Source organism: Medicago sativa, chromosome 3, assembly GCF_051527215.1.
Source record: "Medicago sativa cultivar Bolivia chromosome 3, Bolivia_mono, whole genome shotgun sequence".
NCBI lineage: Eukaryota > Viridiplantae > Streptophyta > Magnoliopsida > Fabales > Fabaceae > Medicago > Medicago sativa.
In genome coordinates, this window is record NC_140751.1 from 40119173 (window position 1) to 40191261 (window position 72089).

The 72089-nt window shown below is 33.8% G+C and overlaps 4 protein-coding genes across 8 annotated transcripts; all 4 read left to right on the plus strand.

Annotated features, from left to right (window-relative positions):
- Positions 1–17095: 17095 nt before the first annotated feature.
- Positions 17096–20651, plus strand: LOC146937535 (uncharacterized). The gene is made up of 2 exons (XM_085751792.1): positions 17096–17230; positions 17994–20651. Exon 2 carries the CDS (start codon positions 18003–18005, stop codon positions 20508–20510), a length of 2508 nt encoding a protein of 835 aa, XP_085607918.1. The 5' UTR covers positions 17096–17230; positions 17994–18002; the 3' UTR covers positions 20511–20651.
- Positions 17100–26870, plus strand: LOC146937536 (uncharacterized). 5 transcript variants are annotated; one of them, XM_085751793.1, is made up of 11 exons: positions 17104–17230; positions 21777–22056; positions 23095–23319; positions 23405–23665; positions 23918–24528; positions 24619–24795; positions 24874–24978; positions 25073–25136; positions 26150–26245; positions 26344–26446; positions 26595–26870. In XM_085751793.1, exons 2-10 carry the CDS (start codon positions 21781–21783, stop codon positions 26434–26436), a joined length of 1908 nt encoding a protein of 635 aa, XP_085607919.1. In that variant the 5' UTR covers positions 17104–17230; positions 21777–21780; the 3' UTR covers positions 26437–26446; positions 26595–26870. The 5 variants fall into 5 exon arrangements, with proteins under 5 accessions (XP_085607921.1, XP_085607923.1, XP_085607919.1 ...); XM_085751794.1 differs by having other exon boundaries at positions 24877–24978; XM_085751795.1 differs by lacking the exon at positions 21777–22056 and having other exon boundaries at positions 17100–17230.
- On the plus strand, positions 20685–21468 carry LOC146937537 (uncharacterized). The gene has a single exon (XM_085751791.1). The coding sequence runs from the start codon at positions 20685–20687 to the stop codon at positions 21156–21158; it is 474 nt and encodes a 157-aa protein (XP_085607917.1). The 3' UTR covers positions 21159–21468.
- Positions 26871–32456: 5586 nt separating the features above from the next.
- On the plus strand, positions 32457–37764 carry LOC146937538 (uncharacterized). Its single transcript, XM_085751799.1, has one exon. It carries the CDS (start codon positions 36329–36331, stop codon positions 37499–37501), a length of 1173 nt encoding a protein of 390 aa, XP_085607925.1. The 5' UTR covers positions 32457–36328; the 3' UTR covers positions 37502–37764.
- Positions 37765–72089: the final 34325 nt, after the last annotated feature.

Genomic DNA, 72089 nt, shown 5'->3' on the forward strand with positions numbered 1-72089 from the left:
CCTGGAAGACGAAAGGTCACAAGGTGTGACCTTTCGTCTTCCAGGATGAAAACTCGATTTGAACATTATTTTAGTCAGGTTACTTGAATATATAACCAATGAACAAGTAACTTGACTAAAATATTGTTTAAATAGAGTTTTTATCCTGGAAGACGAAAGGTCACAAGGTGTGACCTTTCGTCTTCCAGGATGATAACTCGATTTGAACATTATTTTAGTCAGGTTACTTGAATATATAACCAATGAACAAGTAACGTGAGTAAAATATGGTTTAAATAGAGTTTTGATCCTGGAAGACGAAAGGTCACAAGGTGTGACCTTTCGTCTTCCAGGATGATAACTTGATTTGAACATTATTTTAGTCAGGTTACTTGAATATATAACCAATGAACAAGTAACTTGACTAAAATATTGTTCAAATAGAGTTTTGATCCTGGAAGACGAAAGGTCACAAGGTGTGACCTTTCGTCTTCCAGGATGAAAACTCGATTTGAACATTATTTTAGTCTGGTTACTTGAATATATAACCAATGAACAAGTAACTTGACTAAAATATTGTTTAAATAGAGTTTTGATCCTGGAAGACGAAAGGTCACAAGGTGTGACCATTCGTCTTCCAGGATGAAAACTCGATTTGAACATTATTTTAGTCAGGTTACTTGAATATATAACCAATGAACAAGTAACTTGACTAAAATATTGTTTAAATAGAGTTTTTATCCTGGAAGACGAAAGGTCACAAGGTGTGACCTTTCGTCTTCCAGGATGATAACTCGATTTGAACATTATTTTAGTCAGGTTACTTGAATATATAACCAATGAACAAGTAACGTGACTAAAATATGGTTTAAATAGAGTTTTTATCCTGGAAGACGAAAGCTCACAAGGTGTGACCTTTCGTCTTCCAGGATGATAACTCAATTAAACATTATTTTAGTCAGGTTACTTGAATATATAACCAATGAACAAGTAAGTTGACTAAAATATTGTTTAAATAGAGTTTTTATCCTAGAAGACGAAAGGTCACAAGGTGTGACCTTTCGTCTTCCACGATGATAACTCGATTTGAACATTATTTTAGTCAGGTTACTTGAATATATAACCAATGAACAAGTAAGTTGACTAAAATATTGTTTAAATAGAGTTTTTATCCTAGAAGACGAAAGGTCACAAGGTGTGACCTTTCGTCTTCCAGGGTGATAACTCGATTTGAACATTTGTTCAGTCAGGTTACTTGAATATATAACCAATGAACAACTAACGTGACTAAAATATAGTTTAAATAGAGTTTTTTTATCCTAGAAGACGAAAGGTCACAAGGTGTGACCTTTCGTCTTCCAGGATGATAACTCAATATGAACATTATTTTAATCAGGTTACTTGAATATATAACCAATGAACAAGTAACTTGATTAGAATAATGTTTAAATAGAGTTTTGATCCTGGAAGACGAAAGGTCACAAGGTGTGACCTTTCGTCTTCCAGGATGATAACTTGATTTGAACATTATTTTAGTCAGGTTACTTGAATATATAACCAATGAACAAGTAACTTGACTAAAATATTGTTCAAATAGAGTTTTGATCCTGGAAGACGAAAGGTCACAAGGTGTGACCTTTCGTCTTCCAGGATGAAAACTCGATTTGAACATTATTTTAGTCTGGTTACTTGAATATATAACCAATGAACAAGTAACTTGACTAAAATATTGTTTCAATAGAGTTTTGATCCTGGAAGACGAAAGGTCACAAGGTGTGACCTTTCGTCTTCCAGGATGAAAACTCGATTTGAACATTATTTTAGTCAGGTTACTTGAATATATAACCAATGAACAAGTAACTTGACTAAAATATTGTTTAAATAGAGTTTTTATCCTGGAAGACGAAAGGTCACAAGGTGTGACCTTTCGTCTTCCAGGATGATAACTCGATTTGAACATTATTTTAGTCAGGTTACTTGAATATATAACCAATGAACAAGTAACGTGACTAAAATATGGTTTAAATAGAGTTTTTATCCTGGAAGACGAAAGGTCACAAGGTGTGACCTTTCGTCTTCCAGGATGATAACTCGATTTGAACAATATTTTAGTCAGGTTACTTGAATATATAACCAATGAACAAGTAACTTGACTAAAATATTGTTTAAATAGAGTTTTTATCCTGGAAGACGAAAGGTCACAAGGTGTGACCTTTCGTCTTCCAAGATGATAACTCAATTAAACATTATTTTAGTCAGGTTACTTGAATATATAACCAATGAACAAGTAAGTTGACTAAAATATTGTTTAAATAGAGTTTTTATCCTAGAAGACGAAAGGTCACAAGGTGTGACCTTTTGTCTTCCAGGATGATAACTCGATTTGAACATTATTTTAGTCAGGTTACTTGAATATATAACCAATGAACAAGTAAGTTGACTAAAATATTGTTTAAATAGAGTTTTTATCCTAGAAGACGAAAGGTCACAAGGTGTGACCTTTCGTCTTCCAGGGTGATAACTCGATTTGAACATTTGTTCAGTCAGGTTACTTGAATATATAACCAATGAACAAGTAACGTGACTAAAATATAGTTTAAATAGAGTTTTTTTATCCTAGAAGACGAAAGGTCACAAGGTGTGACCTTTCGTCTTCCAGGATGATAACTCAATATGAACATTATTTTAATCAGGTTACTTGAATATATAACCAATGAACAAGTAACTTGATTAGAATAATGTTTAAATAGAGTTTTGATCCTGGAAGACGAAAGGTCACAAGGTGTGACCTTTCGTCTTCCAGGATGATAACTTGATTTGAACATTATTTTAGTCAGGTTACTTGAATATATAACCAATGAACAAGTAACTTGACTAAAATATTGTTTAAATAGAGTTTTGATCCTGGAAGACGAAAGGTCACAAGGTGTGACCTTTCGTCTTCCAGGATGAAAACTCGATTTGAACATTATTTTAGTCTGGTTACTTGAATATATAACCAATGAACAAGTAACGTGACTAAAATATTGTTTAAATAGAGTTTTTTTATCCTGGAAGACGAAAGGTCACAAGGTGTGACCTTTCGTCTTCCAGGATGATAACTCGATTTGAACATTATTTTAGTCAGGTTACTTGAATATATAACCAATGAACAAGTAACGTGACTAAAATATGGTTTAAATAGAGTTTTGATCCTGGAAGACGAAAGGTCACAAGGTGTGACCTTTCGTCTTCCAGGATGATAACTCGATTTGAACAATATTTTAGTCAGGTTACTTGAATATATAACCAATGAACAAGTAACTTGACTAAAATATTGTTTAAATAGAGTTTTGATCCTGGAAGACGAAAGGTCACAAGGTGTGACCTTTCGTCTTCCAGGATGATAACTCGATTTGAACATTAGTTTAGTCAGGTTACTTGAATATATAACCAATGAACAAGTAACTTGACTAAAATATTATTTAAATAGAGTTTTGATCCTGGAAGACGAAAGGTCACAAGGTGTGACCTTTCGCCTTGTGACCTTTCGTCTTCCAGGATGATAACTCGATTTGAACATTATTTTAGTCAGGTTACTTGAATATATAACCAATGAACAAGTAACGTGACTAAAATATTGTTTAAATAGAGTTTTTTATCCTGGAAGACGAAAGGTCACAAGGTGTGACCTTTCGTCTTCCAGGATGATAACTCGATTTGAACATTATTTTAGTCAGGTTACTTGAATATATAACCAATGAACAAGTAACGTGACTAAAATATGGTTTAAATAGAGTTTTTATCCTGGAAGACGAAAGGTCACAAGGTGTGACCTTTCGTCTTCCAGGATGATAACTCGATTTGAACTATATTTTAGTCAGGTTACTTGAATATATAACCAATGAACAAGTAACTTGACTAAAATATTGTTTAAATAGAGTTTTTATCCTGGAAGACGAAAGGTCACAAGGTGTGACCTTTCGTCTTCCAGGATGATAACTCAATTTAAACATTATTTTAGTCAGGTTACTTGAATATATAACCAATGAACAAGTAACTTGACTAAAATGTTGTTTAAATAGAGTTTTGATCCTGGAAGACGAAAGGTCACAAGGTGTGACCTTTCGTCTTCCAGGATGATAACTCGATTTGAACATTATTTCAGTCAGGTTACTTGAATATATAACCAATGAACAAGTAAGTTGACTAAAATATTGTTTAAATAGAGTTTTTATCCTAGAAGACGAAAGGTCACAAGGTGTGACCTTTCGTCTTCCAGGATGATAACTCGATTTGAACATTATTTTAGTCAGGTTACTTGAATATATAACCAATGAACAAGTAAGTTGACTAAAATATTGTTTAAATAGAGTTTTTATCCTAGAAGACGAAAGGTCACAAGGTGTGACCTTTCGTCTTCCAGGGTGATAACTCGATATGAACATTTGTTCAGTCAGGTTACTTGAATATATAACCAATGAACAAGTAACGTGACTAAAATATAGTTTAAATAGAGTTTTTTTATCCTAGAAGACGAAAGGTCACAAGGTGTGACCTTTCGTCTTCCAGGATGAAAACTCGATTTGAACATTATTTTAGTCAGGTTACTTGAATATATAACCAATGAACAAGTAACTTGACTAAAATATTGTTTAAATAGAGTTTTTATCCTGGAAGACGAAAGGTCACAAGGTGTGACCTTTCGTCTTCCAGGATGATAACTCGATTTGAACATTATTTTAGTCAGGTTACTTGAATATATAACCAATGAACAAGTAACGTGACTAAAATATGGTTTAAATAGAGTTTTTATCCTGGAAGACGAAAGGTCACAAGGTGTGACCTTTCGTCTTCCAGGATGATAACTCGATTTGAACAATATTTTAGTCAGGTTACTTGAATATATAACCAATGAACAAGTAACTTGACTAAAATATTGTTTAAATAGAGTTTTTATCCTGGAAGACGAAAGGTCACAAGGTGTGACCTTTCGTCTTCCAAGATGATAACTCAATTAAACATTATTTTAGTCAGGTTACTTGAATATATAACCAATGAACAAGTAAGTTGACTAAAATATTGTTTAAATAGAGTTTTTATCCTAGAAGACGAAAGGTCACAAGGTGTGACCTTTCGTCTTCCAGGATGATAACTCGATTTGAACATTATTTTAGTCAGGTTACTTGAATATATAACCAATGAACAAGTAAGTTGACTAAAATATTGTTTAAATAGAGTTTTTATCCTAGAAGACGAAAGGTCACAAGGTGTGACCTTTCGTCTTCCAGGGTGATAACTCGATTTGAACATTTGTTCAGTCAGGTTACTTGAATATATAACCAATGAACAAGTAACGTGACTAAAATATAGTTTAAATAGAGTTTTTTTATCCTAGAAGACGAAAGGTCACAAGGTGTGACCTTTCGTCTTCCAGGATGATAACTCAATATGAACATTATTTTAATCAGGTTACTTGAATATATAACCAATGAACAAGTAACTTGATTAGAATAATGTTTAAATAGAGTTTTGATCCTGGAAGACGAAAGGTCACAAGGTGTGACCTTTCGTCTTCCAGGATGATAACTTGATTTGAACATTATTTTAGTCAGGTTACTTGAATATATAACCAATGAACAAGTAACTTGACTAAAATATTGTTTAAATAGAGTTTTGATCCTGGAAGACGAAAGGTCACAAGGTGTGACCTTTCGTCTTCCAGGATGAAAACTCGATTTGAACATTATTTTAGTCTGGTTACTTGAATATATAACCAATGAACAAGTAACGTGACTAAAATATTGTTTAAATAGAGTTTTTTTATCCTGGAAGACGAAAGGTCACAAGGTGTGACCTTTCGTCTTCCAGGATGATAACTCGATTTGAACATTATTTTAGTCAGGTTACTTGAATATATAACCAATGAACAAGTAACGTGACTAAAATATGGTTTAAATAGAGTTTTGATCCTGGAAGACGAAAGGTCACAAGGTGTGACCTTTCGTCTTCCAGGATGATAACTCGATTTGAACAATATTTTAGTCAGGTTACTTGAATATATAACCAATGAACAAGTAACTTGACTAAAATATTGTTTAAATAGAGTTTTGATCCTGGAAGACGAAAGGTCACAAGGTGTGACCTTTCGTCTTCCAGGATGATAACTCGATTTGAACATTAGTTTAGTCAGGTTACTTGAATATATAACCAATGAACAAGTAACTTGACTAAAATATTATTTAAATAGAGTTTTGATCCTGGAAGACGAAAGGTCACAAGGTGTGACCTTTCGCCTTGTGACCTTTCGTCTTCCAGGATGATAACTCGATTTGAACATTATTTTAGTCAGGTTACTTGAATATATAACCAATGAACAAGTAACGTGACTAAAATATTGTTTAAATAGAGTTTTTTATCCTGGAAGACGAAAGGTCACAAGGTGTGACCTTTCGTCTTCCAGGATGATAACTCGATTTGAACATTATTTTAGTCAGGTTACTTGAATATATAACCAATGAACAAGTAACGTGACTAAAATATGGTTTAAATAGAGTTTTTATCCTGGAAGACGAAAGGTCACAAGGTGTGACCTTTCGTCTTCCAGGATGATAACTCGATTTGAACTATATTTTAGTCAGGTTACTTGAATATATAACCAATGAACAAGTAACTTGACTAAAATATTGTTTAAATAGAGTTTTTATCCTGGAAGACGAAAGGTCACAAGGTGTGACCTTTCGTCTTCCAGGATGATAACTCAATTTAAACATTATTTTAGTCAGGTTACTTGAATATATAACCAATGAACAAGTAACTTGACTAAAATGTTGTTTAAATAGAGTTTTGATCCTGGAAGACGAAAGGTCACAAGGTGTGACCTTTCGTCTTCCAGGATGATAACTCGATTTGAACATTATTTCAGTCAGGTTACTTGAATATATAACCAATGAACAAGTAAGTTGACTAAAATATTGTTTAAATAGAGTTTTTATCCTAGAAGACGAAAGGTCACAAGGTGTGACCTTTCGTCTTCCAGGATGATAACTCGATTTGAACATTATTTTAGTCAGGTTACTTGAATATATAACCAATGAACAAGTAAGTTGACTAAAATATTGTTTAAATAGAGTTTTTATCCTAGAAGACGAAAGGTCACAAGGTGTGACCTTTCGTCTTCCAGGGTGATAACTCGATATGAACATTTGTTCAGTCAGGTTACTTGAATATATAACCAATGAACAAGTAACGTGACTAAAATATAGTTTAAATAGAGTTTTTTTATCCTAGAAGACGAAAGGTCACAAGGTGTGACCTTTCGTCTTCCAGGATGATAACTCAATATGAACATTATTTTAATCAGGTTACTTGAATATATAACCAATGAACAAGTAACTTGATTAGAATAATGTTTAAATAGAGTTTTGATCCTGGAAGACGAAAGGTCACAAGGTGTGACCTTTCGTCTTCCAGGATGATAACTTGATTTGAACATTATTTTAGTCAGGTCACTTGAATATATAACCAATGAACAAGTAACTTGACTAAAATATTGTTTAAATAGAGTTTTGATCCTGGAAGACGAAAGGTCACAAGGTGTGACCTTTCGTCTTCCAGGATGAAAACTCGATTTGAACATTATTTTAGTCTGGTTACTTGAATATATAACCAATGAACAAGTAACGTGACTAAAATATTGTTTAAATAGAGTTTTTTTATCCTGGAAGACGAAAGGTCACAAGGTGTGACCTTTCGTCTTCCAGGATGATAACTCGATTTGAACATTATTTTAGTCAGGTTACTTGAATATATAACCAATGAACAAGTAACGTGACTAAAATATTGTTTAAATAGAGTTTTTTATCCTGGAAGACGAAAGGTCACAAGGTGTGACCTTTCGTCTTCCAGGATGATAACTCGATTTGAACATTATTTTAGTCAGGTTACTTGAATATATAACCAATGAACAAGTAACGTGACTAAAATATGGTTTAAATAGAGTTTTTATCCTGGAAGACGAAAGGTCACAAGGTGTGACCTTTCGTCTTCCAGGATGATAACTCGATTTGAACTATATTTTAGTCAGGTTACTTGAATATATAACCAATGAACATGTAACTTGACTAAAATATTGTTTAAATAGAGTTTTTATCCTGGAAGACGAAAGGTCACAAGGTGTGACCTTTCGTCTTCCAGGATGATAACTCAATTTAAACATTATTTTAGTCAGGTTACTTGAATATATAACCAATGAACAAGTAACCTGACTAAAATGTTGTTTAAATAGAGTTTTGATCCTGGAAGACGAAAGGTCACAAGCTGTGACCTTTCGTCTTCCAGGATGATAACTCGATTTGAACATTATTTCAGTCAGGTTACTTGAATATATAACCAATGAACAAGTAAGTTGACTAAAATATTGTTTAAATAGAGTTTTTATCCTAGAAGACGAAAGGTCACAAGGTGTGACCTTTCGTCTTCCAGGGTGATAACTCGATTTGAACATTAGTTCAGTCAGGTTACTTGAATATATAACCAATGAACAAGTAACGTGACTAAAATATAGTTTAAATAGAGTTTTTTTATCCTAGAAGACGAAAGGTCACAAGGTGTGACCTTTCGTCTTCCAGGATGATAACTCAATTTAAACATTATTTTAGTCAGGTTACTTGAATATATAACCAATGAACAAGTAACTTGACTAAAATGTTGTTTAAATAGAGTTTTGATCCTGGAAGACGAAAGGTCACAAGGTGTGACCTTTCGTCTTCCAGGATGATAACTCGATTTGAACATTATTTCAGTCAGGTTACTTGAATATATAACCAATGAACAAGTAAGTTGACTAAAATATTGTTTAAATAGAGTTTTTATCCTAGAAGACGAAAGGTCACAAGGTGTGACCTTTCGTCTTCCAGGATGATAACTCGATTTGAACATTATTTTAGTCAGGTTACTTGAATATATAACCAATGAACAAGTAAGTTGACTAAAATATTGTTTAAATAGAGTTTTTATCCTAGAAGACGAAAGGTCACAAGGTGTGACCTTTCGTCTTCCAGGGTGATAACTCGATATGAACATTTGTTCAGTCAGGTTACTTGAATATATAACCAATGAACAAGTAACGTGACTAAAATATAGTTTAAATAGAGTTTTTTTATCCTAGAAGACGAAAGGTCACAAGGTGTGACCTTTCGTCTTCCAGGATGATAACTCAATATGAACATTATTTTAATCAGGTTACTTGAATATATAACCAATGAACAAGTAACGTGACTAAAATATTGTTTAAATAGAGTTTTTTTATCCTGGAAGACGAAAGGTCACAAGGTGTGACCTTTCGTCTTCCAGGATGATAACTCGATTTGAACATTATTTTAGTCAGGTTACCTGAATATATAACCAATGAACAAGTAACGTGACTAAAATATGGTTTAAATAGAGTTTTTATCCTGGAAGACGAAAGGTCACAAGGTGTGACCTTTCGTCTTCCAGGATGAAAACTCGATTTGAACAATATTTTAGTCAGGTTACTTGAATATATAACCAATGAACAAGTAACTTGACTAAAATATTGTTTAAATAGAGTTTTTATCCTGGAAGACGAAAGGTCACAAGGTGTGACCTTTCGTCTTCCAGGATGATAACTCAATTTAAACATTATTTTAGTCAGGTTACTTGAATATATAAACAATGAACAAGTAACGTGACTAAAATATGGTTTAAACAGAGTTTTTATCCTGGAAGACGAAAGGTCACAAGGTGTGACCTTTCGTCTTCCAGGATGATAACTCGACTTGAACAATATTTTAGTCAGGTTACTTGAATATATAACCAATGAACAAGTAACTTGAACTAAATATTGTTTAAATAGAGTTTTTATCCTGGAAGACGAAAGGTCACAAGGTGTGACCTTTCGTCTTCCAGGATGATAACTCAATTTCAACATTATTTTAGTCAGGTTACTTGAATATATAACCAATGAACAAGTAACTTGACTAAAATGTTGTTTAAATAGAGTTTTGATCCTGGAAGACGAAAGGTCACAAGGTGTGACCTTTCGTCTTCCAGGATGATAACTCGATTTGAACATTATTTTAGTCAGGTTACTTGAATATATAACCAATGAACAAGTAACTTGACTAAAATATTGTTTAAATAGAGTTTTGATCCTGGAAGACGAAAGGTCACAAGGTGTGACCTTTCGTCTTCCAGGATGATAACTCGATTTGAACATTATTTTAGTCAGGTTACTTGAATATATAACCAATGAACAAGTAACGTGACTAAAATATTGTTTAAATAGAGTTTTTTATCCTGGAAGACGAAAGGTCACAAGGTGTGACCTTTCGTCTTCCAGGATGATAACTCGATTTGAACATTATTTTAGTCAGGTTACTTGAATATATAACCAATGAACAAGTAACGTGACTAAAATATGGTTTAAATAGAGTTTTTATCCTGGAAGACGAAAGGTCACAAGGTGTGACCTTTCGTCTTCCAGGATGATAACTTGATTTGAACTATATTTTAGTCAGGTTACTTGAATATATAACCAATGAACAAGTAACTTGACTAAAATATTGTTTAAATAGAGTTTTGATCCTGGAAGACGAAAGGTCACAAGGTGTGACCTTTCGTCTTCCAGGATGATAACTCAATTTAAACATTATTTTAGTCAGGTTACTTGAATATATAACCAATGAACAAGTAACTTGACTAAAATGTTGTTTAAATAGAGTTTTGATCCTGGAAGACGAAAGGTCACAAGGTGTGACCTTTCGTCTTCCAGGATGATAACTCGATTTGAACATTATTTTAGTCAGGTTACTTGAATATATAACCAATGAACAAGTAAGTTGACTAAAATATTGTTTAAATATAGTTTTTATCCTAGAAGACGAAAGGTCACAAGGTGTGACCTTTCGTCTTCCAGGGTGATAACTCGATTTGAACATTAGTTCAGTCAGGTTACTTGAATATATAACCAATGAACAAGTAACGTGACTAAAATATAGTTTAAATAGAGTTTTTTTATCCTAGAAGACGAAAGGTCACAAGGTGTGACCTTTCGTCTTCCAGGATGATAACTCAATATGAACATTATTTTAATCAGGTTACTTGAATATATAACCAATGAACAAGTAACTTGATTAGAATAATGTTTAAATAGAGTTTTGATCCTGGAAGACGAAAGGTCACAAGGTGTGACCTTTCGTCTTCCAGGATGAAAACTCGATTTGAACAATATTTTAGTCAGGTTACTTGAATATATAACCAATGAACAAGTAACTTGACTAAAATATTGTTTAAATAGAGTTTTTATCCTGGAAGACGAAAGGTCACAAGGTGTGACCTTTCGTCTTCCAGGATGATAACTCAATTTAAACATTATTTTAGTCAGGTTACTTGAATATATAAACAATGAACAAGTAACGTGACTAAAATATGGTTTAAACAGAGTTTTTATCCTGGAAGACGAAAGGTCACAAGGTGTGACCTTTCGTCTTCCAGGATGATAACTCGACTTGAACAATATTTTAGTCAGGTTACTTGAATATATAACCAATGAACAAGTAACTTGAACTAAATATTGTTTAAATAGAGTTTTTATCCTGGAAGACGAAAGGTCACAAGGTGTGACCTTTCGTCTTCCAGGATGATAACTCAATTTCAACATTATTTTAGTCAGGTTACTTGAATATATAACCAATGAACAAGTAACTTGACTAAAATGTTGTTTAAATAGAGTTTTGATCCTGGAAGACGAAAGGTCACAAGGTGTGACCTTTCGTCTTCCAGGATGATAACTCGATTTGAACATTATTTTAGTCAGGTTACTTGAATATATAACCAATGAACAAGTAACTTGACTAAAATATTGTTTAAATAGAGTTTTGATCCTGGAAGACGAAAGGTCACAAGGTGTGACCTTTCGTCTTCCAGGATGATAACTCGATTTGAACATTATTTTAGTCAGGTTACTTGAATATATAACCAATGAACAAGTAACGTGACTAAAATATTGTTTAAATAGAGTTTTTTATCCTGGAAGACGAAAGGTCACAAGGTGTGACCTTTCGTCTTCCAGGATGATAACTCGATTTGAACATTATTTTAGTCAGGTTACTTGAATATATAACCAATGAACAAGTAACGTGACTAAAATATGGTTTAAATAGAGTTTTTATCCTGGAAGACGAAAGGTCACAAGGTGTGACCTTTCGTCTTCCAGGATGATAACTTGATTTGAACTATATTTTAGTCAGGTTACTTGAATATATAACCAATGAACAAGTAACTTGACTAAAATATTGTTTAAATAGAGTTTTGATCCTGGAAGACGAAAGGTCACAAGGTGTGACCTTTCGTCTTCCAGGATGATAACTCAATTTAAACATTATTTTAGTCAGGTTACTTGAATATATAACCAATGAACAAGTAACTTGACTAAAATGTTGTTTAAATAGAGTTTTGATCCTGGAAGACGAAAGGTCACAAGGTGTGACCTTTCGTCTTCCAGGATGATAACTCGATTTGAACATTATTTTAGTCAGGTTACTTGAATATATAACCAATGAACAAGTAAGTTGACTAAAATATTGTTTAAATATAGTTTTTATCCTAGAAGACGAAAGGTCACAAGGTGTGACCTTTCGTCTTCCAGGGTGATAACTCGATTTGAACATTAGTTCAGTCAGGTTACTTGAATATATAACCAATGAACAAGTAACGTGACTAAAATATAGTTTAAATAGAGTTTTTTTATCCTAGAAGACGAAAGGTCACAAGGTGTGACCTTTCGTCTTCCAGGATGATAACTCAATATGAACATTATTTTAATCAGGTTACTTGAATATATAACCAATGAACAAGTAACTTGATTAGAATAATGTTTAAATAGAGTTTTGATCCTGGAAGACGAAAGGTCACAAGGTGTGACCTTTCGTCTTCCAGGACGATAACTCGATTTGAACATTATTTTAGTCAGGTTACTTGAATATATAACCAATGAACAAGTAACTTGACTAAAATATTGTTTAAATAGAGTTTTTATCCTGGAAGACGAAAGGACACAAGGTGTGACCTTTCGTCTTCCAGGATGATAACTCAATTAAACATTATTTTAGTCAGGTTACTTGAATATATAACCAATGAACAAGTAACGTGACTAAAATCTGGTTTAAATAGAGTTTTGATCCTGGAAGACGAAAGGTCACAAGGTGTGACCTTTCGTCTTCCAGGATGATAACTCGATTTGAACATTATTTTAGTCAGGTTACTTGAATATATAACCAATGAACAAGTAACTTGAATAAAATATTGTTTAAATAGAGTTTTTACCCTGGAAGACGAAAGGTCACAAGGTGTGACCTTTCGTCTTCCAGGATGATAACTCGATTTGAACATTATTTTAGTCAGGTTACTTGAATATATAACCAATGAACAAGTAACTTGACTAAAATATTGTTTAAATAGAGTTTTGATCCTGGAAGACGAAAGGTCACAAGGTGTGACCTTTCGTCTTCCAGGGTGATAACTCGATTTGAACATTATTTCAGTCAGGTTACTTGAATATATAACCAATGAAGAAGTAACGTGACTAAAATATAGTTTAAATAGAGTTTTTTTATCCTAGAAGACGAAAGGTCACAAGGTGTGACCTTTCGTCTTCCAGGATGATAACTCCATATGAACATTATTTTAATCAGGTTACTTGAATATATAACCAATGAACAAGTAACTTGATTAGAATAATGTTTAAATAGAGTTTTGATCCTGGAAGACGAAAGGTCACAAGGTGTGACCTTTCGTCTTCCAGGATGATAACTTGATTTGAACATTATTTTAGTCAGGTTACTTGAATATATAACCAATGAACAAGTAACTTGACTAAAATATTGTTTAAATAGAGTTTTTATCCTGGAAGACGAAAGGACACAAGGTGTGACCTTTCGTCTTCCAGGATGATAACTCAATTAAACATTATTTTAGTCAGGTTACTTGAATATATAACCTATGAACAAGTAACTTGACTAAAATGTTGTTTAAATAGAGTTTTGATCCTGGAAGACGAAAGGTCACAAGGTGTGACCTTTCGTCTTCCAGGATGATAACTCGATTTGAACATTATTTTAGTCAGGTTACTTGAATATATAACCAATGAACAAGTAACTTGACTAAAATATTGTTTAAATAGAGTTTTGATCCAGGAAGCCGAAAGGTCACAAGGTGTGACCTTTCGTCTTCCAGGATGATAACTCGATTTGAACATTACTTTAGTCTGGTTACTTGAATATATAACCAATGAACAAGTAACGTGACTAAAATATTGTTTAAATAGAGTTTTTTATCCTGGAAGACGAAAGGTCACAAGGTGTGACCTTTCGTCTTCCAGGATGATAACTCGATTTGAACATTATTTTAGTCAGGTTACTTGAATATATAACCAATGAACAAGTAACGTGACTAAAATATGGTTTAAATCACTACTACAAAATATATATTTTACATCATGGGGGTTTTATTTTTCACATCAGTCGCAAAATAACTGAAGGAAAACATGCACACTGTGAGTTTTTACATCAGTTGATATATGCACATGAGGGGAATTCTTAATAGCATGTACCATTTACATCAGTGGATATTTGGAATGAAGGGAAAAAAACGCGGTGGCATTTTCGCAATTTGAGCGAAAGCTTTGTCTATTTTTTTTCACATCAGTTGTGTGAATTGACTGAAGGAAAAACAAACTTTTACTTTGACCAATTAATCCATTCATCTATCGTAACTCACTTTCCCTTCCTCATTTTTCACTATCGTAATCACCGTCCTGAACTCGTAAGATCTCACCAATCTCGTAAGATCTCACCGTCCTGAACTTCACTTCGTAAGATCCCTTCTTCTTCTTCGTAAGATCTCGTAAGATCCCTTCTTCTTCTTCTTAACACAATCGTTTTTTTATCTTTATGTTTTCTTAATTTCTTAGATTGTTATTTAATTTAACTTGAAAGAATATGTGTTTATGAATTAATTTGTTTTTGCAGCATATTTTGGACAATTTGTTTATGAATTAATTTCTTAGATTGTTATTTAATTTAACTTGAAAGAATATGTGTTTATGAATTGATTTGAGAATTTCCAGAAATAAAAAGGTTAATCTCTTATACTTCTTTTCGTCTTGCTTTTGTTTGCTTAGACTTGTATCAACATGATGATGATGATTTGTGGCTTTGCTTTGCTTACTGTATCGAATTACTTTGTGTCATCCATTAGAACTATAATTTCGATGATAATTTTTCTAGAATGTTTCAGTCTAATGTATATTGGTTATCTTTTAATTTTAATAAATATTTTTGATGCACATTGCAAATTCTTCCAATTTGTTGTTAAGTAGTTCTCATGATACTTAGTTCTTCTGCCTTTAGCACCCATTTCCTCAAAGGTTAAGCCTTTGTGTACCAGGAATTCTATCGTTTTTATTTGGTTGATTCTTGACTATTTTCTTTGATTTTTGGTTATATATGATTTAATCAAACTTTTGGCTTTAATTAACATGTTCACAACTGGATCTATTTGTTGAATCCGTTTCTTTTGGATTTAATCCGTTTTTTAATCCCTTCGTATTGTTTTTGACTGAATTGTTTTTGATGACTTTTATTGTTAGGATCTTTATCTTCTTCTCGTGCACAACTGGATCTTTTGGAGCAATTTACATCTACAAGCTCATCAGTCACTGGTATGCAAGTTCACTTCTTCTCTTTAAATCAAAATCAATGAATATTTTTAGTAGACAAAAACTTGATTTATTCCTTGTGACTGCCTTGGAAAGTGTGTTTTTCGCTGAAATGGGTTAAAAAAACAAAGTGATACTTACCTCTTGATATACTGAGAATTCATTGTGCTGACTGTCGCATAATGTCGCTGAAATGTAGAGCTCTTTTACTTTAGATTTGATATGCTTATTTCTTGACATGTACTACAATAACAAATGAAGTTTTTTTTTTTTACTTTATACATTCATTATTAATATTTTTTATGGTAGTACTTTATAAGAAAACTTGAGGATGGGGATTGAAATATTGCTTATGAACAAGAATTTATTTTACTACTCATCATCGGTCCTTTGTTTCATTGAGTTGATCTCCTACTTATTGATAACTACTTTGAATTATCTGTCAAGGTCAATGCTAGCAGTAATAACTAAACCAATTTGGACACTCCTTCTCTATTGACAATTTTTCTGTGTTGATGAAATTGTAACTGTAATTATCTGTCAAGGATGATGGTTGGTTTCGATTATGCCTGACTGCATCTAAAGTTAAATTGTTGGGGACACTCTTCTCATACATTATTAATGTCCCATGTTTTGGTTCAATTCTAGAATTCTGTTTTGCTGTAGTAATAAGTAACTATGGATTTGGTTTTGAAACTGAGTTTAAAAGGAGTAACAACACGAGTCTAGACCACATGTTTCAAAATTCCATTGATATATTAAACATGAAAAACACATTTATCACTTCTTTGTATATGTCCACCTTATCAAATTTTTTACTTACTGCATTACCATGGACAGTCAGTTTTTGTTACAGTTTCTGCAGTGTTTCTGGATGCTGCATTTTTTAATTTTTTTTTTTTGCAATGGTTTGTTGTTTAGCTCTTGGAACACTATTAATGGTGTATTTGGAACATGAGTATTGGGATATCAGTGCTTTTCCCACATGTCTCATTCATTTAATGTTTTCTTCTGTTGTTTGCTTTTTTGTTTAACTAGACAACTTATTATGTACTTTCAAACGTCATTTTATATCCAAACAGGGCCATTTCAAGTTGAAAAATAATAATTGAATTATTGATTATTCGTTCTTATATTTTGCTCAATTTTGTCTTCTTTCAAGTTGAATATAATAATCTTCAGTTTTACTCTACTAGTATGTTTATTGCTTAATGTGTGAAATTCATGTAGATCTGAGTTTATTATTATTTTTTTTCATGTTTTTTTGAATAATTATGAATTATTGAGTGAGAAGGTTAATCGTATGATGTTTAAGTTTCATTGTTTGACCACTGCCAATTATCATTATTATGGCTTAAAACACTTTCCCTTCCTCACTTTTGATTTCATTTTTGTAGATTTCGTTTAATTTGACCGTCCTTCTCAATTTACAAAAAATTCTTCTCGATCGAGCACTACCTGTACGAGAAAGGAGTATCAGTGATCTTCATCGTCCTTATATTCTCACATCAAGCAAGTATCAACTCAGATAAGGTTTGTGTTTTTTCTTCTTCTTACTTCACCATGTATGTTGGAGCAGTTACCCATGTTCAAGGAAATCGAATACCTTGTGTGTTTCAAGTATTGTTTACAAACTGTTCGACGTAATGTCTCTGTTACTAATTTAATTACTAAGAACAATCAATGCTCCATGTCAAAGTTTATTTTGCATATTTTCCGTTTGGACAACATTCACTCATTCAAGATACGTATCCACCAGTCAAGGTTCACGACTTCGATGAAAGAGAATTTTTTTTTTATTGGATTAGTTTGAAATTTGAAAAGAAAACTAGTAAAGATGTATCAATTTAGATTAGGAGCTCCATTGTGGTAGAAATTTGTTTCTTTACTTATTGGATTTTTGTACTGTGATCCTTACTCTTTGTTTTTGATTGTCACATTGTGAATCTCGGATGCTCCTTGATTGCTGATATTGTTTATTATTACGTGACGATATCCAGCTCAATTCTCTCTTTTGGTTGATGCTGATGTTAGGGGATTTACTGCCCCACGTTTAGTTTGTCTTCTTTTTCAGGCTTCGACCCTATGTAATTAAAAAAAACTTAGCCACCATACTCAATGACAGTTTTTGCGTGTCATCTAAGAGATTTCTAGCTAGTAGTAATCTCGTACCTCCGCGTAAGTAGTTACGTAGCTTAAGCACCAAGTTTTTTACTTGGTCAAACTCCAAGTCTTCTAAGTTCTAATAGTTATGTAGGCATCGCAATTCCTTGATTCGGTGTGTGTTCATTTTCAGTGCGTCATTATGGATCGTAGTTGGATGAGAGCTAATCGATTAAGTGAAGAGTTTGATAATGGAGTTGAAGAATTTCTAGAGTTTGCTGAACAAAATCTTCCAAACAATGATGGACTTTTCCCGTGTCCTTGTGTTTCTTGTGCGAATCGGGAGCCAAACATTACGAAGGAAGAAATAAGGGGCCATCTAGCTTGGAACGGGATTTGTCAAACTTATACACAATGGATATGGCACGGTGAAGCAATACTGCCAAGTGTATCCCAAAGAGAGAACGTTAGTGTAGATATGGATGATCGACTGGAAGACATGATACACGATATTGGAGAAGAATCTTTTAAGAGAGCGCATATGTACGGTACTTTATGTAAAAACAAGGAAGAACCTTTGTATCTGGGATGCACAAAGTTTACACGTTTGTCAGCCATTTTAAAATTGTTTAATTTGAAGGCAAAAAATGGATGGAGTGATAAAAGTTTCACTGAATTGCTTCGGTTGTTGACAGAAATACTTCCGGAAGGTAACACAATGCCGAATCGTTATTACGAGGCCAAAAAAATATTGTGTCTGATGGGTATGGAGTATGTAAAAATACACGCATGCCCAAATGACTGCATCTTATATAGAAAAGAGTTTGAAAAACATGATCATTGTCCGAAGTGCAAGGTGTCACGCTACAAAAAGAAAGACGATGATTCCAGTGATGATGCGAGCACAAAGGGTCCTCCTGCCAAAGTGTTTTGGTACCTACCAATAATTTCAAGGTTCAAGAGATTGTTCTCTAATCCAAAGGACGCAAAGAACCTTAGATGGCATGCAGATGAGAGAAAATGTGACGGAAAAATTCGCCATGTAGCTGATTCTTTGCAATGGAAGAAAATCGATTCTTTGTTTTCAACTTTTGGCGAAGAGAAAAGAAACCTTAGACTTGGACTTGCTACTGATGGAATGAATCCATATGGTAATCTAAGTAGTAAACATACATCATGGCCCGTTCTCTTGATAATTTACAACCTACCTCCGTGGTTGTGCATGAAGCGTAAATATATTATGTTATCGATGATGATTTCGGGCCCATATCAACCAGGTAATGACATAGATGTTTATCTAAGTCCATTGATTGATGATTTAAGACTGTTGTGGGAAGAAGGAGTTAATGCTCTTGACGCGTACTCCGGTGAACATTTCAATATGCGTGCCATGTTGTTTTGCACCATCAACGACTTTCCAGCATATGGTAATTTGAGTGGGTACACAGTTAAAGGGCATAAAGCGTGCCCTATATGCGAGGATGAAACATGTTTTCATCAACTGCATCATGGAAGCAAGACTGTTTATCTTGGGCATCGAAAATTTCTAAACCGTTATCATCCATATCGTAAGATGAGGAAAGCTTTCAATGGTAAACCTGAGTTTGGTTTTGCTCCAAAGCCCTTGACCGGAGAGGAAGTTTATCAACGACAGCAAAATGTGGAGGTTACCTTTGGAAAGCAAAAAAAGAAGCCTGTTGTGAAAAATATATGGAAAAAGAGGTCGGTGTTCTTTGAGCTTCCATATTGGTCTAGTCTTGATGTAAGACATTGTATTGATGTGATGCATGTAGAGAAAAATGTTTGTGATAGTATAGTTGGAACACTTCTCGACATTAAAGGCAAGACAAAAGATAGTTTAAATGCTCGTCTAGATTTGATGGAGATGGGTATAAGGCAGCAGTTAAATCCACAACAAAGAGGTAACAGAACATTTTTACCTCCAGCATGTCACACTTTGTCTAAGAAAGAGAAAAGAAGTTTTTGTGAGTGTTTACAAGGTATCAAAGTGCCGCAAGGTTACTCATCAAATATCAAGAGGCTTGTAGCAATGGATGATCTCAAGTTAATTGGCTTAAAATCTCATGACTCTCATGTTTTGATGCAACAATTACTACCGGTGGCTATTCGTGGAATATTGCCTAACAAAGTTAGGATAACTATAACTAAGCTGTGTTTATTCTTCAATGCAATATGTAGTAAAGTCATTGATCCATTGAAGTTAGACGAGTTGGAACATGAGGCTGCAATTATCTTATGTCAATTGGAGATGTATTTTCCTCCTTCATTTTTTGACATTATGGAACACTTGATTGTTCATTTGGTGAGGGAGATTAGACACTGTGGTCCAGTTTATTTAAGATGGATGTATCCGGTTGAGCGGTGCATGAAGATCTTGAAAGGGTATACGATGAATCTACACCGTCCAGAAGCATCAATTGTTGAAAGGTACATTGCAGAAGAAGGTATTGAGCATTGTTCAGACTATTTATCAAATGTGGATTCTATAGGAGTTCCCAAGTCTCGTCATGATGAAAGTTGTGAAGGTACGGGACAAGGTTTAAATGTTAAGACCATGTTTTGGGATGTGATCCATCCAGCACATTTGTTTATATTGAATAACACTGATGAAGTTCAACCTCACTTATCTACTCACAAAAATATTGTAAAGAGTAATTACCCCAAGATGAATGAGAAAGGGTTGTTATGAGAGCATAATAAGAGTTTTTCCGATTGGTTTACATAAAGATTTGCTAATGATGAAAGTGCCTCTGATACAATTAAATGGTTGGCACGTGCACCTAAGTTTAACATTATAACTTGGAGTGCATATGATATTAATAAAACTACATTTTATACAAAAGCAAAGGATGATAAAAGTACAATGCAAAATAGTGGGGTTATGGTTGTGGCTGAATCGATGCACTTCTCAAGTTCCAAAGATAAAAACCCTATAATGGCATCTACACCATACTATGGGGTAATTGAAGAGATTTGGGAGCTTGATTATACTTTATTTACAGTGCCTATCTTTAAATGCAAATGGATTGATATTAACAATGGTGTAAGAATTGATGAATTAGGATATACACTAGTTGATCTTTCCAAGGCAGCTTATAGGGACGAACCCTTCATTATGGCATCCCAAGCAAAACAAGTGTTTTATGTCACGGATCCTTCTAACAAAAGGTGGTCAGTGGTTCTACAAACAAAAAATACTCATGGTAGTGATGAAACTCTTGATATCCCTGAGATTCCTTCTTCCTCAACAAATGTTACTACATCTATTGATGAGAACGAAGTAGACGATGTGCACGCTACTCGTTCGGATCATGAAGAAGGGATATGGGAGGACTAATAAGGTTTTAATTTTTATTAATAGCTCTGCCTCCTGTGCTAACTGGCTGCTGCCTTGCTGTTGTGCTGCTGTTTTCCCGTCCCAGCAGTGTTGGTCTCGCCTGGGCAGCTTTGTTGTCCTGCTGTCTGCACAGGTCCAGCAGCTAGTGCTGCTATCTGCGCCAGTCCTAGCAGCAATTTTGGGAGGTTTTTTGGGTTACAGGTTGCCTGTTTTGAGGCTCGGATATGGCACTGAATTTTGATGGTCCTTATTAGATTTCAGATTCATATCTTTTGCCATCTTTTGGGGTTGTGTGGTGTTTAGTCTTTGTTGTTTTTCTTCCGTTTCTTTTATGGTTGGTTGTTGGTGGTTTGTTTTTGCTGGTTGATGTAACGCTTATAGGCGGCATCTTGTAGTCCGTTTCTTTTGGTAAATGAATGCAATGAATTGAGTTAAATAGATACATGGCTGATTCAACCAACATTGAGTTAAAAATCTGTGTATGTGTACATGTTTTAAAATCTGTGTATGTTTTCCTTTTTTTGTCAACAGATACATGGCTGATTCAGCATTGAGTTAAAAATCTGTGTATGTGTACATGTTTTAAAATCTGTGTATGTTTTCCTTTTTTGTCAACAGATACATGGCTGATTCAACCAACATTCTTCTTTCGTCTAGTGAAATTCCAAAAAGAAATGTTAGAGGTGCCACCAAGATGAAAAATATGACCAAAGTTCTGAAATCCGGTGTGAAACCAATGGTCAACTTTAATCTAGAAACTGGGAGGTGTTATGGTCCAAATTCTGCAGAGTTTAGGAGTTATGCAGCATTTCTTGCTCGAAGTAAGTGTAGTATTTTAATAGATGATTGGAGAGCGGTTGATGCAAGCACAAAAGATGCAATTTGGGTTGATCTTCAGGTATTATAGTTGTATTTTTAATTCAGCAATTGCGATTGCGATCATGTCCGTTGGATTTTTCCAGCAATATAAAGATTTACAATGAAACCACATTAATATGTTTATAATTAAAAATAACCAATCAAAATATTCCTTCACTATTATTTAGTTAAAAATGTCATATCCTTAAGCATTTCTGTTTCAAAAGCCTAGTAGTTAGTATATAATTAACCTGCTGAGAATTTTGACGATTAATAGTGACTGGAGATTGAGCATTAGGCAATCCTCTTACGCTTCTTCTGCAAGTGGAAACAATGCAAGGAAAATGAGTAAAAAGAAATTAAGAAAATATAGCATATTATTACTTTGTCAATTCAATTGAAAAATAGGAAAGGGAAAACAATAGGACAAATAAACAAAAAGGACAATTTGTGCACCAAAAGTATATTAGATATTTTCTTTTCCTATTAGTTGTAGGGAATGCTTCTTTTGCCTCCAATTTCCCTTTAACTAAAATATCCTTTTTAGCAACCTATATTGGAATATTGGAATCTAAGACAAACAGAGAGATCCACCCTTAGAAGTGACAGAATAACGATATTTGCACTTGGAAATATTCCTACTACATATTCAATGACTTTTGTTTTAAAGCAATAAAATAAAAGCTTTCTTTCTAAATTTATACAAACAGTTAAAATTATATAACAAATTTAGTACATAGTAATTTATTAATGTTAAAGGAAGCTAACCATCTCATATTAAATATCTTCATTGTTTTTAAATTTACCTTTTGATTATAGTTGTAGCACAAAATAAATTAATTTTTGGAATTAATTTACACATAGTACTTTTTAATTGAGAATGTGATGGGGAGAGAAAAATCAAAGTACTTGAACGAGTATTCAATGTGTATGTGGATGTAAAACGGTAAAAGTGAAGTCTATAGCAATGAAAGTGATGTGAAACAAACATATGTATTTTTAATTCAGCATTTACTATTAATTAATTATTGTATCTATTGATCTTTAGGTACTAACTCCAAATATTTGATGTATATAGAAGCATTTTGTTATTCCAGAAAGTGATGATCCAAAAAATGATCCATTGAAGAAAAGATGGATGGTGTTTTTGGGGGCGCGGTGGAACGGGTTTAAGGCACAACTCACATCGGAATATATTACACATCCCAATCCCGAACGCCCTCCTCCGTATGTTACATATCCTTTTATTAAAGAACATATATGGAAGAGGTTCCTCGAGTCTCGAAATACCGATGAATTTAAGGTTTGTAGTAATTATATTTGATTTTTTATTGTACATTTTTTTAATTTAATCAAATCAATTTAGTAATGATTTTTTTTTATGATAGGCAAAAAGTCAAAAGGGTAGGGAGTGTGTGGCTAAAAATATTTATAGACATACATTATCTCGTGGAGGATATGAACTGCTTCAGGAGAAAATGATGAAGGAAAAGAGAAAAGTGCTAGAAGAATCAGGAGATGTAGATGATATATTAAGTGATGATCTAAGTCTATCTCCTCCGTCACGTCATGATACATGGAAGAGAGCAAGACAAAAGAAAGGGGGAGAGTATACATCAGAGGCTGCAAAAGTTGTTGCTGACAAAATTGTAAGTTAGTGATTTTATGTAACAATGATTAGTGTTCATAGTTAACATAAACTTCAAACTCAGGTTCTCTATAGCTTATGACAGAATAGTAGCTATATAATTGGTTGTGTGAAACAGAGTGTTTGCAACAAATTTTAATTCTTGACTGGTTCGGTAAACCTTCTCTGTAGTTTGAAAAGAATCACATTGTGTAGTACTTTTCGTAAAGTACCTTTCATTTATAAAAAACTGAATTTACTGAATTTTATGTAGGATTCTCTAGTTGAAGAGACTGCCAAAGGCACCTTTGTTCCACAAGGACGTGACGATATCTTAACAAGGGCAATTGGGACGAAAGAGCATGGTGGTCGTGTTCGTGGTGTTGGACCTGGTTACACTCTGAGCAATTACTTTGGAAGGTCTTCACGCCTTACCCAAACCATAGATGTTAACCAGCATCTCTCACAACTTCAAACAAATCTGGAAAGACAACTTAAAGAAAAATTTGATGCACAATTTGAAGAAAAGATGGCCGTCGAACGTGAGTTGATGCAACAAGCATTTCTGGAAAAACTTAAGACTATGGGTTTCTCCCAAACCTTGCAAACAAATGAAGAAATTGAGCATAGTAGTCCTGAAAAAGTTGTTGTGCGTGGAAGCACAAAAGGTTCTTGTACCGCTGCACAAGAAAATTACAAGGAGGACTTGACCATCGACAATGTTCAAAAATTGTTGTGCATGATTTTGAGAAGTGAAGAAGATATACGCATACCATTAGAACATGAGCCAAATACCGCAAGGTTTTTCATTCCAGCAAGTTGTATTAGACAGTTGTTGGTGGGTAATGCTTGGCTTGACTTTTCTATTCTACAACTTTGGTGCACGTAAGTACATTTTCTTTTATACTATTATCAATATGGATTAGTAGTATATCCACAATTCAATATTTAAGTGTTAATTTTAAATTTGTCTAGGTGTATGCATCGTCTTTGTATCTCGACAAATAGATCGAAAGTGTTTGGGATTTTGGACCCAGTATGCTTGGATTTTAATCCAAAAGATCATAATACTAAAACTAAAGTTCAGGGACACATACAAACTAGGTTGCGTGATTTGAACAAAGTGTGTTACTTAGCACCATATCTATATAAGTAAGTATATATTTAAATTATTTTTCTTATTTATCTTTGATAGCTTAAACCTTAATAATTGTTCTTCTACGTGTGCAGAAGACACTGGCAGTTAATAATTATTTGTCCCAAGGACAATAGTTTAGTTATCCTTTGTTCAATGCACCAAGATCTTAATGAAGCAATGATTAAGATTGTTTCAAAGTAAGTGTATATTTTACGTTGCATTTGATATATTACTTCCTACAACACTAAAATGTATAACTTTGATGATTTTTTTAATTTGGTTAACATATAGAGCTTTAGAGGTTCATCAACTTGCTCAGGGCAATAGAAAGAAGGTTAAATGGTTTCGTCCCAAAGTAAGTATGGTTCTTGTTTATCCTTAATTGTTCCCTGTATATTTTCCGTATGATTGTTTCTTGTATTAAAAGTGGAATGTGTTTGAAAACAAGACTAAACTCAAATTATTGGGATTCCCTTTAAAAGTGTTCAAATTCTGCTTAGTTACAACGCTGTAGCGCAGCTATAGTCATTATTTGACAACACTTTATACTAAATAGTGTATCACGGAATAATAGTTACTTTGTCGAATTCTACTTCGACATGGCCGCTAGTTGATAACACTGTCTTCTACTAGTTGGAAAGTCTCACATTGGCCACAATCATACATTTTAGGTTGTTTGATCAATGTTGCGTTGGATGTGTGCTAGGCCTACACATGATAGGACAACATTAGAGAGAGGTTTGGGGTAGTGTCTATAGTAGAAAAGGTTGTGTAAACTTGCTTAGGTGGTTTGTGCATGTAGAAAGAATACTTGTGGATTTTGTAGTAAGGAGAGTAGTCAAATTACTAATGGTAGAGGAAGGCCTAAAAAAACTATGCAAGAAATTAAACTACAAAGAAAGATCTAGAAATTAATGAGTTAGATAGAAATATAGTATATGATAGAGCACTATGTTTGATCCATGTTGCCAACCCAATTAGTGGGATAAAGCTTGGTTGTTGTTTTGTTGTTGACCAACGACTCACAATTCAACTGTGTATATCGAATCAATTTATCACATTGAAATGTGTGAGCTGTTTCATCTTGATTGGATTATCTGAGATGTATGACTGCCACAAATAAGTGATTTTCCAACTGCAGGAAATTCAGATTTGAACATATTATTGGTATTATTGATAGTTTAAGGAGTGTTATTATTTAGCAACATAACAATTGGAATGCTAGCACATAGGCTTTTGAACTCACTGTTTAATGTGTTTCATGATTGATTGGTATTATTGATAGTTTAAGGAGTGTTATTATTTAGCAACATAACTATTTTTTTTATATGAACTAATCACTTTATAAAAATGGCCATTCATTTGTAGCCAAGAAAGCAACCTAATGGCAATGATTGTGGATACTATGTGATGAAGAATATGCTAGATATCATCTCTGCTAATATTACTAAGTCTTGGATGGAGGTATTTTAATTTTACGATAACATGTTTATACTATATGTTGTCAAATATAAACATATCCTTATTAATATTAATTACTTATATTAACCTACACATTGTAGGTCTTCAATGATCCAACGCCATTAACTGATGATGACTTATATGATTTGCGAAACCAATGGGCAACTTGTTTTCTTGACTTGTATAAGGCTTAGGATTTACATGGTATGTTTCAAAGCCAATCTCATAATTTGACATTTGTAGAGAGTAGAATTTTGAACGGACTTGTATCTGTCTTAATGTGTGGTGGTTTTGGTGTGTCAAGTGCGTCTGCAGTTGAGATAACTTTTTCAATTGATTTTTTTTTTTGTAGCTGAAAATTGATTCTGTTGTGGCTGAGATGAGACATTGCCGATGCTTACGACTGATATGAGATGAGATGTTTTTTGCAGCTGAAGTTTAGCGTATTTACGATGATGATTCTGTTGTGGATTATTTTTTGTTTGAAATTTCTACTTAAGTTGTTGGATTATTTCTACCTATATTGTATTCAGATGCCTCTTTTGTAGCTTGGAATATTGACGTGGAAAATTGAGGATTGATTATGCAATATCCAATTAGATAATATAACTCTTTTTTTGCATTAAAATTATCCATAATTTGTTTTCATTTTATTACTATAAAAAAAAAACAGGGGTCAAGCTTATTTGATAAGCCATTTAAAAAAAAATTTAAAAAAAAAATTATTTCACTACAGTGGATTTGAAAAAACTGATGTGAAATATACGTATTTAACTTCAGTGTCGAACGTACAACTGATGTGAAAACTGTTGGGTTAATTTTCAAAGTGCGTCTATTACATCAGTGCAAGCGGACCTGATGTAGAAATTCAATATTTCACATCAGTTGCAACCTGATGTGAAAGGATACTGACTTACCACATCATATCAGTTTACATCGGATACAAACTGATGTAAAAAGTCGATTCCAACTGATGTAAAAACTAATTTCTGTAGTAGTGAATAGAGTTTTTTTATCCTGGAAGACGAAAGGTCACAAGGTGTGACCTTTCGTCTTCCAGGATGATAACTCGATTTGAACATTATTTTAGTCAGGTTACCTGAATATATAACCAATGAACAAGTAACGTGACTAAAATATGGTTTAAATAGAGTTTTTATCCTGGAAGACGAAAGGTCACAAGGTGTGACCTTTCGTCTTCCAGGATGAAAACTCGATTTGAACAATATTTTAGTCAGGTTACTTGAATATATAACCAATGAACAAGTAACTTGACTAAAATATTGTTTAAATAGAGTTTTTATCCTGGAAGACGAAAGGTCACAAGGTGTGACCTTTCGTCTTCCAGGATGATAACTCAATTTAAACATTATTTTAGTCAGGTTACTTGAATATATAAACAATGAACAAGTAACGTGACTAAAATATGGTTTAAACAGAGTTTTTATCCTGGAAGACGAAAGGTCACAAGGTGTGACCTTTCGTCTTCCAGGATGATAACTCGACTTGAACAATATTTTAGTCAGGTTACTTGAATATATAACCAATGAACAAGTAACTTGAACTAAATATTGTTTAAATAGAGTTTTTATCCTGGAAGACGAAAGGTCACAAGGTGTGACCTTTCGTCTTCCAGAATGATAACTCAATTTCAACATTATTTTAGTCAGGTTACTTGAATATATAACCAATGAACAAGTAACTTGACTAAAATGTTGTTTAAATAGAGTTTTGATCCTGGAAGACGAAAGGTCACAAGGTGTGACCTTTCGTCTTCCAGGATGATAACTCGATTTGAACATTATTTTAGTCAGGTTACTTGAATATATAACCAATGAACAAGTAACTTGACTAAAATATTGTTTAAATAGAGTTTTGATCCTGGAAGACGAAAGGTCACAAGGTGTGACCTTTCGTCTTCCAGGATGATAACTCGATTTGAACATTATTTTAGTCAGGTTACTTGAATATATAACCAATGAACAAGTAACTTGACTAAAATATTGTTTAAATAGAGTTTTGATCCTGGAAGACGAAAGGTCACGAGGTGTGACCTTTCGTCTTCCAGGATGATAACTCGATTTGAACATTATTTTAGTCAGGTTACTTGAATATATAACCAATGAACAAGTAACTTGACTAAAATATTGTTTAAATAGAGTTTTTTATCCTGGAAGACGAAAGGTCACAAGGTGTGACCTTTCGTCTTCCAGGATGATAACTCGATTTGAACATTATTTTAGTCAGGTTACTTGAATATATAACCAATGAACAAGTAACGTGACTAAAATATGGTTTAAATAGAGTTTTTATCCTGGAAGACGAAAGGTCACAAGGTGTGACCTTTCGTCTTCCAGGATGATAACTTGATTTGAACTATATTTTAGTCAGGTTACTTGAATATATAACCAATGAACAAGTAACTTGACTAAAATATTGTTTAAATAGAGTTTTGATCCTGGAAGACGAAAGGTCACAAGGTGTGACCTTTCGTCTTCCAGGATGATAACTCAATTTAAACATTATTTTAGTCAGGTTACTTGAATATATAACCAATGAACAAGTAACTTGACTAAAATGTTGTTTAAATAGAGTTTTGATCCTGGAAGACGAAAGGTCACAAGGTGTGACCTTTCGTCTTCCAGGATGATAACTCGATTTGAACATTATTTTAGTCAGGTTACTTGAATATATAACCAATGAACAAGTAAGTTGACTAAAATATTGTTTAAATATAGTTTTTATCCTAGAAGACGAAAGGTCACAAGGTGTGACCTTTCGTCTTCCAGGGTGATAACTCGATTTGAACATTAGTTCAGTCAGGTTACTTGAATATATAACCAATGAACAAGTAACGTGACTAAAATATAGTTTAAATAGAGTTTTTTTATCCTAGAAGACGAAAGGTCACAAGGTGTGACCTTTCGTCTTCCAGGATGATAACTCAATATGAACATTATTTTAATCAGGTTACTTGAATATATAACCAATGAACAAGTAACTTGATTAGAATAATGTTTAAATAGAGTTTTGATCCTGGAAGACGAAAGGTCACAAGGTGTGACCTTTCGTCTTCCAGGATGATAACTCGATTTGAACATTATTTTAGTCAGGTTACTTGAATATATAACCAATGAACAAGTAACTTGACTAAAATATTGTTTAAATAGAGTTTTTATCCTGGAAGACGAAAGGACACAAGGTGTGACCTTTCGTCTTCCAGGATGATAACTCAATTAAACATTATTTTAGTCAGGTTACTTGAATATATAACCTATGAACAAGTAACTTGACTAAAATGTTGTTTAAATAGAGTTTTGATCCTGGAAGACGAAAGGTCACAAGGTGTGACCTTTCGTCTTCCAGGATGATAACTCGATTTGAACATTATTTTAGTCAGGTTACTTGAATATATAACCAATGAACAAGTAACTTGACTAAAATATTGTTTAAATAGAGTTTTGATCCTGGAAGCCGAAAGGTCACAAGGTGTGACCTTTCGTCTTCCAGGATGATAACTCGATTTGAACATTACTTTAGTCTGGTTACTTGAATATATAACCAATGAACAAGTAACGTGACTAAAATATTGTTTAAATAGAGTTTTTTATCCTGGAAGACGAAAGGTCACAAGGTGTGACCTTTCGTCTTCCAGGATGATAACTCGATTTGAACATTATTTTAGTCAGGTTACTTGAATATATAACCAATGAACAAGTAACGTGACTAAAATATGGTTTAAATAGAGTTTTTATCCTGGAAGACGAAAGGTCACAAGGTGTGACCTTTCGTCTTTCTGGATGATAACTCGATTTAAACATTATTTTAGTCAGGTTACTTGAATATATAACCAATGAACAAGTAACGTGACTAAAATATGGTTTAAATAGAGTTTTGATCCTGGAAGACGAAAGGTCACAAGGTGTGACCTTTCGTCTTCCAGGATGATAACTCGATTTGAACATTATTTTAGTCAGGTTACTTGAATATATAACCAATGAACAAGTAACTTGAATAAAATATTGTTTAAATAGAGTTTTTACCCTGGAAGACGAAAGGTCACAAGGTGTGACCTTTCGTCTTCCAGGATGATAACTCGATTTGAACATTATTTTAGTCAGGTTACTTGAATATATAACCAATGAACAAGTAACTTGACTAAAATATTGTTTAAATAGAGTTTTGATCCTGGAAGACGAAAGGTCACAAGGTGTGACCTTTCGTCTTCCAGGGTGATAACTCGATTTGAACATTATTTCAGTCAGGTTACTTGAATATATAACCAATGAAGAAGTAACGTGACTAAAATATAGTTTAAATAGAGTTTTTTTATCCTAGAAGACGAAAGGTCACAAGGTGTGACCTTTCGTCTTCCAGGATGATAACTCCATATGAACATTATTTTAATCAGGTTACTTGAATATATAACCAATGAACAAGTAACTTGATTAGAATAATGTTTAAATAGAGTTTTGATCCTGGAAGACGAAAGGTCACAAGGTGTGACCTTTCGTCTTCCAGGATGATAACTTGATTTGAACATTATTTTAGTCAGGTTACTTGAATATATAACCATTGAACAAGTAACTTGACTAAAATATTGTTTAAATAGAGTTTTGATCCTGGAAGACGAAAGGTCACAAGGTGTGACCTTTCGTCTTCCAGGATGAAAACTCGATTTGAACATTATTTTAGTCTGGTTACTTGAATATATAACCCATGAACAAGTAACGTGACTAAAATATTGTTTAAATAGAGTTTTTTTATCCTGGAAGACGAAAGGTCACAAGGTGTGACCTTTCGTCTTCCAGGATGATAACTCGATTTGAACATTATTTTAGTCAGGTTACTTGAATATATAACCAATGAACAAGTAACGTGACTAAAATATGGTTTAAATAGAGTTTTTATCCTGGAAGACGAAAGGTCACAAGGTGTGACCTTTCGTCTTCCAGGATGATAACTCGATTTGAACAATATTTTAGTCAGGTTACTTGAATATATAACCAATGAACAAGTAACGTGACTAAAATATTGTTTAAATAGAGTTTTTATCCTGGAAGACGAAAGGTCACAAGGTGTGACCTTTCGTCTTCCAGGATGATAACTCAATTTAAACATTATTTTAGTCAGGTTACTTGAATATATAACCAATGAACAAGTAACGTGACTAAAATATGGTTTAAATAGACTTTTTATCCTGGAAGACGAAAGGTCACAAGGTGTGACCTTTCGTCTTCCAGGATGATAACTCGATTTGAACAATATTTTAGTCAGGTTACTTGAATATATAACCAATGAACAAGTAACTTGACTAAAATGTTGTTTAAATAGAGTTTTTATCCTGGAAGACGAAAGGTCACAAGGTGTGACCTTTCGTCTTCCAGGATGATAACTCAATTTAAACATTATTTTAGTCAGGTTACTTGAATATATAACCAATGAACAAGTAACTTGACTAAAATGTTGTTTAAATAGAGTTTTGATCCTGGAAGACGAAAGGTCACAAGGTGTGACCTTTCGTCTTCCAGGATGATAACTCGATTTGAACATTATTTTAGTCAGGTTACTTGAATATATAACCAATGAACAAGTAACTTGACTAAAATATTGTTTAAATAGAGTTTTGATCCTGGAAGACGAAAGGTCACGAGGTGTGACCTTTCGTCTTCCAGGATGATAACTCGATTTGAACATTATTTTAGTCAGGTTACTTGAATATATAACCAATTGTCATACCCCAAATTTTGACCACTTTTGCTCTGTTTTTACCTATTTTTGTCCGTATTTTAAAACGGCTCAATTTCTCTTCTTTTCGCTTTAACGAGTTAAAACCTTTCTCAGTCGTTGTTTAATCATTCAAAGTCTGTGATCTTGCAAGTAAAATTTTGTCCAGTTGAAATTGCTTTATTTGTCTTTTCAGGCATTTTAAATTTTTACGCGTGCTTTTAAAATATTTAAAGTCTTTTATTCATTTCTTTTTATAAATAAATCTTTTTAGGTAATTTCCTTTTTGTCCGCATGATTAAACCGTTTAAAAAGTTTTGTTCGTGTTTTAAAACACCGCAAGTTTTAGTCGTCTCAGTCGAGATTTCGACAACTTTAAATTTTATTACTTTTTTTTTTTTATTATTACTTTTATCTTATTTTACAACTCTATTTTATTTTATTTCATTTTTACCATTTATTCTTTTTGCTTTTAATGTCATTTTTATTTTGTTTTTATCAACAATTTGTTTTGTCTTAAGTCCACTTGTTACATTGGTAGTGGTCCAAAGAGCATCCCAAGCATTTTCTTTCTCTCCAAGTTTCATTAAGGGTAGTTTAGTATTTAGTCCATTCATCCTTTTTAACCTAGTTAGTCACTATATATAGTATCATTCCAATCATTGGCAGGAGGCTGCACAAACTTTTACACAAACACAATTTCTATGCGGCAGTTTCCAAAATAGGATCAAAATTCCTCTTCTCAAAAATTTCTCAAGAACACCAAAAACAATTTCAATTGTCCAGATCGCTTTATCACAATATGTAATATCTTTTTTCAAACTCCTCCATCATACTTAAATCACAGTGTTGTTTTTCTATATTGATCACATACAAACTCAAATTCATCATCCTCAAGCCACAATCATCATTCATTCACGGTCCTTAATCCTCATCATCACAAACACAAACATACTGCTAGAAACCTCATCACAATATCATTTACACTAAACCTTTTATAGTGAACACCTTACCACCAATCCCAAACCGAATCAACAATCAACACCAACAACTCAAACAAATTTCCAGAATTACAATTTTGAATCCATCATTATTTTCTTATTCCTCATAAACGCAAAATTGCTTCGAATCGGACATAAAGCAATCACAAGGTTTCATATACAAACTGAAGCTCTTCCCAAGCGTCTAGTCAGCACAGAACGGAACCGAACTCGGACGACTACGGACACCATCGGAAAGCTCAAAGAAGGAGCAAAACAGACCCAGACCGGTGGTATAAGTACAAGCTGTGACGGGATCGAGAAGAAGTCGAGCCAAATTGTGAAGAGATCGGAGAGAATAACTGAACTGAATCATCAAAGGTAATAAGAGGTAATTTCTTCTCTTCTCTGCTTCCTAGATCTAGTGTCCTCATTTGTTTGTTTTCAAAAACTATTTTAGAAAATGAGAAGAGGAGCAAATAAGTTTGTATGTGCTTGCCTTTTGAATTGGGTGTTAAGTGGGAAGAATTTTGATTCCTGTGGGAGTTTATTTATTTTTTTTTTTGAAAAGAAAACATGAAGGAAGAGCGGTGCAGCTATGTTCTTAAGAAGAAGAAGATTCACTAAACCGGTTTTATATCACTCTTGCTGGACCGGTTCGGTTGAACCGACCCGTTCCTGAACCGGTCCAGCTGCTTTGATCCAGTCTAGCTGACCCAGCCCACCGTTTCTTTTTGCTGAGGCCCATCTTTCTTCTTTCATGTTGCTACTGCTTGCTGTTTGTACCATCTATTCATGGCTGTCTGCACCCCCCTGGTTTCCTTGAAATTTCTCTTCGTATGTATTAGTTTTGATAACTTTCATCCTTTTTGTTCAATTTAATTTTTTCACATCATATTTGTTTTACCACATAGTTTACTCATCGATTCAATTTTTATCACATGCATTTTGATTCAAGTTACACTTCATATACATTTTTTTTTCCTAATCCATTCAATGACTACATTTTCATCTCATGCATTTTTAAATTCGTTTTGTGACTTTGTCCCAAGCATTTTAAACACATTAATCTCCATGACTTTTTATTTTGCTTTAATATTTTAAAATATTATTTCATGCATTTTAAATATTTTTTACTCCATAATATCTCGTGTTGATTTTGCTTTAATATTTCAATTTCTACTTCATGCATTGCTTTAAAATTTTTAACATCATGCATTATTGTTAATTTATATGTTGGCTTTAAAATAATTTTATACATCTTTTGGTTGTTGTTTCGTTTTTGGTTCTCGATACCAAACATTCTTACAACCTAGCTTTACAATTCAATTCTAGTCCCATGCATTTTTAAACTTTTCACTCCATGATATCTCTTGTCAATTTTGCTTTAATCTTGCATTTTTATTTAGATGCATTGTTTTAAAATTTTGATATCATGCATTCTAAGTCTCATATTATCTTGTTATATTTTTGTTTGCTTTAATTCTAGTATAGTCTCAGGCATTTATTTTACTCATGCAATTCATTTTCAATATCAATGTTAGTGTGTATAATAGGCTTATGTAATGTCATTCATGCTTTATTTTCTTGCTTTAGAAATGCCCCTAGGATGGTATGTAATAGCTTAGTAATTGCACACACCGACACTTGCACCGACACCATATCACTTTATTTATTGCTTCACTCTCGCTTTATTTTTCGCATCGTTACGTTAGCTTTCCGTTAGTTTAGTAAAACTTTTTTTATCTCAAAAAATCAAATGAGCAAAAGTCAAATTATTTTTCTTAATAAACCTTGGACCCAAATCCAAGTTGTTTTTCTTTTATTTTCTTAATCAAACTTCTAATGAATCTTAATTAAACTTAGACTAAATTTCTTAAATAAAATGAAACAACATCACTTCTATTTTATTCTTCTATACCTTGAGGTCTCGCAACCCTTCTAAAAACCATTTTCAAAATCAAATTAAAATCAACCCAACCCACAAAAATATTTTTTATAAGAGCGAACTACGACGGTTTTGATCCCTTTAAAGGGTACGTAGGCAGAGGCTTTAATCCTTTCAAATCAATCAAATAAAAATAACCAAAACTCCTACTTCTTCTCCCTCCATTCTTTCACTCATACCTTAATCAATAATTTTTCAAATAAAATAAAGTTAGAAAGAGGTTCTCACGGAGTACCGTGAACGACGCGGGTGCCTAACACCTTCCCGAATCGTAACCAACCCCCGGATCCAAAAAGGGTTTTTCAATCTCTTTTTCCCTTCCCAAGAATAAAATCGAGCAAGTCCGGTAGATTGAAGGTTCAAGTCCAATTAATGGCTTGACACCCGAAAATCTTGGTCTACAAAAATGGCGACTCCACTGGGGATCCTACGCGGGTTAAGCCCACCTTTCTTTCTTTATTACTTTTGCTTTATCATTTGTATATACTTTGTAAATACTTTTACGTGAGTGGTGAGACAAAGTCCTATACCCGGACTTGAGTGAAACATAGGATATAGGACGGGGTAAAATCATAGTGACATACCAAGAGCATTCTTGGACCATGTTTACAAGTGATAACCCTACTCGGCGGAGGCCTCACGGAAGGTAGTAGTCTTGTTAACATGAGCATTCGTGTTGACGTTATTACTTTCAATGTGAGTGTCCGGTGAAGCCGTGGACCTTAGTAACCTTTAACCCCACTTGGCCTTTTTAGGACGTAGTGCGGAGACTGAACCAAGAGCATTCTTGACTTTAGTTGTCACGCGATACTACACTCAAACTAGACTTCCTTGTGGATGATATTGGACTAGGAGCATTCCTACGCACCGATAAATTCATAAGGGTAGTTGTAATTTGGGAACTTGGTAGAACCCTTGTTACATGTGCAATTGAAACCATAGTCCTTACCAAATGGCGTTGTTGTCCCTAAACTCCAACATTGTATACCTTAAACCTCATCATGTTTTCATTGCATAATCATGCATACATGCTTTCATCCATAAACCTTTTTCTCATCCATAAAAAAATATATTGAAGGATTTAACCAAGCTTTTTGTAAACATCAAAGGAATGGGCCTTGTAAGAATGAACACCAAGCAATACAATTTCAAAAATCTCAACTAAGCTTTTGCTTTTGTTAAGAACTTCTTCCTTGGGTTCGTTCTTACCTTTTGAAAAGGAAACCTATTGCAATATCTTTGCAAATCTTCAAATGCAACCATGTTCATCTGCCATGTTTACAATTTACCTTGATAAATCCTTCGATAACAAAAATATTGTACATTTTTGCATAAACATATCATGCATCATTTTTGCATTCATAGTTTCTAGTCTGTGTCTTATCATGGGTCTTTCTCTACAAAAGGTCAATCCATCAGTAAAGTGGTCTGATGTCTTCATCCAAGTTCGGCTCGTACATGCAAACACTCATGCAAACACAAAAGATGGATCAGCTTGAGCAAGAGGTCCATGAGCTTCGTGGAGAGGTAACAACGCTTCGGGCTGAGGTAGAGAGGTTAACTAGCCTAGTATCTTCATTGATGGTTGCAAAGGATTCACCGCTTGTTCAGCAAAGGTCTCATCCATTATGTCAGCCAATGTGCATGAAACGACCTCGACAACAGGTTCCTCAACAGCCTCAATCGTTTACTACTCAAAATCAGGCTCCTCAGCCATTTACTTTCCAGAATCAGGCTCCTCAGCAGCTTATCCCTCAAAGTCAGGCTCCTCAGCAGCTTATTCTTCAAAATCAGGCTCGGAAAGCATCACAGTTTGACCCAATTCCTATCAAATATGCAACTTTGCTTCCTATCTTGCTTAAGAAGAGACTTGTTCAAACCAGGCCACCTCCTTGGGTGCCGAATCCGCTGCCATCTTCGTATCGCCCTGACCTCAAATGTGATTTCCATCAAGGGGCACCAGGCCATGATGCCGAGCAATGTTACGCTTTGAAGGAAGAAGTTCAAAAGTTGATTGGAAATAACACTGAGTTCTTCGAAGACCCGGATATAAAGGTGCTACTTCAGCAACAACATCTGGCTTCTCACTCTGTTGCCGCTATCAAGCCCATAAATACTGTTCAAAATCCGGGTTATCAGCCCCAATTTCAACCAAGTCAACAACATCTGGCTCCTCACTCTATTGCCGCTGTTAGGCCCATCAATGCTGTTCAAAATCCGGGTTATCAGCCCCAATTTCAACAAAGTCAACAACAGTATTTAATTTCTCACTCTGTTGCTGCTATTAAGCCCATCACCAATACTGTTCAAAATCCGGTTTATCATCCTCAGTTTCAGCAATATCAACAACAGACTTCAAGGAAACAGGTCGATCCCATTCCCATGAAGTATGCAGAGTTGTTTCCAAAGTTGCTTGAAAGGAATTTGGTCTATACCAAGGCACCTCTTCCAGTGCCAGCAAAATTGACATCCCGGTACAGGCCCGACCACTTTTGTGCTTTCCATCAAGGGGCACCAGGTCATGATATTGAGCACTGTTGTGCATTGCAGAAGATAGTTCAGAAGTTGATCCAGAAAAATATCATACCTTTTGAAGAGTTTTGAATTTGAAGGTGCAAGTTAATCTGTTATCGGATCGTGGAACCTGATGTTGGTACATGGAATGTTTAGCTGCATTTGGGTCTTTGTTGATGTTTATTTCTACTACTCATCTGTTTAATTAATATGTTTGTTTGTTGCTTTATGTTTTTCAAAAAAAAAAAATCCTTTCGTCCCACCCGAGACGGAAGTGAACTTATTTAGGGCTTTTTGCTTTATGTATTTTCATCATTAATTAAAAGGTCGCTTTGATCCCGACTTTGTTTTTATTTTGTGCTTTTTCTGGAAAGATGGTAATACAAAAAACCAAAAATTCTTTTCTTTAAATCATTTCCACATATTTGCATAATCATAATGTTTATATCAATAATCAAATCATGCATTAATAAACCCGTTGAACACTTAAACCATGTACTCTCTCTCAACTTTGAGTTCCTTGTATCCGAGACTGAAGAGGAGTATGAAGAAGAAGTTTCCAATGTGATTTCTCGCCTACTGGGGCATCTTGGCCATCGAAGCTGTGAATATCAAGAAAGATTGTCCAGAAGAGGACATTCATGTACAAAGACTGGCACGAGATGCTACCATCTGCCTTGCAGGGATGTTATACTTCAAGTGCACACTTCAACAGGGGCAACCCCCCCACCATCCCTCAGTATACAATATAAAGGCAATGCTTCACATGGAGGTCAAAGTCCCGGCAACGAAAGTTCCAATGAAAGCCAAGCTTGATTGAATTTAAAAGCGTTACTGCCGTTTGCCATGGACAGTTATGTCGAAAGAATGAAGCAAGTATTCGACAAAGAAGGCTCGTCCCCGTGCATGTCAAGAAAGTGGCTTTGTGCTCAAAAATATGTTACCTGATGCCATGGGCAAATGAATGCCAAATTACAAAGAATGGTGGTAAACTTGTATGTCCTGTTAATACCGATGCAGTCAAGAAATACTTTGTTAAAAAAGAAAAGCTCGCTAAGTCGAAAACCAGAAAAGGCGGCTTAGGCAAAAAAGAGCGTCTCGATGGATTGAAAACCCGAAAGGGCAGTCCATGCAAAAGTTAAAGACAAAAAAAAAAAAGAAAAATGTGTTTATCCTGATAGGTTGAAACCCGCAAGGGCGACCTATGCAAAAGTTAAGGATTATGACAAAGTAACTGCATCTGGACGGACATGACTCACTTGGGGCATTCCAGTCGTCAAAAGACTTCCGACTTATGGCAAGGCATCTTCATCAAATCAAGTATGATTCATCTGGGGCATCCTAACTGTCAAAGAACTCCCGATATAAAGCATCTGCAGGTCAAAGACTCGGAACAGTGGAATTCAAAGTTGTTAGGGAGCACAATGGTTATTGTGTTCAATGTAACTTTTCCATATAATTACCATTTTCCAAAACTTTTAAAATCTGTGGAGCCACGCCTTTGGCAGGTCACCACTCTTTTACATCTAATTTGAGCTTGTGCCCATTTATTTGAAATTCTCAGTTATTCTGTTTGCATAATTTTCTTCTATTTTTGATGTGAATACTCAGAGCAAAGATTTAAAACTTTTTTAATTGTCTTTTGAAAAGCATAAACAACAGGTACATCTTCTTTGAATTTATGAGCAGTAGAAACATACATCAACATTCGTCTCAAGGACAGTTAAACTCTGCAAGGCAAGCATGACCAAAAGCTGTGAGATGACCTCTGTCAAAAAAAAAAGGGAAAAAGAGAACAAAAAAAAGAAAAGCTCGCTAAGTCGAAAACCTGAAAAGGCGGCTTAGGCAAAAAGGAGCGCCCTGGTGGATTGAAAACCCGAAAGGGCAGTCCAGGCAAAAATTAGGGGCAAACAAAAAGAATATATTCCCGGTGGATTGAAAACCCGAAAGGGCGGTCCAGGTAAAAATTAGGGATTCAAAAAAATATACAAAAAAAAAACACAAAGACAGAGGCATCACAATTTCAAGGGGGTTAAATGGAAGAATGCACTTTGTTCTAGCTTACAAATGGCGTCCTCTGCCAGTGCTTTGATTGATAGCGACTGCTGCCTGTGGTTTGATCAATGACATCTTTTGCCTGTGGTTTGATTGATGGGTTTTTATCTCAAGAAAAGACGATTTCTGTCAGGTTTCTGATTAGCGGGCTTTACCCCAAGGAATGATTACTTCACCATCAATTGAGATGTCATATTGGGTCATATTCCCATCAGCAGTTTTGTTTGTTGGGTTGTATCCCATCAGCGGTATAATTAATGTGTCATTACCCCTTCGCGGTATGATTAATGGGTTGTTACCCCTCCAGTGGTCGGATTGATGGTATGTTACCTCTTCACTGGCCTGATTAATGGGTTGTTACCCGTGCAGCGGTATGATCAATGTGTCATTCTCTCTTCAAGTGATTTGATCATGGGGCATTCCCCCCTCAGCAGTATGATCAATGGGTTGTTATCCCTTCAAGTGGTTTGATTATGGGGCATTCTCCTTTCAGTAATTGGTTATTGGGCTCTTCCCTCTTTCTGTAGTTGATTATGGGTTTTTACCCCATCAGTTGGTTTGAACATGAGCTTTACCCCATTAGCAGTTTGAAAGGCTTTACCCCGGCGGTTTTGATTCATCCCCAGTGATGTTATCCCCATTAAAGATTACCAAGTGTTTGTTATGTGATGTCGGGCCACTTTCTTTGGACCTGCCCAATCTTGTCTCAACAGTCTCACCATTATGCTGTCAAAAAGCCTCATATGCATTCATTCATCCATGCATACATAACATGCATACAAATATCATTCATGCATAACTGCATTATTTTCCCATGCTTTACCCCAATACTTAAAAAGGTCAATCCCCAAGGTGTTAACCAATCAGTTTGTGCTCAAGTGGCAGGTCCCATCAATTGATCATTTTACCAATGCTAATCAGTTTCCCAGTACCCTGCTCAAAGTACTCCGGTATTATTGATAGACAAGCTTTATCTTCCATTCTTTCGTCTTTACCACGGGCAGTGGGTAATAGACAAGCTTTAATCAATATTTTCGTCTTTACCACGGCAGTTGGAAGTAGACAAGCTTTATCTTCCGCATTTTCATCATTTACCACGGGCTGTTGGTAATTGATAAGCTTTACTTTCCACCTCAAGCTTTACTTTTGTCTCAAGCTTTATGTTCAGTCTCAAGCTTTATCTTCCGTCTGAGCTTTATCTTCAGTCCAAGCTTTATCTTCCGCATTGTCATCGTTTACCACGGGCTGTTGGTAATTGATAAGCTTTACTTTCCATCTCAAGCTTTATTTGCTGTCTGAGCTTTATCTTCCAAGCTTTACCGTCTGTTCAAGCTTTATATTCCGACAAGCTTCATCATCTGTATTTTCGTCTTTACCGCGTCAGTTGGTAATAGACAAGCTTTATCTTCTATATCTCCGTCTTTACCACGAGCTGTTGGTAATAGACAAGCTTTACTTCCCGTCTCAAGCTTTATTTTCCGTCTTAAGCTTTATTGCCCGTTCCAAGCTTTATCTTTTGTATTTTCGTCTTTACCGCGTCAGTTGGTAATAGACAAGCTTTATCTTCTATATCTCCGTCTTTACCACGAGCTGTTGGTAATAGACAAGCTTTACTTCCCGTCTCAAGCTTTATTTTCCGTCTTAAGCTTTATTGCCCGTTTCAAGCTTTATCTTCTGTATTTTCGTCTTTACCACAGCAGTTGGTAAAATTCAAACTTTATCTTCCGTATATTCGTCTTTATCACGGCAGTTGGTAATAGGCAGGCTTTATCTCCCCAGTGATACCTATCAGTTTGTTCCCCAGTCAGTTTATTTCCGTCGTCTTTGCATTCATACTAGCATCGCATGCATTCATATTATTGTATTCATCGCATTCTCGGCTTTTTGATTGGTCAAAATTCGGTGTACTTAGTATTTAAGTCTCTTCGACCCATCGATTTAAAAGTTTTCTTTCAAATCTTCGTGACGAAGAAACTTAAATAGGGGCATCTGTCATACCCCAAATTTTGACCACTTTTGCTCTGTTTTTACCTATTTTTGTCCGTATTTTAAAACGGCTCAATTTCTCTTCTTTTCGCTTTAACGAGTTAAAACCTTTCTCAGTCGTTGTTTAATCATTCAAAGTCTGTGATCTTGCAAGTAAAATTTTGTCCAGTTGAAATTGCTTTATTTGTCTTTTCAGGCATTTTAAATTTTTACGCGTGCTTTTAAAATATTTAAAGTCTTTTATTCATTTCTTTTTATAAATAAATCTTTTTAGGTAATTTCCTTTTTGTCCGCATGATTAAACCGTTTAAAAAGTTTTGTTCGTGTTTTAAAACACCGCAAGTTTTAGTCGTCTCAGTCGAGATTTCGACAACTTTAAATTTTATTACTTTTTTTTTTTATTATTACTTTTATCTTATTTTACAACTCTATTTTATTTTATTTCATTTTTACCATTTATTCTTTTTGCTTTTAATGTCATTTTTATTTTGTTTTTATCAACAATTTGTTTTGTCTTAAGTCCACTTGTTACATTGGTAGTGGTCCAAAGAGCATCCCAAGCATTTTCTTTCTCTCCAAGTTTCATTAAGGGTAGTTTAGTATTTAGTCCATTCATCCTTTTTAACCTAGTTAGTCACTATATATAGTATCATTCCAATCATTGGCAGGAGGCTGCACAAACTTTTACACAAACACAATTTCTATGCGGCAGTTTCCAAAATAGGATCAAAATTCCTCTTCTCAAAAATTTCTCAAGAACACCAAAAACAATTTCAATTGTCCAGATCGCTTTATCACAATATGTAATATCTTTTTTCAAACTCCTCCATCATACTTAAATCACAGTGTTGTTTTTCTATATTGATCACATACAAACTCAAATTCATCATCCTCAAGCCACAATCATCATTCATTCACGGTCCTTAATCCTCATCATCACAAACACAAACATACTGCTAGAAACCTCATCACAATATCATTTACACTAAACCTTTTATAGTGAACACCTTACCACCAATCCCAAACCGAATCAACAATCAACACCAACAACTCAAACAAATTTCCAGAATTACAATTTTGAATCCATCATTATTTTCTTATTCCTCATAAACGCAAAATTGCTTCGAATCGGACATAAAGCAATCACAAGGTTTCATATACAAACTGAAGCTCTTCCCAAGCGTCTAGTCAGCACAGAACGGAACCGAACTCGGACGACTACGGACACCATCGGAAAGCTCAAAGAAGGAGCAAAACAGACCCAGACCGGTGGTATAAGTACAAGCTGTGACGGGATCGAGAAGAAGTCGAGCCAAATTGTGAAGAGATCGGAGAGAATAACTGAACTGAATCATCAAAGGTAATAAGAGGTAATTTCTTCTCTTCTCTGCTTCCTAGATCTAGTGTCCTCATTTGTTTGTTTTCAAAAACTATTTTAGAAAATGAGAAGAGGAGCAAATAAGTTTGTATGTGCTTGCCTTTTGAATTGGGTGTTAAGTGGGAAGAATTTTGATTCCTGTGGGAGTTTATTTATTTTTTTTTTTGAAAAGAAAACATGAAGGAAGAGCGGTGCAGCTATGTTCTTAAGAAGAAGAAGATTCACTAAACCGGTTTTATATCACTCTTGCTGGACCGGTTCGGTTGAACCGACCCGTTCCTGAACCGGTCCAGCTGCTTTGATCCAGTCTAGCTGACCCAGCCCACCGTTTCTTTTTGCTGAGGCCCATCTTTCTTCTTTCATGTTGCTACTGCTTGCTGTTTGTACCATCTATTCATGGCTGTCTGCACCCCCCTGGTTTCCTTGAAATTTCTCTTCGTATGTATTAGTTTTGATAACTTTCATCCTTTTTGTTCAATTTAATTTTTTCACATCATATTTGTTTTACCACATAGTTTACTCATCGATTCAATTTTTATCACATGCATTTTGATTCAAGTTACACTTCATATACATTTTTTTTTCCTAATCCATTCAATGACTACATTTTCATCTCATGCATTTTTAAATTCGTTTTGTGACTTTGTCCCAAGCATTTTAAACACATTAATCTCCATGACTTTTTATTTTGCTTTAATATTTTAAAATATTATTTCATGCATTTTAAATATTTTTTACTCCATAATATCTCGTGTTGATTTTGCTTTAATATTTCAATTTCTACTTCATGCATTGCTTTAAAATTTTTAACATCATGCATTATTGTTAATTTATATGTTGGCTTTAAAATAATTTTATACATCTTTTGGTTGTTGTTTCGTTTTTGGTTCTCGATACCAAACATTCTTACAACCTAGCTTTACAATTCAATTCTAGTCCCATGCATTTTTAAACTTTTCACTCCATGATATCTCTTGTCAATTTTGCTTTAATCTTGCATTTTTATTTAGATGCATTGTTTTAAAATTTTGATATCATGCATTCTAAGTCTCATATTATCTTGTTATATTTTTGTTTGCTTTAATTCTAGTATAGTCTCAGGCATTTATTTTACTCATGCAATTCATTTTCAATATCAATGTTAGTGTGTATAATAGGCTTATGTAATGTCATTCATGCTTTATTTTCTTGCTTTAGAAATGCCCCTAGGATGGTATGTAATAGCTTAGTAATTGCACACACCGACACTTGCACCGACACCATATCACTTTATTTATTGCTTCACTCTCGCTTTATTTTTCGCATCGTTACGTTAGCTTTCCGTTAGTTTAGTAAAACTTTTTTTATCTCAAAAAATCAAATGAGCAAAAGTCAAATTATTTTTCTTAATAAACCTTGGACCCAAATCCAAGTTGTTTTTCTTTTATTTTCTTAATCAAACTTCTAATGAATCTTAATTAAACTTAGACTAAATTTCTTAAATAAAATGAAACAACATCACTTCTATTTTATTCTTCTATACCTTGAGGTCTCGCAACCCTTCTAAAAACCATTTTCAAAATCAAATTAAAATCAACCCAACCCACAAAAATATTTTTTATAAGAGCGAACTACGACGGTTTTGATCCCTTTAAAGGGTACGTAGGCAGAGGCTTTAATCCTTTCAAATCAATCAAATAAAAATAACCAAAACTCCTACTTCTTCTCCCTCCATTCTTTCACTCATACCTTAATCAATAATTTTTCAAATAAAATAAAGTTAGAAAGAGGTTCTCACGGAGTACCGTGAACGACGCGGGTGCCTAACACCTTCCCGAATCGTAACCAACCCCCGGATCCAAAAAGGGTTTTTCAATCTCTTTTTCCCTTCCCAAGAATAAAATCGAGCAAGTCCGGTAGATTGAAGGTTCAAGTCCAATTAATGGCTTGACACCCGAAAATCTTGGTCTACACCAATGAACAAGTAACTTGACTAAAATATTGTTGAAATAGAGTTTTTTATCCTGGAAGACGAAAGGTCACAAGGTGTGACCTTTCGTCTTCCAGGATGATAACTCGATTTGAACATTATTTTAGTCAGGTTACTTGAATATATAACCAATGAAGAAGTAACGTGACTAAAATATAGTTTAAATAGAGTTTTTTTATCCTAGAAGACGAAAGGTCACAAGGTGTGACCTTTCGTCTTCCAGGATGATAACTCCATATGAACATTATTTTAATCAGGTTACTTGAATATATAACCAATGAACAAGTAACTTGATTAGAATAATGTTTAAATAGAGTTTTGATCCTGGAAGACGAAAGGTCACAAGGTGTGACCTTTCGTCTTCTAGGATGATAACTTGATTTGAACATTATTTTAGTCAGGTTACTTGAATATATAACCAATGAACAAGTAACTTGACTAAAATATTGTTTAAATAGAGTTTTGATCCTGGAAGACGAAAGGTCACAAGGTGTGACCTTTCGTCTTCCAGGATGAAAACTCGATTTGAACATTATTTTAGTCTGGTTACTTGAATATATAACCCATGAACAAGTAACGTGACTAAAATATTATTTAAATAGAGTTTTTTTATCCTGGAAGACGAAAGGTCACAAGGTGTGACCTTTCGTCTTCCAGGATGATAACTCGATTTGAACATTATTTTAGTCAGGTTACTTGAATATATAACCAATGAACAAGTAACGTGACTAAAATATGGTTTAAATAGAGTTTTTATCCTGGAAGACGAAAGGTCACAAGGTGTGACCTTTCGTCTTCCAGGATGATAACTCGATTTGAACAATATTTTAGTCAGGTTACTTGAATATATAACCAATGAACAAGTAACTTGACTAAAATATTGTTTAAATAGAGTTTTTATCCTGGAAGACGAAAGGTCACAAGGTGTGACCTTTCGTCTTCCAGGATGATAACTCAATTTAAACATTATTTTAGTCAGGTTACTTGAATATATAACCAATGAACAAGTAACGTGACTAAAATATGGTTTAAATAGAGTTTTTATCCTGGAAGACGAAAGGTCACAAGGTGTGACCTTTCGTCTTCCAGGATGATAACTCGATTTGAACAATATTTTAGTCAGGTTACTTGAATATATAACCAATGAACAAGTAACTTGACTAAAATATTGTTTAAATAGAGTTTTCATCCTGGAAGACGAAAGGTCACAAGGTGTGACCTTTCGTCTTCCAGGATGATAACTCAATTTAAACATTATTTTAGTCAGGTTACTTGAATATATAACCAATGAACAAGTAACTTGACTAAAATGTTGTTTAAATAGAGTTTTGATCCTGGAAGACGAAAGGTCACAAGGTGTGACCTTTCGTCTTCCAGGATGATAACTCGATTTGAACATTATTTTAGTCAGGTTACTTGAATATATAACCAATGAACAAGTAACTTGACTAAAATATTGTTTAAATAGAGTTTTGATCCTGGAAGACGAAAGGTCACGAGGTGTGACCTTTCGTCTTCCAGGATGATAACTCGATTTGAACATTATTTTAGTCAGGTTACTTGAATATATAACCAATGAACAAGTAACTTGACTAAAATATTGTTGAAATAGAGTTTTTTATCCTGGAAGACGAAAGGTCACAAGGTGTGACCTTTCGTCTTCCAGGATGATAACTCGATTTGAACATTATTTTAGTCAGGTTACTTGAATATATAACCAATGAAGAAGTAACGTGACTAAAATATAGTTTAAATAGAGTTTTTTTTATCCTAGAAGACGAAAGGTCACAAGGTGTGACCTTTCGTCTTCCAGGATGATAACTCCATATGAACATTATTTTAATCAGGTTACTTGAATATATAACCAATGAACAAGTAACTTGATTAGAATAATGTTTAAATAGAGTTTTGATCCTGGAAGACGAAAGGTCACAAGGTGTGACCTTTCGTCTTCTAGGATGATAACTTGATTTGAACATTATTTTAGTCAGGTTACTTGAATATATAACCAATGAACAAGTAACTTGACTAAAATATTGTTTAAATAGAGTTTTGATCCTGGAAGACGAAAGGTCACAAGGTGTGACCTTTCGTCTTCCAGGATGAAAACTCGATTTGAACATTATTTTAGTCTGGTTACTTGAATATATAACCCATGAACAAGTAACGTGACTAAAATATTATTTAAATAGAGTTTTTTTATCCTGGAAGACGAAAGGTCACAAGGTGTGACCTTTCGTCTTCCAGGATGATAACTCGATTTGAACATTATTTTAGTCAGGTTACTTGAATATATAACCAATGAACAAGTAACGTGACTAAAATATGGTTTAAATAGAGTTTTTATCCTGGAAGACGAAAGGTCACAAGGTGTGACCTTTCGTCTTCCAGGATGATAACTCGATTTGAACAATATTTTAGTCAGGTTACTTGAATATATAACCAATGAACAAGTAACTTGACTAAAATATTGTTTAAATAGAGTTTTTATCCTGGAAGACGAAAGGTCACAAGGTGTGACCTTTCGTCTTCCAGGATGATAACTCAATTTAAACATTATTTTAGTCAGGTTACTTGAATATATAACAAATGAACAAGTAACGTGACTAAAATATGGTTTAAATAGAGTTTTTATCCTGGAAGACGAAAGGTCACAAGGTGTGACCTTTCGTCTTCCAGGATGATAACTCGATTTGAACAATATTTTAGTCAGGTTACTTGAATATATAACCAATGAACAAGTAACTTGACTAAAATATTGTTTAAATAGAGTTTTCATCCTGGAAGACGAAAGGTCACAAGGTGTGACCTTTCGTCTTCCAGGATGATAACTCAATTTAAACATTATTTTAGTCAGGTTACTTGAATATATAACCAATGAACAAGTAACTTGACTAAAATGTTGTTTAAATAGAGTTTTGATCCTGGAAGACGAAAGGTCACAAGGTGTGACCTTTCGTCTTCCAGGATGATAACTCGATTTGAACATTATTTTAGTCAGGTTACTTGAATATATAACCAATGAACAAGTAACTTGACTAAAATATTGTTTAAATAGAGTTTTGATCCTGGAAGACGAAAGGTCACGAGGTGTGACCTTTCGTCTTCCAGGATGATAACTCGATTTGAACATTATTTTAGTCAGGTTACTTGAATATATAACCAATGAACAAGTAACTTGACTAAAATATTGTTTAAATAGAGTTTTTTATCCTGGAAGACGAAAGGTCACAAGGTGTGACCTTTCGTCTTCCAGGATGATAACTCGATTTGAACATTATTTTAGTCAGGTTACTTGAATATATAACCAATGAACAAGTAACGTGACTAAAATATGGTTTAAATAGAGTTTTTATCCTGGAAGACGAAAGGTCACAAGGTGTGACCTTTCGTCTTCCAGGATGATAACTCGATTTGAACTATATTTTAGTCAGGTTACTTGAATATATAACCAATGAACAAGTAACTTGACTAAAATATTGTTTAAATAGAGTTTTGATCCTGGAAGACGAAAGGTCACAAGGTGTGACCTTTCGTCTTCCAGGATGATAACTCAATTTAAACATGATTTTAGTCAGGTTACTTGAATATATAACCAATGAACAAGTAACTTGACTAAAATGTTGTTTAAATAGAGTTTTGATCCTGGAAGACGAAAGGTCACAAGGTGTGACCTTTCGTCTTCCAGGATGATAACTCGATTTGAACATTATTTTAGTCAGGTTACTTGAATATATAACCAATGAACAAGTAAGTTGACTAAAATATTGTTTAAATATAGTTTTTATCCTAGAAGACGAAAGGTCACAAGGTGTGACCTTTCGTCTTCCAGGGTGATAACTCGATTTGAACATTAGTTCAGTCAGGTTACTTGAATATATAACCAATGAACAAGTAACGTGACTAAAATATAGTTTAAATAGAGTTTTTTTATCCTAGAAGACGAAAGGTCACAAGGTGTGACCTTTCGTCTTCCAGGATGATAACTCAATATGAACATTATTTTAATCAGGTTACTTGAATATATAACCAATGAACAAGTAAGTTGACTAAAATATTGTTTAAATATAGTTTTTATCCTGGAAGACGAAAGGTCACAAGGTGTGACCTTTCGTCTTCCAGGATGATAACTCAATTTAAACATTATTTTAGTCAGGTTACTTGAATATATAACCAATGAACAAGTAACTTGACTAAAATGTTGTTTAAATAGAGTTTTGATCCTGGAAGACGAAAGGTCACAAGGTGTGACCTTTCGTCTTCCAGGATGATAACTCGATTTGAACATTATTTTAGTCAGGTTACTTGAATATATAACCAATGAACAAGTAAGTTGACTAAAATATTGTTTAAATATAGTTTTTATAATAGAAGACGAAAGGTCACAAGGTGTGACCTTTCGTCTTCCAGGGTGATAACTCGATTTGAACATTAGTTCAGTCAGGTTACTTGAATATATAACCAATGAACAAGTAACGTGACTAAAATATAGTTTAAATAGAGTTTTTTTATCCTAGAAGACGAAAGGTCACAAGGTGTGACCTTTCGTCTTCCAGGATGATAACTCAATATGAACATTATTTTAATCAGGTTACTTGAATATATAACCAATGAACAAGTAACTTGATTAGAATAATGTTTAAATAGAGTTTTGATCCTGGAAGACGAAAGGTCACAAGGTGTGACCTTTCGTCTTCCAGGATGATAACTCGATTTGAACATTATTTTAGTCAGGTTACTTGAATATATAACCAATGAACAAGTAACTTGACTAAAATATTGTTTAAATAGAGTTTTTATCCTGGAAGACGAAAGGACACAAGGTGTGACCTTTCGTCTTCCAGGATGATAACTCAATTAAACATTATTTTAGTCAGGTTACTTGAATATATAACCTATGAACAAGTAACTTGACTAAAATGTTGTTTAAATAGAGTTTTGATCCTGGAAGACGAAAGGTCACAAGGTGTGACCTTTCGTCTACCAGGATGATAACTCGATTTGAACATTATTTTAGTCAGGTTACTTGAATATATAACCAATGAACAAGTAACTTGACTAAAATATTGTTTAAATAGAGTTTTGATCCTGGAAGACGAAAGGTCACAAGGTGTGACCTTTCGTCTTCCAGGGTGATAACTCGATTTGAACATTATTTCAGTCAGGTTACTTGAATATATAACCAATGAACAAGTAACGTGACTAAAATATAGTTTAAATAGAGTTTTTTTATCCTAGAAGACGAAAGGTCACAAGGTGTGACCTTTCGTCTTCCAGGATGATAACTCCATATGAACATTATTTTAATCAGGTTACTTGAATATATAACCAATGAACAAGTAACTTGATTAGAATAATGTTTAAATAGAGTTTTGATCCTGGAAGACGAAAGGTCACAAGGTGTGACCTTTCGTCTTCCAGGATGATAACTCGATTTGAACATTATTTTAGTCAGGTTACTTGAATATATAACCAATGAACAAGTAACTTGACTAAAATATTGTTTAAATAGAGTTTTGATCCTGGAAGACGAAAGGTCACAAGGTGTGACCTTTCGTCTTCCAGGATGATAACTCGATTTGAACATTACTTTAGTCTGGTTACTTGAATATATAACCAATGAACAAGTAACGTGACTAAAATATTGTTTAAATAGAGTTTTTTATCCTGGAAGACAAAAGGTCACAAGGTGTGACCTTTCGTCTTCCAGGATGATAACTCGATTTGAACATTATTTTAGTCAGGTTACTTGAATATATAACCAATGAACAAGTAACGTGACTAAAATATGGTTTAAATAGAGTTTTTATCCTGGAAGACGAAAGGTCACAAGGTGTGACCTTTCGTCTTTCTGGATGATAACTCGATTTAAACATTATTTTAGTCAGGTTACTTGAATATATAACCAATGAACAAGTAACTTGACTAAAATATTGTTTAAATAGAGTTTTTATCCTAGAAGACGAAAGGTCACAAGGTGTGACCTTTCGTCTTCCAGGATGATAACTTGATTTAAACATTATTTTTGTCAGCTTACTTGAATATATAACGAATGAACAAGTAACTTGACTAAAATATGGTTTAAATGGAGTTTTTATCCTGGAAGACGAAAGGTCACAAGGTGTGACCTTTCGTCTTCCTGGATGATAACTCGATTTGAACATTATTTTCGTCAGGTTACTTGAATATATAACCAATGAACAAGTAACTTGACTAAAATATTGTTTAAATATAGTTTTTATCCTGGAAGACGAAAGGTCACAAGATGTGACCTTTCGTCTTCCAGGATGATAACTCGATTTAAACATTATTTTAGTCAGGTTACTTGAATATATAACCAATGAACAAGTAACTTGACTAAAATATTGTTTAAATAGAGTTTTTATCCTGGAAGACGAAAGGTCACAAGGTGTAACCTTTCGTCTTCCACGATGATAACTCGATTTGAACATTATTTTAGTCAAGTTACTTGAATATATAACCAATGAACAAGTAACTTGACTAAAATGTTGTTTAAATAGAGTTTTGATCCTGGAAGACGAAAGGTCACAAGGTGTGACCTTTCGTCTTCCAGGATGATAACTCGATTTGAACATTATTTCAGTCAGGTTACTTGAATATATAACCAATGAACAAGTAACTTGACTAAAATATTGTTTAAATAGAGTTTTGATCCTGGAAGACGAAAGGTCACAAGGTGTGACCTTTCGTCTTCCAGGATGATAACTCGATTTGAACATTACTTTAGTCTGGTTACTTGAATATATAACCAATGAACAAGTAACGTGACTAAAATATTGTTTAAATAGAGTTTTTTATCCTGGAAGACGAAAGGTCACAAGGTGTGACCTTTCGTCTTCCAGGATGATAACTCGATTTGAACATTATTTTAGTCAGGTTACTTGAATATATAACCAATGAACAAGTAACGTGACTAAAATATGGTTTAAATAGAGTTTTTATCCTGGAAGACGAAAGGTCACAAGGTGTGACCTTTCGTCTTTCTGGATGATAACTCGATTTAAACATTATTTTAGTCAGGTTACTTGAATATATAACCAATGAACAAGTAACTTGACTAAAATATTGTTTAAATAGAGTTTTTATCCTAGAAGACGAAAGGTCACAAGGTGTGACCTTTCGTCTTCCAGGATGATAACTTGATTTAAACATTATTTTAGTCAGGTTACTTGAATATATAACCAATGAACAAGTAACTTGACTAAAATATGGTTTAAATGGAGTTTTTATCCTGGAAGACGAAAGGTCACAAGGTGTGACCTTTCGTCTTCCTGGATGATAACTCGATTTGAACATTATTTTCGTCAGGTTACTTGAATATATAACCAATGAACAAGTAACTTGACTAAAATATTGTTTAAATATAGTTTTTATCCTGGAAGACGAAAGGTCACAAGGTGTGACCTTTCGTCTTCCAGGATGATAACTCGATTTAAACATTATTTTAGTCAGGTTACTTGAATATATAACCAATGAACAAGTAACTTGACTAAAATATTGTTTAAATAGAGTTTTTATCCTGGAAGACGAAAAGTCACAAGGTGTAACCTTTCGTCTTCCACGATGATAACTCGATTTGAACATTATTTTAGTCAGGTTACTTGAATATATAACCAATGAACAAGTAACTTGACTAAAATGTTGTTTAAATAGAGTTTTGATCCTGGAAGACGAAAGGTCACAAGGTGTGACCTTTCGTCTTCCAGGATGATAACTCGATTTGAACATTATTTCAGTCAGGTTACTTGAATATATAACCAATGAACAAGTAACGTGACTAAAATATGGTTTAAATAGAGTTTTTACCCTGGAAGACGAAAGGTCACAAGGTGTGACCTTTCGTCTTCCAGGATGATAACTCGATTTGAACAATATTTTAGTCAGGTTACTTGAATATATAACCAATGAACATGTAACTTGACTAAAATATTGTTTAAATAGAGTTTTTATCCTGGAAGACGAAAGGTCACAAGGTGTGACCTTTCGTCTTCCAGGATGATAACTCAATTTAAACATTATTTTAGTCAGGTTACTTGAATATATAACCAATGAACAAGTAACTTGACTAAAATGTTGTTTAAATAGAGTTTTGATCCTGGAAGACGAAAGGTCACAAGGTGTGACCTCTCGTCTTCCAGGATGATAACTCGATTTGAACATTATTTTAGTCAGGTTACTTGAATATATAACCAATGAACAAGTAACTTGACTAAAATATTGTTTCAATAGAGTTTTTATCCTGGAAGACGAAAGGTCACAAGGTGTAACCTTTCGCCTTCCACGATGATAACTCGATTTGAACATTATTTTAGTCAAGTTACTTGAATATATAACCAATGAACAAGTAACTTGACTAAAATATTGTTTAAATAGAGTTTTTATCCTGGAAGACGAAAGGTCACAAGGTGTGACCTCTCGTCTTCCAGGATGATAACTCGATTTGAACATTATTTTAGTCAGGTTACTTGAATATATAACCAATGAACAAGTAACTTGACTAAAATATTGTTTAAATAGAGTTTTTATCCTGGAAGACGAAAGGTCACAAGGTGTGACCTCTCGCCTTCCAGGATGATAACTCGATTTGAACATTATTTTAGTCAAGTTACTTGAATATATAACCAATGAACAAGTAACTTGACTAAAATGTTGTTTAAATAGAGTTTTGATCCTGGAAGACGAAAGGTCACAAGGTGTGACCTTTCGTCTTCCAGGATGATAACTCGATTTGAACATTATTTCAGTCAGGTTACTTGAATATATAACCAATGAACAAGTAACTTGACTAAAATATTGTTTAAATAGAGTTTTGATCCTGGAAGACGAAAGGTCACAAGGTGTGACCTTTCGTCTTCCAGGATGATAACTCGATTTGAACATTACTTTAGTCTGGTTACTTGAATATATAACCAATGAACAAGTAACGTGACTAAAATATTGTTTAAATAGAGTTTTTTATCCTGGAAGACGAAAGGTCACAAGGTGTGACCTTTCGTCTTCCAGGATGATAACTCGATTTGAACATTATTTTAGTCAGGTTACTTGAATATATAACCAATGAACAAGTAACGTGACTAAAATATGGTTTAAATAGAGTTTTTATCCTGGAAGACGAAAGGTCACAAGGTGTGACCTTTCGTCTTTCTGGATGATAACTCGATTTAAACATTATTTTAGTCAGGTTACTTGAATATATAACCAATGAACAAGTAACTTGACTAAAATATTGTTTGAATAGAGTTTTTATCCTAGAAGACGAAAGGTCACAAGGTGTGACCTTTCGTCTTCCAGGATGATAACTTGATTTAAACATTATTTTAGTCAGGTTACTTGAATATATAACCAATGAACAAGTAACTTGACTAAAATATGGTTTAAATGGAGTTTTTATCCTGGAAGACGAAAGGCCACAAGGTGTGACCTTTCGTCTTCCTGGATGATAACTCGATTTGAACATTATTTTCGTCAGGTTACTTGAATATATAACCAATGAACAAGTAACTTGACTAAAATATTGTTTAAATATAGTTTTTATCCTGGAAGACGAAAGGTCACAAGGTGTGACCTTTCGTCTTCCAGGATGATAACTCGATTTAAACATTATTTTAGTCAGGTTACTTGAATATATAACCAATGAACAAGTAACTTGACTAAAATATTGTTTAAATAGAGTTTTTATCCAGGAAGACGAAAGGTCACAAGGTGTAACCTTTCGTCTTCCACGATGATAACTCGATTTGAACATTATTTTAGTCAGGTTACTTGAATATATAACCAATGAACAAGTAACTTGACTAAAATGTTGTTTAAATAGAGTTTTGATCCTGGAAGACGAAAGGTCACAAGGTGTGACCTTTCGTCTTCCAGGATGATAACTCGATTTGAACATTACTTTAGTCTGGTTACTTGAATATATAACCAATGAACAAGTAACGTGACTAAAATATTGTTTAAATAGAGTTTTTTATCCTGGAAGACGAAAGGTCACAAGGTGTGACCTTTCGTCTTCCAGGATGATAACTCGATTTGAACATTATTTTAGTCAGGTTACTTGAATATATAACCAATGAACAAGTAACATGACTAAAATATGGTTTAAATAGAGTTTTTATCCTGGAAGACGAAAGGTCACAAGGTGTGACCTTTCGTCTTTCTGGATGATAACTCGATTTAAACATTATTTTAGTCAGGTTACTTGAATATATAACCAATGAACAAGTAACTTGACTAAAATATTGTTTAAATAGAGTTTTTATCCTAGAAGACGAAAGGTCACAAGGTGTGACCTTTTGTCTTCCAGGATGATAACTTGATTTAAACATTATTTTAGTCAGGTTACTTGAATATATAACCAATGAACAAGTAACTTGACTAAAATATGGTTTAAATGGAGTTTTTATCCTGGAAGACGAAAGGCCACAAGGTGTGACCTTTCGTCTTCCTGGATGATAACTCGATTTGAACATTATTTTCGTCAGGTTACTTGAATATATAACCAATGAACAAGTAACTTGACTAAAATATTGTTTAAATATAGTTTTTATCCTGGAAGACGAAAGGTCACAAGGTGTGACCTTTCGTCTTCCAGGATGATAACTCGATTTAAACATTATTTTAGTCAGGTTACTTGAATATATAACCAATGAACAAGTAACTTGACTAAAATATTGTTTAAATAGAGTTTTTATCCAGGAAGACGAAAGGTCACAAGGTGTAACCTTTCGTCTTCCACGATGATAACTCGATTTGAACATTATTTTAGTCAGGTTACTTGAATATATAACCAATGAACAAGTAACTTGACTAAAATGTTGTTTAAATAGAGTTTTGATCCTGGAAGACGAAAGGTCACAAGGTGTGACCTTTCGTCTTCCAGGATGATAACTCGATTTGTACATTATTTCAGTCAGGTTACTTGAATATATAACCAATGAACAAGTAACGTGACTAAAATATGGTTTAAATAGAGTTTTTACCCTGGAAGACGAAAGGTCACAAGGTGTGACCTTTCGTCTTCCAGGATGATAACTCGATTTGAACAATATTTTAGTCAGGTTACTTGAATATATAACCAATGAACATGTAACTTGACTAAAATATTGTTTAAATAGAGTTTTTATCCTGGAAGACGAAAGGTCACAAGGTGTAACCTTTCGCCTTCCACGATGATAACTCGATTTGAACATTATTTTAGTCAAGTTACTTGAATATATAACCAATGAACAAGTAACTTGACTAAAATATTGTTTAAATAGAGTTTTTATCCTGGAAGACGAAAGGTCACAAGGTGTGACCTCTCGTCTTCCAGGATGATAACTCGATTTGAACATTATTTTAGTCAGGTTACTTGAATATATAACCAATGAACAAGTAACTTGACTAAAATATTGTTTAAATAGAGTTTTTATCCTGGAAGACGAAAGGTCACAAGGTGTGACCTCTCGCCTTCCAGGATGATAACTCGATTTGAACATTATTTTAGTCAAGTTACTTGAATATATAACCAATGAACAAGTAACTTGACTAAAATGTTGTTTAAATAGAGTTTTGATCCTGGAAGACGAAAGGTCACAAGGTGTGACCTTTCGTCTTCCAGGATGATAACTCGATTTGAACATTATTTCAGTCAGGTTACTTGAATATATAACCAATGAACAAGTAACTTGACTAAAATATTGTTTAAATAGAGTTTTGATCCTGGAAGACGAAAGGTCACAAGGTGTGACCTTTCGTCTTCCAGGATGATAACTCGATTTGAACATTACTTTAGTCTGGTTACTTGAATATATAACCAATGAACAAGTAACGTGACTAAAATATTGTTTAAATAGAGTTTTTTATCCTGGAAGACGAAAGGTCACAAGGTGTGACCTTTCGTCTTCCAGGATCATAACTCGATTTGAACATTATTTTAGTCAGGTTACTTGAATATATAACCAATGAACAAGTAACGTGACTAAAATATGGTTTAAATAGAGTTTTTATCCTGGAAGACGAAAGGTCACAAGGTGTGACCTTTCGTCTTTCTGGATGATAACTCGATTTAAACATTATTTTAGTCAGGTTACTTGAATATATAACCAATGAACAAGTAACTTGACTAAAATATTGTTTAAATAGAGTTTTTATCCTAGAAGACGAAAGGTCACAAGGTGTGACCTTTCGTCTTCCAGGATGATAACTTGATTTAAACATTATTTTAGTCAGGTTACTTGAATATATAACCAATGAACAAGTAACTTGACTAAAATATGGTTTAAATGGAGTTTTTATCCTGGAAGACGAAAGGCCACAAGGTGTGACCTTTCGTCTTCCTGGATGATAACTCGATTTGAACATTATTTTCGTCCGGTTACTTGAATATATAACCAATGAACAAGTAACTTGACTAAAATATTGTTTAAATATAGTTTTTATCCTGGAAGACGAAAGGTCACAAGGTGTGACCTTTCGTCTTCCAGGATGATAACTCGATTTAAACATTATTTTAGTCAGGTTACTTGAATATATAACCAATGAACAAGTAACTTGACTAAAATATTGTTTAAATAGAGTTTTTATCCAGGAAGACGAAAGGTCACAAGGTGTAACCTTTCGTCTTCCACGATGATAACTCGATTTGAACATTATTTTAGTCAGGTTACTTGAATATATAACCAATGAACAAGTAACTTGACTAAAATGTTGTTTAAATAGAGTTTTGATCCTGGAAGACGAAAGGTCACAAGGTGTGACCTTTCGTCTTCCAGGATGATAACTCGATTTGTACATTATTTCAGTCAGGTTACTTGAATATATAACCAATGAACAAGTAACGTGACTAAAATATGGTTTAAATAGAGTTTTTACCCTGGAAGACGAAAGGTCACAAGGTGTGACCTTTCGTCTTCCAGGATGATAACTCGATTTGAACAATATTTTAGTCAGGTTACTTGAATATATAACCAATGAACATGTAACTTGACTAAAATATTGTTTAAATAGAGTTTTTATCCTGGAAGACGAAAGGTCACAAGGTGTAACCTTTCGCCTTCCACGATGATAACTCGATTTGAACATTATTTTAGTCAAGTTACTTGAATATATAACCAATGAACAAGTAACTTGACTAAAATATTGTTTAAATAGAGTTTTTATCCTGGAAGACGAAAGGTCACAAGGTGTGACCTCTCGTCTTCCAGGATGATAACTCGATTTGAACATTATTTTAGTCAGGTTACTTGAATATATAACCAATGAACAAGTAACTTGACTAAAATATTGTTTAAATAGAGTTTTTATCCTGGAAGACGAAAGGTCACAAGGTGTGACCTCTCGCCTTCCAGGATGATAACTCGAGTTGAACATTATTTTAGTCAAGTTACTTGAATATATAACCAATGAACAAGTAACTTGACTAAAATGTTGTTTAAATAGAGTTTTGATCCTGGAAGACGAAAGGTCACAAGGTGTGACCTTTCGTCTTCCAGGATGATAACTCGATTTGAACATTATTTCAGTCAGGTTACTTGAATATATAACCAATGAACAAGTAACTTGACTAAAATATTGTTTAAATAGAGTTTTGATCCTGGAAGACGAAAGGTCACAAGGTGTGACCTTTCGTCTTCCAGGATGATAACTCGATTTGAACATTACTTTAGTCTGGTTACTTGAATATATAACCAATGAACAAGTAACGTGACTAAAATATTGTTTAAATAGAGTTTTTTATCCTGGAAGACGAAAGGTCACAAGGTGTGACCTTTCGTCTTCCAGGATGATAACTCGATTTGAACATTATTTTAGTCAGGTTACTTGAATATATAACCAATGAACAAGTAACGTGACTAAAATATGGTTTAAATAGAGTTTTTATCCTGGAAGACGAAAGGTCACAAGGTGTGACCTTTCGTCTTTCTGGATGATAACTCGATTTAAACATTATTTTAGTCAGGTTACTTGAATATATAACCAATGAACAAGTAACTTGACTAAAATATTGTTTAAATAGAGTTTTTATCCTAGAAGACGAAAGGTCACAAGGTGTGACCTTTCGTCTTCCAGGATGATAACTTGATTTAAACATTATTTTAGTCAGGTTACTTGAATATATAACCAATGAACAAGTAACTTGACTAAAATATGGTTTAAATGGAGTTTTTATCCTGGAAGACGAAAGGCCACAAGGTGTGACCTTTCGTCTTCCTGGATGATAACTCGATTTGAACATTATTTTCGTCAGGTTACTTGAATATATAACCAATGAACAAGTAACTTGACTAAAATATTGTTTAAATATAGTTTTTATCCTGGAAGACGAAAGGTCACAAGGTGTGACCTTTCGTCTTCCAGGATGATAACTCGATTTAAACATTATTTTAGTCAGGTTACTTGAATATATAACCAATGAACAAGTAACTTGACTAAAATATTGTTTAAATAGAGTTTTTATCCAGGAAGACGAAAGGTCACAAGGTGTAACCTTTCGTCTTCCACGATGAAAACTCGATTTGAACATTATTTTAGTCAGGTAACTTGAATATATAACCAATGAACAAGTAACTTGACTAAAATGTTGTTTAAATAGAGTTTTGATCCTGGAAGACGAAAGGTCACAAGGTGTGACCTTTCGTCTTCCAGGATGATAACTCGATTTGAACATTACTTTAGTCTGGTTACTTGAATATATAACCAATGAACAAGTAACGTGACTAAAATATTGTTTAAATAGAGTTTTTTATCCTGGAAGACGAAAGGTCACAAGGTGTGACCTTTCGTCTTCCAGGATGATAACTCGATTTGAACATTATTTTAGTCAGGTTACTTGAATATATAACCAATGAACAAGTAACGTGACTAAAATATGGTTTAAATAGAGTTTTTATCCTGGAAGACGAAAGGTCACAAGGTGTGACCTTTCGTCTTTCTGGATGATAACTCGATTTAAACATTATTTTAGTCAGGTTACTTGAATATATAACCAATGAACAAGTAACTTGACTAAAATATTGTTTAAATAGAGTTTTTATCCTAGAAGACGAAAGGTCACAAGGTGTGACCTTTCGTCTTCCAGGATGATAACTTGATTTAAACATTATTTTAGTCAGGTTACTTGAATATATAACCAATGAACAAGTAACTTGACTAAAATATGGTTTAAATGGAGTTTTTATCCTGGAAGACGAAAGGCCACAAGGTGTGACCTTTCGTCTTCCTGGATGATAACTCGATTTGAACATTATTTTCGTCAGGTTACTTGAATATATAACCAATGAACAAGTAACTTGACTAAAATATTGTTTAAATATAGTTTTTATCCTGGAAGACGAAAGGTCACAAGGTGTGACCTTTCGTCTTTCTGGATGATAACTCGATTTGAACATTATTTTAGTCAGGTTACTTGAATATATAACCAATGAACAAGTAACTTGACTAAAATGTTGTTTAAATAGAGTTTTGATCCTGGAAGACGAAAGGTCACAAGGTGTGACCTTTCGTCTTCCAGGATGATAACTCGATTTGAACATTATTTCAGTCAGGTTACTTGAATATATAACCAATGAACAAGTAACGTGACTAAAATATGGTTTAAATAGAGTTTTTATCCTGGAAGACGAAAGGTCACAAGGTGTGACCTTTCGTCTTCTAGGATGATAACTCGATTTGAACATTATTTCAGTCAGGTTACTTGAATATATAACCAATGAACAAGTAACTTGACTAAAATATGGTTTAAATAGAGTTTTTATCCTGGAAGACGAAAGGTCACAAGGTGTGACCTTTCGTCTTCCAGGATGATAACTCGATTTAAACAATATTTTAGTCAGGTTACTTGAATATATAACCAATGAACAAGTAACTTGACTAAAATATGGTTTAAATAGAGTTTTTATCCTGGAAGACGAAAGGTCACAAGGTGTGACCTTTCGTCTTTCTGGATGATAACTCGATTTAAACATTATTTTAGTCAGGTTACTTGAATATATAACCAATGAACAAGTAACTTGACTAAAATATTGTTTAAATAGAGTTTTTATCCTAGAAGACGAAAGGTCACAAGGTGTGACCTTTCGTCTTCGAGGATGATAACTTGATTTAAACATTATTTTAGTCAGGTTACTTGAATATATAACCAATGAACAAGTAACTTGACTAAAATATGGTTTAAATGGAGTTTTTATCCTGGAAGACGAAAGGTCACAAGGTGTGACCTTTCGTCTTCCTGGATGATAACTCGATTTGAACATTATTTTCGTCAGGTTACTTGAATATATAACCAATGAACAAGTAACTTGACTAAAATATTGTTTAAATATAGTTTTTATCCTGGAAGACGAAAGGTCACAAGGTGTGACCTTTCGTCTTCCAGGATGATAACTCGATTTAAACATTATTTTAGTCAGGTTACTTGAATATATAACCAATGAACAAGTAACTTGACTAAAATATTGTTTAAATAGAGTTTTTATCCAGGAAGACGAAAGGTCACAAGGTGTAACCTTTCGTCTTCCACGATGATAACTCGATTTGAACATTATTTTAGTCAGGTTACTTGAATATATAACCAATGAACAAGTAACTTGACTAAAATGTTGTTTAAATAGAGTTTTGATCCTGGAAGACGAAAGGTCAAAAGGTGTGACCTTTCGTCTTCCAGGATGATAACTCGATTTGAACATTATTTAAGTCAGGTTACTTGAATATATAACCAATGAACAAGTAACGTGACTAAAATATGGTTTAAATAGAGTTTTTATCCTGGAAGACGAAAGGTCACAAGGTGTGACCTTTCGTCTTCCAGGACGATAACTCGATTTAAACAATATTTTAGTCAGGTTACTTGAATATATAACCAATGAACAAGTAACTTGACTAAAATATTGTTTAAATAGAGTTTTTATCCTGGAAGACGAAAGGTCACAAGGTGTGACCTTTCGTCTTCCAGGATGATAACACGATTTGAACATTACTTTAGTCTGGTTACTTGAATATATAACCAATGAACAAGTAACGTGACTAAAATATTGTTTAAATAGAGTTTTTTATCCTGGAAGACGAAAGGTCACAAGGTGTGACCTTTCGTCTTCCAGGATGATAACTCGATTTGAACATTATTTTAGTCAGGTTACTTGAATATATAACCAATGAACAAGTAACGTGACTAAAATATGGTTTAAATAGAGTTTTTATCCTGGAAGACGAAAGGTCACAAGGTGTGACCTTTCGTCTTTCTGGATGATAACTCGATTTAAACATTATTTTAGTCAGGTTACTTGAATATATAACCAATGAACAAGTAACTTGACTAAAATATTGTTTAAATAGAGTTTTGATCCAGGAAGACGAAAGGTCACAAGGTGTGACCTTTCGTCTTCCAGGATGATAACTTGATTTAAACATTATTTTAGTCAGGTTACTTGAATATATAACCAATGAACAAGTAACTTGACTAAAATATGGTTTAAATGGAGTTTTTATCCTGGAAGACGAAAGGTCACAAGGTGTGACCTTTCGTCTTCCAGGATGATAACTCGATTTAAACAATATTTTAGTCAGGTTACTTGAATATATAACCAATGAACAAGTAACTTGACTAAAATATGGTTTAAATAGAGTTTTTATCCTGGAAGACGAAAGGTCACAAGGTGTGACCTTTCGTCTTTCTGGATGATAACTCGATTTAAACATTATTTTAGTCAGGTTACTTGAATATATAACCAATGAACAAGTAACTTGACTAAAATATTGTTTAAATAGAGTTTTTATCCTAGAAGACGAAAGGTCACAAGGTGTGACCTTTCGTCTTCCAGGATGATAACTTGATTTAAACATTATTTTAGTCAGGTTACTTGAATATATAACCAATGAACAAGTAACTTGACTAAAATATGGTTTAAATGGAGTTTTTATCCTGGAAGACGAAAGGTCACAAGGTGTGACCTTTCGTCTTCCTGGATGATAACTCGATTTGAACATTATTTTCGTCAGGTTACTTGAATATATAACCAATGAACAAGTAACTTGACTAAAATATTGTTTAAATATAGTTTTTATCCTGGAAGACGAAAGGTCACAAGGTGTGACCTTTCGTCTTCCAGGATGATAACTCGATTTAAACATTATTTTAGTCAGGTTACTTGAATATATAACCAATGAACAAGTAACTTGACTAAAATATTGTTTAAATAGAGTTTTTATCCAGGAAGACGAAAGGTCACAAGGTGTAACCTTTCGTCTTCCACGATGATAACTCGATTTGAACATTATTTTAGTCAGGTTACTTGAATATATAACCAATGAACAAGTAACTTGACTAAAATGTTGTTTAAATAGAGTTTTGATCCTGGAAGACGAAAGGTCACAAGGTGTGACCTTTCGTCTTCCAGGATGATAACTCGATTTGAACATTATTTCAGTCAGGTTACTTGAATATATAACCAATGAACAAGTAACGTGACTAAAATATGGTTTAAATAGAGTTTTTATCCTGGAAGACGAAAGGTCACAAGGTGTGACCTTTCGTCTTCCAGGATGATAACTCGATTTAAACAATATTTTAGTCAGGTTACTTGAATATATAACCAATGAACAAGTAACTTGACTAAAATATTGTTTAAATAGAGTTTTTATCCTGGAAGACGAAAGGTCACAAGGTGTGACCTTTCGTCTTCCAGGATGATAACTCGATTTGAACATTACATTAGTCTGGTTACTTGAATATATAACCAATGAACAAGTAACGTGACTAAAATATTGTTTAAATAGAGTTTTTTATCCTGGAAGACGAAAGGTCTCAAGGTGTGACCTTTCGTCTTCCAGGATGATAACTCGATTTGAACATTATTTTAGTCAGGTTACTTGAATATATAACCAATGAACAAGTAACGTGACTAAAATATGGTTTAAATAGAGTTTTTATCCTGGAAGACGAAAGGTCATAAGGTGTGACCTTTCGTCTTTCTGGATGATAACTCGATTTAAACATTATTTTAGTCAGGTTACTTGAATATATAACCAATGAACAAGTAACTTGACTAAAATATTGTTTAAATAGAGTTTTGATCCAGGAAGACGAAAGGTCACAAGGTGTGACCTTTCGTCTTCCAGGATGATAACTTGATTTAAACATTATTTTAGTCAGGTTACTTGAATATATAACCAATGAACAAGTAACTTGACTAAAATATGGTTTAAATGGAGTTTTTATCCTGGAAGACGAAAGGTCACAAGGTGTGACCTTTCGTCTTCCAGGATGATAACTCGATTTGAACATTATTTTAGTCAGGTTACTTGAATATATAACCAATGGACAAGTAACTTGACAAAAATATTGTTTAAATAGAGTTTTGATCCAGGAAGACGAAAGGTCACAAGGTGTGACCTTTCGTCTTCCAGGATGATAACTCCATTTGAACATTATTTTTGTCAGGTTACTTGAATATGTAACCAATGAACAAGTAACTTGACGAAAATATTGTTTAAATAGAGTTTTGATCCTGGAAGACGAAAGGTCACAAGGTGTGACCTTTCGTCTTCCAGGATAATAAGTCCATTTGAACATTATTTTAGTCAGGTTACTTGAATATATAACCAATGAACAAGTAACTTGACTAAAATGTTGTTTAAATAGAGTTTTGATCCAGGAAGACGAAAGGTCACAAGGTGTGACCTTTCGTCTTCCAGGATGATAACTCGATTTGAACATTATTTCAGTCAGGTTACTTGAATATATAACCAATGAACAAGTAACGTGACTAAAATATGGTTTAAATAGAGTTTTTATCCTGGAAGACGAAAGGTCACAAGGTGTGACCTTTCGTCTTCCAGGATGATAACTCGATTTGAACAATATTTTAGTCAGGTTACTTGAATATATAACCAATGAACAAGTAACTTGACTAAAATATTGTTTAAATAGAGTTTTTATCCTGGAAGACGAAAGGTCACAAGGTGTGACCTTTCGTCTTCCAGGATGATAACTCAATTTAAACATTATTTTAGTCAGGTTACTTGAATATATAACCAATGAACAAGTAACTTGACTAAAATGTTGTTTAAATAGAGTTTTGATCCTGGAAGACGAAAGGTCACAAGGTGTGACCTCTCGTCTTCCAGGATGATAACTCGATTTGAACATTATTTTAGTCAGGTTACTTGAATATATAACCAATGAACAAGTAACTTGACTAAAATATTGTTTAAATAGAGTTTTTATCCTGGAAGACGAAAGGTCACAAGGTGTAACCTTTCGTCTTCCACGATGATAACTCGATTTGAACATTATTTTAGTCAAGTTACTTGAATATATAACCAATGAACAAGTAACTTGACTAAAATGTTGTTTAAATAGAGTTTTGATCCTGGAAGACGAAAGGTCACAAGGTGTGACCTCTCGTCTTCCAGGATGATAACTCGATTTGAACATTATTTTAGTCAGGTTACTTGAATATATAACCAATGAACAAGTAACTTGACTAAAATATTGTTTAAATAGAGTTTTTATCCGGGAAGACGAAAGGTCACAAGGTGTAACCTTTCGTCTTCCACGATGATAACTCGATTTGAACATTATTTTAGTCAGGTTACTTGAATATATAACCAATGAACAAGTAACTTGACTAAAATGTTGTTTAAATAGAGTTTTGATCCTGGAAGACGAAAGGTCACAAGGTGTGACCTTTCGTCTTCCAGGATGATAACTCGATTTGAACATTATTTCAGTCAGGTTACTTGAATATATAACCAATGAACAAGTAACGTGACTAAAATATGGTTTAAATAGAGTTTTTATCCTGGAAGACGAAAGGTCACAAGGTGTGACCTTTCGTCTTCCAGGATGATAACTCGATTTAAACAATATTTTAGTCAGGTTACTTGAATATGTAACCAATGAACAAGTAACTTGACTAAAATATTGTTTAAATAGAGTTTTTATCCTGGAAGACGAAAGGTCACAAGGTGTGACCTTTCGTCTTCCAGGATGATAACTCGATTTGAACATTAATTTAGTCTGGTTACTTGAATATATAACCAATGAACAAGTAACGTGACTAAAATATTGTTTAAATAGAGTTTTTTATCCTGGAAGACGAAAGGTCACAAGGTGTGACCTTTCGTCTTCCAGGATGATAACTCGATTTGAACATTATTTTAGTCAGGTTACTTGAATATATAACCAATGAACAAGTAACGTGACTAAAATATGGTTTAAATAGAGTTTTTATCCTGGAAGACGAAAGGTCACAAGGTGTGACCTTTCGTCTTTCTGGATGATAACTCGATTTAAACATTATTTTAGTCAGGTTACTTGAATATATAACCAATGAACAAGTAACTTGACTAAAATATTGTTTAAATAGAGTTTTGATCCAGGAAGACGAAAGGTCACAAGGTGTGACCTTTCGTCTTCCAGGATGATAACTTGATTTAAACATTATTTTAGTCAGGTTACTTGAATATATAACCAATGAACAAGTAACTTGACTAAAATATTGTTTAAATAGAGTTTTTATCCAGGAAGACGAAAGGTCACAAGGTGTAACCTTTCGTCTTCCACGATGATAACTCGATTTGAACATTATTTTAGTCAGGTTACTTGAATATATAACCAATGAACAAGTAACTTGACTAAAATGTTGTTTAAATAGAGTTTTGATCCTGGAAGACGAAAGGTCACAAGGTGTGACCTTTCGTCTTCCAGGATGATAACTCGATTTGAACATTATTTCAGTCAGGTTACTTGAATATATAACCAATGAACAAGTAACGTGACTAAAATATGGTTTAAATAGAGTTTTTATCCTGGAAGACGAAAGGTCACAAGGTGTGACCTTTCGTCTTCCAGGATGATAACTCGATTTAAACAATATTTTAGTCAGGTTACTTGAATATGTAACCAATGAACAAGTAACTTGACTAAAATATTGTTTAAATAGAGTTTTTATCCTGGAAGACGAAAGGTCACAAGGTGTGACCTTTCGTCTTCCAGGATGATAACTCGATTTGAACATTACTTTAGTCTAGTTACTTGAATATATAACCAATGAACAAGTAACGTGACTAAAATATTGTTTAAATAGAGTTTTTTATCCTGGAAGACGAAAGGTCACAAGGTGTGACCTTTCGTCTTCCAGGATGATAACTCGATTTGAACATTATTTTAGTCAGGTTACTTGAATATATAACCAATGAACAAGTAACGTGACTAAAATATGGTTTAAATAGAGTTTTTATCCTGGAAGACGAAAGGTCACAAGGTGTGACCTTTCGTCTTTCTGGATGATAACTAGATTTAAACATTATTTTAGTCAGGTTACTTGAATATATAACCAATGAACAAGTAACTTGACTAAAATATTGTTTAAATAGAGTTTTGATCCAGGAAGACGAAAGGTCACAAGGTGTGACCTTTCGTCTTCCAGGATGATAACTTGATTTAAACATTATTTTAGTCAGGTTACTTGAATATATAACCAATGAACAAGTAACTTGACTAAAATATGGTTTAATGGAGTTTTTATCCTGGAAGACGAAAGGTCACAAGGTGTGACCTTTCGTCTTCCAGGATGATAACTCGATTTGAACATTATTTTAGTCAGGTTACTTGAATATATAACCAATGGACAAGTAACTTGACAAAAATATTGTTTAAATAGAGTTTTGATCCAGGAAGACGAAAGGTCACAAGGTGTGACCTTTCGTCTTCCAGGATGATAACTCCATTTGAACATTATTTTTGTCACGTTACTTGAATATATAACCAATGAACAAGTAACTTGACGAAAATATTGTTTAAATAGAGTTTTGATCCTGGAAGACGAAAGGTCACAAGGTGTGACCTTTCGTCTTCCAGGATAATAAGTCCATTTGAACATTATTTTAGTCAGGTTACTTGAATATATAACCAATGAACAAGTAACTTGACTAAAATGTTGTTTAAATAGAGTTTTGATCCAGGAAGACGAAAGGTCACAAGGTGTGACCTTTCGTCTTCCAGGATGATAACTCGATTTGAACATTATTTCAGTCAGACCTTTCGTCTTCCAGGATGATAACTCGATTTGAACAATATTTTAGTCAGGTTACTTGAATATATAACCAATGAACAAGTAACTTGACTAAAATATTGTTTAAATAGAGTTTTTATCCTGGAAGACGAAAGGTCACAAGGTGTGACCTTTCGTCTTCCAGGATGATAACTCAATTTAAACATTATTTTAGTCAGGTTACTTGAATATATAACCAATGAACAAGTAACTTGACTAAAATGTTGTTTAAATAGAGTTTTTATCCTGGAAGACGAAAGGTCACAAGGTGTGACCTTTCGTCTTCCAGGATGATAACTCGATTTAAACAATATTTTAGTCAGGTTACTTGAATATGTAACCAATGAACAAGTAACTTGACTAAAATATTGTTTAAATAGAGTTTTTATCCTGGAAGACGAAAGGTCACAAGGTGTGACCTTTCGTCTTCCAGGATGATAACTCGATTTGAACATTACTTTAGTCTGGTTACTTGAATATATAACCAATGAACAAGTAACGTGACTAAAATATTGTTTAAATAGAGTTTTTTATCCTGGAAGACGAAAGGTCACAAGGTGTGACCTTTCGTCTTCCAGGATGATAACTCGATTTGAACATTATTTTAGTCAGGTTACTTGAATATATAACCAATGAACAAGTAACGTGACTAAAATATGGTTTAAATAGAGTTTTTATCCTGGAAGACGAAAGGTCACAAGGTGTGACCTTTCGTCTTTCTGGATGATAACTCGATTTAAACATTATTTTAGTCAGGTTACTTGAATATATAACCAATGAACAAGTAACTTGACTAAAATATTGTTTAAATAGAGTTTTGATCCAGGAAGACGAAAGGTCACAAGGTGTGACCTTTCGTCTTCCAGGATGATAACTTGATTTAAACATTATTTTAGTCAGGTTACTTGAATATATAACCAATGAACAAGTAACTTGACTAAAATATTGTTTAAATAGAGTTTTTATCCAGGAAGACGAAAGGTCACAAGGTGTAACCTTTCGTCTTCCACGATGATAACTCGATTTGAACATTATTTTAGTCAGGTTACTTGAATATATAACCAATGAACAAGTAACTTGACTAAAATGTTGTTTAAATAGAGTTTTGATCCTGGAAGACGAAAGGTCACAAGGTGTGACCTTTCGTCTTCCAGGATGATAACTCGATTTGAACATTATTTCAGTCAGGTTACTTGAATATATAACCAATGAACAAGTAACGTGACTAAAATATGGTTTAAATAGAGTTTTTATCCTGGAAGACGAAAGGTCACAAGGTGTGACCTTTCGTCTTCCAGGATGATAACTCGATTTAAACAATATTTTAGTCAGGTTACTTGAATATGTAACCAATGAACAAGTAACTTGACTAAAATATTGTTTAAATAGAGTTTTTATCCTGGAAGACGAAAGGTCACAAGGTGTGACCTTTCGTCTTCCAGGATGATAACTCGATTTGAACATTACTTTAGTCTGGTTACTTGAATATATAACCAATGAACAAGTAACGTGACTAAAATATTGTTTAAATAGAGTTTTTTATCCTGGAAGACGAAAGGTCACAAGGTGTGACCTTTCGTCTTCCAGGATGATAACTCGATTTGAACATTATTTTAGTCAGGTTACTTGAATATATAACCAATGAACAAGTAACGTGACTAAAATATGGTTTAAATAGAGTTTTTATCCTGGAAGACGAAAGGTCACAAGGTGTGACCTTTCGTCTTTCTGGATGATAACTAGATTTAAACATTATTTTAGTCAGGTTACTTGAATATATAACCAATGAACAAGTAACTTGACTAAAATATTGTTTAAATAGAGTTTTGATCCAGGAAGACGAAAGGTCACAAGGTGTGACCTTTCGTCTTCCAGGATGATAACTTGATTTAAACATTATTTTAGTCAGGTTACTTGAATATATAACCAATGAACAAGTAACTTGACTAAAATATGGTTTAATGGAGTTTTTATCCTGGAAGACGAAAGGTCACAAGGTGTGACCTTTCGTCTTCCAGGATGATAACTCGATTTGAACATTATTTTAGTCAGGTTACTTGAATATATAACCAATGGACAAGTAACTTGACAAAAATATTGTTTAAATAGAGTTTTGATCCAGGAAGACGAAAGGTCACAAGGTGTGACCTTTCGTCTTCCAGGATGATAACTCCATTTGAACATTATTTTTGTCACGTTACTTGAATATATAACCAATGAACAAGTAACTTGACGAAAATATTGTTTAAATAGAGTTTTGATCCTGGAAGACGAAAGGTCACAAGGTGTGACCTTTCGTCTTCCAGGATAATAAGTCCATTTGAACATTATTTTAGTCAGGTTACTTGAATATATAACCAATGAATAAGTAACTTGACTAAAATGTTGTATAAATAGAGTTTTGATCCAGGAAGACGAAAGGTCACAAGGTGTGACCTTTCGTCTTCCAGGATGATAACTCGATTTGAACATTATTTCAGTCAGGTTACTTGAATATATAACCAATGAACAAGTAACGTGACTAAAATATGGTTTAAATAGAGTTTTTATCCTGGAAGACGAAAGGTCACAAGGTGTGACCTTTCGTCTTCCAGGATGATAACTCGATTTGAACAATATTTTAGTCAGGTTACTTGAATATATAACCAATGAACAAGTAACTTGACTAAAATATTGTTTAAATAGAGTTTTTATCCTGGAAGACGAAAGGTCACAAGGTGTGACCTTTCGTCTTCCAGGATGATAACTCAATTTAAACATTATTTTAGTCAGGTTACTTGAATATATAACCAATGAACAAGTAACTTGACTAAAATGTTGTTTAAATAGAGTTTTGATCCTGGAAGACGAAAGGTCACAAGGTGTGACCTCTCGTCTTCCAGGATGATAACTCGATTTGAACATTATTTTAGTCAGGTTACTTGAATATATAACCAATGAACAAGTAACTTGACTAAAATATTGTTTAAATAGAGTTTTTATCCTGGAAGACGAAAGGTCACAAGGTGTAACCTTTCGTCTTCCACGATGATAACTCGATTTGAACATTATTTTAGTCAAGTTACTTGAATATATAACCAATGAACAAGTAACTTGACTAAAATGTTGTTTAAATAGAGTTTTGATCCTGGAAGACGAAAGGTCACAAGGTGTGACCTTTCGTCTTCCAGGATGATAACTCGATTTGAACATTATTTCAGTCAGGTTACTTGAATATATAACCAATGAACAAGTAACTTGACTAAAATATTGTTTAAATAGAGTTTTGATCCAGGAAGACGAAAGGTCACAAGGTGTGACCTTTCGTCTTCCAGGATGATAACTCCATTTGAACATTATTTTTGTCAGGTTACTTGAATATATAACCAATGAACAAGTAACTTGACGAAAATATTGTTTAAATAGAGTTTTGATCCTGGAAGACGAAAGGTCACAAGGTGTGACCTTTCGTCTTCCAGGATAATAAGTCCATTTGAACATTATTTTAGTCAGGTTACTTGAATATATAACCAATGAACAAGTAACTTGACTAAAATGTTGTTTAAATAGAGTTTTGATCCAGGAAGACGAAAGGTCACAAGGTGTGACCTTTCGTCTTCCAGGATGATAACTCGATTTGAACATTATTTCAGTCAGGTTACTTGAATATATAACCAATGAACAAGTAACGTGACTAAAATATGGTTTAAATAGAGTTTTTATCCTGGAAGACGAAAGGTCACAAGGTGTGACCTTTCGTCTTCCAGGATGATAACTCGATTTGAACAATATTTTAGTCAGGTTACTTGAATATATAACCAATGAACAAGTAACTTGACTAAAATATTGTTTAAATAGAGTTTTTATCCTGGAAGACGAAAGGTCACAAGGTGTGACCTTTCGTCTTCCAGGATGATAACTCAATTTAAACATTATTTTAGTCAGGTTACTTGAATATATAACCAATGAACAAGTAACTTGACTAAAATGTTGTTTAAATAGAGTTTTGATCCTGGAAGACGAAAGGTCACAAGGTGTGACCTCTCGTCTTCCAGGATGATAACTCGATTTGAACATTATTTTAGTCAGGTTACTTGAATATATAACCAATGAACAAGTAACTTGACTAAAATCTTGTTTAAATAGAGTTTTATCCTGGAAGACGAAAGGTCACAAGGTGTAACCTTTCGTCTTCCACGATGATAACTCGATTTGAACATTATTTTAGTCAAGTTACTTGAATATATAACCAATGAACAAGTA

Excerpts from the sequence above, each read along its gene's own strand:
- LOC146937538 (XM_085751799.1), top strand. The coding sequence starts at position 36,329 with ATGTCTTCATCCAAGTTCGGCTCGTACATGCAAACACTCATGCAAACA.
- LOC146937535 (XM_085751792.1), top strand. The coding sequence starts at position 18,003 with ATGGATCGTAGTTGGATGAGAGCTAATCGATTAAGTGAAGAGTTTGAT.
- LOC146937537 (XM_085751791.1), top strand. The coding sequence starts at position 20,685 with ATGCAAAATAGTGGGGTTATGGTTGTGGCTGAATCGATGCACTTCTCA.
- LOC146937536 (XM_085751793.1), top strand. The coding sequence starts at position 21,781 with ATGGCTGATTCAACCAACATTCTTCTTTCGTCTAGTGAAATTCCAAAA. Across the intron at positions 23,320-23,404 it reads GAAATACCGATGAATTTAAG|GCAAAAAGTCAAAAGGGTAG; the intron begins GTTTGTAGTAAT and ends TTTTTATGATAG. Across the intron at positions 26,246-26,343 it reads TTACTAAGTCTTGGATGGAG|GTCTTCAATGATCCAACGCC; the intron begins GTATTTTAATTT and ends TACACATTGTAG.